At 39.2% G+C, this 72,089-nt stretch overlaps 3 non-coding genes and 1 pseudogene across 3 annotated transcripts; 2 read left to right on the top strand and 2 right to left on the bottom strand.

Moving 5' to 3' along the window:
• The first annotated feature begins 12,037 nt into the window (after nucleotides 1-12,037).
• LOC101598342 lies at nucleotides 12,038-12,580 on the top strand (annotated as a pseudogene).
• Nucleotides 12,581-26,836: 14,256 nt separating this feature from the next.
• On the bottom strand, nucleotides 26,837-26,941 carry LOC123453412. Its single transcript, XR_006632805.1, has one exon. It is a non-coding gene; the product is annotated as a U6 spliceosomal RNA (small nuclear RNA).
• Nucleotides 26,942-43,571: 16,630 nt separating this feature from the next.
• On the top strand, nucleotides 43,572-43,678 carry LOC123453391. Its single transcript, XR_006632784.1, has one exon. It is a non-coding gene; the product is annotated as a U6 spliceosomal RNA (small nuclear RNA).
• A 20,222-nt stretch (nucleotides 43,679-63,900) lies between these two features.
• On the bottom strand, nucleotides 63,901-64,041 carry LOC123453439. The gene has a single exon (XR_006632822.1). It is a non-coding gene; the product is annotated as a small nucleolar RNA SNORA62/SNORA6 family (small nucleolar RNA).
• Nucleotides 64,042-72,089: the final 8,048 nt, after the last annotated feature.

Raw genomic sequence — 72,089 nt, forward strand, 5'->3', positions numbered from 1 at the left:
ACAAGATGAACAAATTCATGATAAAACATAAAGTGGACAGAAATCATGCAGCATGTATTTTCTGTTAATGTAAGAAAGATAATGTGACTTTTGAGGTCTAGGGAAAGTGTGTTAACCTCAGGCTGTCACAAGTGGCTCAGTAACTCTGGGAAAATCAGTTAATCTCTGCAAATTCATGCCTTCCTTTCTACAACAGCAAAGTTGTCTGAGCCAGTCCATTTCTAAAACTCCTTCCAGTTGTAATATTATATGATTTACATCTCTGTCATCCACACAGGGCAAAGAATAGTTGTGATGAATGATCTTTGAGTGATTACAAAACTGTCTTTTTGTTGGCAAAATTAAGGCTTTTAAGTTTCCTTCATGCTTTTTGTCTACCTATTTTAATTTTATTCTATCACTGGCAGCTTCATAAAGTGAACAGAGGGGAGATTGATTCAAGAGAAAGATGAACAGGGTTGAAGAAGATGAATAAGGTTAAGAAGAACAGAAGTGTATAGAAGCTGAGGAAATAGAGTAGGAAGAGTTGAGAAACATTGCCTCAACAAGTATTTCTGCAGCTGTCAGTCAGTTTACACTTGACTATGGATACCTTTCTTCAAACTGTTTCTGTGTTATTCAGCCTTTACATTGTGCCATGCATTCATTCTGAATGCCAATTTTCTGCTTTCAGTTAAGCTAATCCATTTGTACTCGAATTCATTCTTAAATGTTTATAGCACATTCTCAACACCCCCCCTCCAAGAATAATGAGTAAAAGTTCCATAGCTTCTCATTCCTCCTTCAGCCTTCTTGACTAATTCCTTCCCAGATGTCCTGACATTCCCTTTTTAGCTTTGGAAGTGCTGGAGTGTTGGAGAACACCCTTCTCAGCCCTGCGCTGTCTTTTCTGCCTGTATCTGTACCTTGCAGTAGGTGATTCACTCTGTCTCGCTATCTTCCATCCCCAATGCACTGAAGACTCAGTTGTCAGGGTTTCTGTACATAGATTCCAAGGAAATCTGCCAATTAAGTATATTAAAATTTGTAAACAAGCTCTTGCTAAAGGGCACAAGTTTATTCTTGAGCCAAATATGCATGATTGCAGTCAGGGAACATGGATTCAGGCTGCCCTGAACAATGAACATTTATAGCCACATAACAAAAGATGATCATAAATCAAAGCATATTTTAAATGCATTGTTGGGGACATCATGTCGGCAGTTTACAGAAAATTCTGGAAATCCCTATTACAGGTCTCATATGCTATCTCGTGACATTCTTTGCTTTTGAGTTGGTGGCAGTTAGTGTTCTGCTCTTAGCAAATTCCAAAATTTCCACTTAGTACTTGAGATGATGTTAGGCCAGATTCAGATGTGAGGATAAATGATATTAAAGATAGCCCACAATAATTTTGGCTCTGGGTCATTACATTCCCAGGTTCTACAGGGAGTATATCCTAATCAATCAGCCTTGTACTATCTTCAACATGGGTGTGTCTTGTTCTGGAAATGACTTCAGTTTACTGAACTTGACAGAAGGAGAGATTAATAATGACAGAATCAGCAGTCCCTCAAAAAGACTTCAGGAAGTCTCTGTTTAAGTCCTTTGTATATGTGCTATTGTATGACACATGCGGTATAGTATTGTGGTGTATGTGTATGTACATGTGGGACATGCATCTGTGTGTGAAGATGTGTGTGCTCCATGCATAGGAATGTGGAGGTCAGACAAGGAGTTGAATGTCTTCCTCTACCATTCTTTCACCTTTTTTCCCTGAGACAGTCACAGAAACTAAGTTCACTGTATTTTCAGTTAGACTGGCTGCCCAGCAAGACCCCGCAGTCCTTCTGTCTCTGCCTTGCTAAAGGCTGGAGTTACAGGCATATGTAGAAATGTCTGGCTGGGAATGAAACTCAGGGCCTCATGCTTGTATAGAAAATGCTTTGACCTACTGGGCTATCTCCCTAGCCAGATTCTGTGTGTTTTTTATTGGATTGTTCTATGGTTATTGTGTTTTCTGAGTTCTTTGTATGTTTTGGATATTAATCACTTATGCAATGCATGGTTTACAAATATGTTCTTCCATTCTCTGGGATCTTCTTGCTCTGTTTCCATTGTTCTATTATTTTATAGAAACCTCTTAGGCTGAGATGATGACATGTCACCTTTTTCTTTCTTTGCCTATACTTTGGAGATCCAATCCAAAATATAATTCCCAGACCAATGCCAAGGTCTTCTCTGTTTTCTTCTAGCAACTGTAAAATTTCAGGACTTATGTTTATGTCTCTTTGTCTTTATTTGTTCATACGGGGTAAGATATGGGTTCTGGGCTGGAGAGATGGCACAGCAGTTAAGCTGCTTGCTTGCAAAGCCTAATGACTCAGGAATCACCCTCAATACCCATATAAAGCCATATGCACAGAGTGGCACATGCATCTGAAATTCATTTGCAGAGGGTGGAGGTCCTAGCCATCTATTCCCTCTCTTTCTTTCTCTCTCTCTCTCCTTGCAAATAAATAAATAAAAATTAAAAGATATGGGTCCCATTCATTCTTCTGCATGTAAATATCTAGTTTGCCATTACTATTTCTTGAGTACTATCCTTTTCCTGGGGTACATCTTAACAATTCGGTATATGTAGGCACTTGTATGCATAAGTACCTAGTAACACAGGTTGATATTGTCCTGTAGCTCTTTTGTTTACACCAGAAGCTTTGATCAGACTGACCTGGGCTTGAATGGCAATGACATTCATTGACTTGATAAACTTAGGAAAACTTTCTACATTTTCCAATCTGCTATAAAATATACCACAAAGTGTTCAATACTGTGTATACAAATGATACTGTGTATGTTTCATAAAAACAATTTGACAAATATTACCTACTGTAATGTGAGCCTCAATGAGTATCTTTGCTCAATTTTTTCCTCATATATTTCTCTCATGTATAATTTTCTACATTATATTATATACATATAATAGATTTAGTAAAGTTTTATAATTTTGAGACATGTGACACACTGTTCACTGAGAAGTTAATATCACTTTACATCATCATATATATTTCATGAATCATGCTAATATTGGACTCTTTTCCAATGTCTTTAATCTTGATCAACTAGATAGTGGAAAAATTCACATTTTTGAAATGTTTGTATATTTCTTCTTTTGAAAAAAATATTTACTTGAAAGTATAGAGACACAGAGAGAAAAAGAGAGTTAGAATGATTGAGAATGGGTGTTCCAGGGCCTAGTGCCACTGCAAACAAACTGCAGACACATGTGCTGCTTTTCACATATAGCATTATGTAGGTACTGAGAAATTGAACCTATGTCTTTTGGCTTTGAAAACAAACTCCTTTAACCACTGAGCCATCTCTTTTTAAAATAAATGTTTATGGCCTTTTATTTTTCACTTGATAGTGTTTTATCAGAACAATATCTTTTAAAAATATTTCATTTTTATTTATTTATTTATATATTTGACAGAGAAAGGGGGAGAGAATGGGCATGCCAGGGCCTCCAGCCACTGCAAATGAGCTCCAGACACATGTGCCCCTTCTGCATGTGGCTAACGTGGGCCCTGGGGAATTAAACCTGGGTACTTTGGCTTAACCAGTAAGCCATATCTCCAGCCCCAAACAGTATCTTTTTAAATGGACTATTTTTAAAATTTCATGTATTGATGTTATACATTTGCATAGATCATATAATACACACACACATATATAAACTATCTGCATATATATACATATATTTTTTGCCTTTTGGGTTTTTTGAATATGTATTGTTTCTAATCTTTAAATCACTTGAATTATTTTCATTGCCTTTTTAACTGTGGAGCTAACTGTTGTTAGTATTGGATCAGATGTTTTGATAAAGAATTTTTCACCTCTTGGAAGAACTAAACTTTTGGAATTTTAACTTTAGCCTGAAGAAGAGGTTTGGTTTTCCCCTCTTACTACCTGAAGGATTTATAGATAAAAAATAGCTGTTATGTTTCAAATTACAGAAATGAGGCCCTTGTAGCTCTGTTGGGCTCTGAGGTAGGGTACTTGACAGCTGTGGCTGGGGAAGTCTCACAGAGGCTCAAACAACTAGTGTGTTTTCCAGAAATCAAGACATGTCATTTCCTCATTCTAAGCACATATAAAAACATTTATAAGGGCTGGAGAGATGGCTTAGCAGTTAAGTGCCTGCCTATGAAGCCTAAGGACCCAGGTTCAAGGCTCGATTCCCCAGAACCCACGTTAGCTAGATGCACAAGGGGGCACACGCATCTGGAGTTCATTTGCAGTGGCAGGAAGCCCTGGCGCGCCCATTCTCTCTCTCTCCCTCTGCCTCTTTCTCTCTGTGTCTGTTTCTGTCAAATAAATAAAGGAAAAAAGTTAAAAACATTTATAAAATCCTTTATTGTAAGAAAACACAAATTTCTGAATGGTCTTTACTGCCAGGCTGCCTCTAGGTGAAATACTGTCGTTAACCTGTAATGAGATTGTATGTTGAAATGGTGCAGTCAGAGAAAGAGGGCTCTTGAGCCTCAACTACCAATTTCAGTACAAGACTCAAAGTGAAACATGCTGACCATGGTCTGATTCACAGAGAAATGACATCTGTCTTTGTCACAGATGTTACCTAATACCTTCCAAGGACCAGGTGAAGATGATGCCAATTAATGCTATGTTTGGAGCACTGTCATGATAGGTAATTTTTCGAAGCCATTGTCCAAACTGCAGTATTAAACTAGCCTTAACTTTCATGAGTTCATGCTATCAGTTTGCCCATCAAGGTATTTGACAAGATGGTCCTTTAGTTGTTTAAAGCTCCCTTGTTACGCAGTTCCCATTATGGGATTTTAATATTTCTGTTAAAGTATCTCTCTCCCTCTCCCTCTCCCTCTCCCTCTCCCTCTCCCTCTCCCTCTCCCTCTCCCTCTCCCTCTCCCTCTCCCTCTCCCTCTCCCTCTCCCTCTCCCTCTCCCTCTTCCTCTCCCTCTTCCTCTCTCTCTCTCTGGCTTTTCTAGGTATAGGTCCTCACTCTGGTCCAGGATGACCTGGAATTCACTATGTAGTCTCAAGGTGGCCTCATACTTATAGAGATCCTCCTACCTCTGCCTCCCAGATGCTGGGATTAAAGAGGTGTGCTACCACACCCAGCTCTCAAGTGTACCTATTGATGCGGGACTCTGGAGTTCAACTTCACCTACTTACTAAATTTTCCCTTCAAAGAGTAGATATTGCTTTCAGTTGCTATTGAAATTTTAATATTTGCTTCCTGCCACTTGAGATTTTCTCCAACACAGGAATCATTAAACTTTTGTTAAGTTTTAAGTGTTTTAGGTGACCCATAGACAGTCTTGGACTCTGGGATTCAGGGCATACTGCAAACTTGCAAGGCAAGCAAATAAAAGTACACAATCTTTCTCTTGTCAATTGAGATCACAAAAATCCTTGACAATGGTTTTAGTGTACAAGGAAACAAAACCCACTGAAATCATGACTAAGCAAGGCCTGCTAATAAGCAAGAACAACTTGAATGTATTAAAAAGTCATACTTAAAGTAGTTGTAGCTTACACATTATTAAAGCTGAACCATTACCTTTCATTATCTACTCAAAATTTTATTATCTCTTCAATATACTGCATTACGATTGTGGTAAGAGTGAATATTTTATCATTTCATAAATTCTTCTGATTTTATTTGTCAATATTTACTATTTTGAGTTGTAATATTTTTCTTAGTGGAGTGTAATTATCATTCAATAGGGTGTTTTAATTATAATGTGTGCTGCAATGAAAATGTAAGATTTTATTGTGCTTTCTGCTCTACTAAGTTTATTCAACATTTAAATATATGACATTTTTAGATTCCTTGAAAAAAAAACCCTTCATTTACACTTTATCTAATGGATATGATTATGTGGTATCTCACATTTTGGTGTTTATATATAATTTGTCATTGGGAGTTGTTTATATATATTTTTGAAATCTTGTTTTATTATTAACTTTCATAATTATAGACAATAAACCATGATAATTCCCTCCTCCTCTCACTTTCCCCTTCACAACTCCACTCTCCATAATATCCCCTCCCCCTCTCAATCTGTCTCTCTTTTATTTTGATGTGATCATCTTTTCTTCCTATTACAAAAGTCTTGTGTAGATAGTAACAGGCACTGTAACATCATGTATATATACTCCATTTTGTGCCTGGAAGAGTGCTTTGTAAGAAGTCCTATCCTACCTTTGGCTCTTACATTCTTCCTGCCACTTTTGCCACTTGCAATGGACCCTGAGCCTTGGAAGGTATGATAGAAATGTTTGAGTGCTGAGCACTCCTCTGTCACTTCTCAACACTATGTTGCCTTTTGAGTCATACCAGAGGTCACTGTCATATTAAAAAAGAAGCTTCTCTAACCAAAAGTGAGAGTAACATTAATTAACATTAGGAAAAGTTGGGCAGTTTGGTGGATATAATATGTTCATTTGGCCAGATACCAGCAGCCTTAACACCCCTAGGCTCATGACTTCGCTCATCATAGGTTTTCAGTATCAGCCATGTATCCCTTCCTATCGAGCAGGTCTCCAGTCCAATTATGAGAACAATTGGTTTCTCCCCTAACAGACATGCTACTATTGCATCTGGTGGCTCATTTGGCTTTGCTGGCCCAACTTAAGGCTTCCAATGTCTACTGTTGTTTATCTCCACTGATGACATCTCTCATTCTCCCCCACCCCCTCCCGGAGATTCATGGAGCATATTTTTTTCTATCTTTCTGTCAGCTGGTCTACATGGAGGAGGTTTTCAACTCAGTTCCAGCAGGATTTCTCAGTGACCTTGCAGTCCAAGCATGTGGAGTCTTCAGCAACAGGGTCTTTCCTGGTGGGAAACCAAGAGCCTTGGCAATGGCCTGTAATGTTTTGGAGGTGTAAGGGTCTTTCCTGGCCAACAACTCACTTCAAGGTATCCTATTCCTGGCACTGAAAAATTTCTGGATGCTCCATTGTCCAAAAAAAGTACATTTCCATATGACTTATTCATACCCTCTTAGATTTTGATAAACTCCCCGCACCCTTCCTTTACTCAATCTTTGTAAAACTGCCCTTTATACTTCAGTAACGAGGAGTTTATAGACTCATACAGAACAAAAATTCATCTGTCACAATGACCCTATGAGCTAGATTATTGCTTATAGTAAAAAACCAGCCACTTCCTGCCTCTGTGAAGTGGGAACACAGCCACACTCATCCACTTATGTGTTGTCTGTGGTCTCTCTTGCCCTGTCTTAGCTAAGCAGAGTAGTTATGACAGAGGCCCATGGATAACAACATTTTAACTATTTACTAGCTGGACCTGGAGGAAACAGTTTGCTAGTCTGAGTTTGATCCCTTTTCGAGAGGGCAGCTTGTATGATCACCAGTATTTTGATGTCTTGACTTCAGTTTATTTGTAAAACATACTCATGTTTGTTACTCTTTTTTTAAGTGAGAATAACACTCATATGGAATGGAATTTTGTAGCTGTTATGAAAATTAAGCTTTTATTTCATCTGCTTGTCTTTCAGTTTCTCTCTATCATCGTTTTGTGTGTGTAGAGTGTGTGGTCAATGCAAATGTATGTGCTGATGCCATGTTCTTTGCACTTGCCTGTGGCAGGTGGAGAACAGCAGGTAGCCCTCCCAGCCTATCATTCATCTACCCATTTCTTTCCTTGCCACAGTCTCTTACTGATGCCTGACCTGCCTCTGTGTGACCCCAATGATTGTCTGTGCTTCACAGGACTGGAAATACAGACATGCATAACCATGCCCAGATGTTTACATGGGTTTTGGAGATTCTGATTCAGTAATCTCAGGCCCCCTTAAGCCCTCATGCTTGCCCAGGTAGTACTCTTAATTGCTGGACATCTCTCCAGGCCCTTTTTTGTGTCTTTCTAGAAATGGTCTGTCAATTTAATATGACACGATCATAATTCATATTTTTACACAGATTAAGCATTTTGCTCTTCAGTTAACTCTTAAAACAATTATGTATCTTACAGATCCACAGTTATGCATATAGAGCTGCATTTTGTTTTTAAGAAATGACAGACTCTAACTACATCTTTTATTGGAATTTAGTTAAAACCGTATTAGTGAATTGTTATGACCATTTTTTGCATTATAACAGCTTTCAACTGTTTTGGGGGATGCATCTGATGCTGCCAAATTGTTCTGCACAGAATGCTATTATAAATGTATGCCTTCCAATGAGTAACAATGCTTGCAACCACAAAAACATGCCAGTATAATGTTCTCTGTTCTCAACTTTTGAACTCTAACATATATTTTATATATAATATTTCTATGTAATAAATTATACTTTATATATTAATACATATTGCTTATGCATATATTTAGGTATTTTGACACAGTCTCATACTGTAGCTAAGGTTAGTCTCAAACTCATGTAGTCTAGGCTGGCCTCAAACTCATGGCAATCTTCCTGTCTCAGCCTCCATGGAGTACTGGTATTACATGTATGCATTACTACATCAGGCTCTGATATTTTGTTTAATAATAAAAATGTATGTTGCTACAGTTTTAATGTTATCTTAACTTGTTCATGAGGTTTAGCATATTTTATTTTTACTGGTTTACTTTTTTGTTATGCTTGAGATTAAACCCAGAGCCTTGTGTGTGCTAGCTAAGTATTGTGCCACTGAGCTTTGCCCTGAGCCCCTAACATAATTTATTGTATTATGTGCTATATACAGTAACCACCCCCTTTTTTTCAGAGAATCTGTTGCATGACCTTCAGTAGATGCTTGGAACAGTAGATATTCCCAAACCTTATATATGCTATAGTTTTTCTTATCCATTCATACTGATAATCAAGTTTAATTTATAAATGAGTCAAATGAAGATTACTTAATTTTTAAAATATTTATTTTATTTATTTATTTATTGGAGAGAGAGAGAGGGAGAGAGAGAAAATGGGCCCAACAGAGCATCCAAATGCAGGTGCCGCCATGTGCATCTGGCTTATATGAGACTTGGAGAATTGAACCTGGATCCTTAGGCTTCACAGTCATGTGCCTTAACTGCTAAACCATCTCTCCAGCCCAAATGAAGATTATGTAATGTTCAGACTATGGTTGACTGTGGGTAACTGAAACAGTGAAAAGTAAAATTAACTATAAGGAGGGACCCGCATGACTCTTTTTCTGTAAATAGTGGGTTTATGTTGCTTCATTTGCTATCATTAATCTAGTATTCTTCCCGTTATCAGTCCCTGTTCTCTCTCCCCAGCATTAGGAAGAAATATGCACACTCTACTCTTAGAGCTAGGCATTTGCCACTCTATCTCTGTCACTTTAAGGGGACAGCTTCTGAGCTTCAGAACTACGACTGTTATCTATAATTTCCTGCAATAATTTTGTTCCTGCATAAAACATATAACCTTCCTTCTGGGGACATCCAATTTAATATATCCCTATCCACAGTCATTAGGAAGGAGAGGATAGCTTTCAATAAGTGGCAGTAAATTTATGCATATTTTTTATCATGGAATGATTTCTTGAGACAAAAATCTTATGCACATACCTAAATATATAAAACAAATTTGATTTTAAAGTGGATTTTAGAAGAAACCACTTCAGATCTTGTCAAGTTGAATACCATAAACTCCTTATCACCTCTAAAAAGTTCAAACAAATCCTTTTGGGAGGATTAGGGCTTCACTGCCAGCAGCGAGGTGATTCTCACCATGACTAGTCACAGCAAAATCCCTATATTCCAATTTTGAGTTTTTCATTGACAAAAATCATTTATTACAACCTAATTGTCAAGAAAAAATATGCAGCTTTTTAGAACTGAGGTAAAAACTGATTGTTTACTGATTATCAGGTCCGGATGATTAATCTTTTAAAAAAAAAATAGTGTGCGCAGACCTACAAATGCAAAACTGATCACTTATGACAGTATTTCTACATTAGGTCTGACAATTCAATTGTGTAGAAGTACAATTTGCAGTTAATTTCTAATGAAGGGTTTATCATGTATGGGAATGCTTTTCTGGACCTTACAAATAACTTTTCTGGGAATACTTTTGTGGAATGCCTTTTCTCATAAACTCTTGTCCCAACCTTTTAACTGTGTTAATCATATGCTTTGATTCATTGATTTAAACCATCTTGCTTAAACAATGTAATTAGTGTTGCTATGAACAGCCTAAATAATCAATATTTATGAGAAATGTGGGACATGCTGACGTGATCTTAAAGCATGCTCATTGTTTTATCTTCCCAGTGACTGGTTATGCTCCTGATCCAGAACAATTTGTGTAAGAGTAAGATGTGGCAACTAGATCTAGGAACAGTGCTGAATGCAAGGAGCATTGAAAGCAATGAATGATCCACAAAAATGTTGAAAGCAATATGTGGCTTAGATGATGACACCTGTGCATGGTGAATAGTCAATGGTGTGTATGTGTGTTCTGAGTCAACAGAGTTTATCATTTTTTGCCTATAAGCTCCTTCCTTTGAGTGATGCTTAAATAATTTTTTAAATTTTTTTGGTTTATTTTTATTTATTTATTTGAGAGCGACAGACAGAGAAAGAGGCAGACAGAGAGAGAGAATGGGCCTGCCAGGGCTTCCAGCCACTGCAGACAAATTCCAGACGCATGCGCCCCTTTTGTGCATCTGGTGGCGAACGTGGGTCCTGGGGAATTGAGCCTAGAACTGGGGTCCTTAGGCTTCACAGTCAAGCGCTTAGCCACTAAACCATCTCTCCAGCCCTAAATAATTGTTTTAAGACAAAGTCACTTGTTCGTTTTTCATGTAATACTATTTTTTTGATTCAATAAATAGGCAAGAGGAGGACTAGCTCAGGAGAAATGGGCTCAGTCTTGGTTTAAGTGACTGTAAGAGTCGTTTTCTTTATTTCAGCGCACTGCCACAATTGTGGAAACTCTCTGTTTAAAATATAGAGTACTTTGTGTTGAGTATAAAGAAAGAAAGTGGGTCTTTGAGACAAGCTTGTCCTCAGGCTCATAAACTGCCAGGTGAAAATGGCACGTCTTTTCAGAGCATCAATTGTTCTTAAACATAATTTCTTAAAGTTATGAGCTGTGGAGATGGCTCAGTGAATAAAGTGCTTGCTGCACAAATGTGATGACTTGAATTCAGAACCCTAGCACCTACTGTAGTGGCTATCTGTAGTCCCAGAATACTTATGGGAGTTGGAAGGTGGAGACAAGAGAATTGGAAGCTTTCAGTCCAGCTAGTCTGGCAAATGTAGCTATGAAAACAGACCTTGCCCCCAAAAAGGTAGAAGGTAAGGACTGACACCTGAAGCTGTCCCCTGACCTTTACATAGCCCCTATTGCATATGTGCACCCATAATCACAAACACATACACACATATATAATAAAACAAATTAAAAAGTTTATAAACCAGGCATGGTGGTACATGACTTTAATCTCAGCACTCAGGAGACAGATATATGAGGATAGCCCAGAGTTCAAGGCCAGCCTGAGACTACATAGTGAATTCCAGATCAGCCTGAGCTAGAGTAAGACCTTACCTTGGAAAACCAAAATAATAATAATAATAATAATAATAATTAAAAATAATAATTATAAAATTACATACTAGTAAAATGCTTTAAAGTATAGGCTAAAATCATTAAAATAAAACAAAATGGTGCCGGATGTGGTGGCACATGCCTTAAATCCCAGCACTCGGGAGGCAGAAGTAGTAGGATTGCTGTGAGTTCGAGGCCAGCCTGAGACTACAGTGACTTCCAGGTCAGCCTGAGCTAGAGTGAGCCCCTACCTCGAAAGAGCTAAAAAAAAAAAAAATAAAATAAAATAATAATAATAATTGAAAAGGAGAAAATTCACAGCAACTGAAGATTAGCAAGGTTGAAAAAGGACTACCTTTGTTCTTAAAAATCCTCATAAGAGCAGGAAAATTCTAAGCATATTAACAGCAGGCCAACCATAACTAAAGAATATTTAAAATTTAAGTATGGGTGCAGGCGCACCGGGGCCTCTGGCGCCCTTACAGACATGGCAGCTTCCCGGGACGCTTGTTCACGGGGCAGCCTCCCCTCCCCCGGGACCCCGCCACCACCGCAGGGCCTTCCGGGCCAGGCATCCTCCTGCAAGCGGCGCCTGGAGCTCTAGATCATCAAACAGTACGTTGGTGGATGAGCTGGAGTCGTCCTTGGAGGCTTGCTTTGCTTCTCTTGGGAGTCAGGATTATGTGAATGGCACTGATCAGGAAGAAATTCAAACTGGTGTTGATCAGTGTATCCAGAAGTTTCTGGATGTTGCAAGACAGAGTGCTTTTTCCTACAAAAAAGGTTGCAGTTGTCTGTTCAGAGACCAGAGCAGGATATCAAAGAAGATATATCAGAACTAAGGAATGAAATGCAACAGAAAGATGCTCTGGTCCAGAAGCACTTGACAAAACTGAGGCACTGGCAGCAGATGCTGGAGAACATGAACGCACAGCACAAAAAGCGGCCAAAGTCCCTCAAGGCTCCGTGGCCTACCTCGAGCAGGCAGGCATCTGCCAACATCATCCCTGCACCTATGAAGCAGACCTGAGTGTTCTGGCCAGCGCGGATTCCTGTCCAGACAGCTGATCAAGCTTCCTTCCGTATGGCATTTTGGAAGAGCTCTGTTGAAGAATGATAGGCTGGGTGTGGTGGCACACGCCTTTAATCTCAACACCTAGGCGATGGAGGTAGGATTTCTGTGAGTTTGAGGCCTCCCTGAGACTACATAGTGAATTCCAGGTCAGCCTGAGCTAGGGTGAGAACCTACTTCGGAAAAAAAAAAAAAAAGAATAATTTAATGCTAATTTTATGTTCCCACAATTATTGTTATTATTATGTGGGTTTCTTTTTTTTTTTTTTTTTTTTTTTTGAGGTAGGGTCTCACTGTAGTTCAGGCTGACCTGGACCTGTATTTCACTGTGTAGTCTCAGGGTGGCCTCGAGCTCAGTGGCAACCCTCCTATCTCTCTGCTCCTGAGTGCTGGGAGCAACCCACTATTATTTTTGAGTGTTAGCTCTTACTCTCTCCTGAGACAGGTCTCACTGTCCACACCAGGCTGTCCTGGAGTGCAGCCCCCTGCCTTAGGCTCCTCAGTCCTAGCTTCTTGGGTACTTTGAAAGTGCATGTCTTTGATAAGTCAAGTAAGATTTTTTGTTTTTATTAAGTTCAGACTGTCAGGGTAATGGCACAGATTCCCTCTTGCTTCATGGAGTCTTTGTTGGGCTAAATATCTTTCCATAGCTTCATCTCCATTTTTCTGGTTGCTAGTTTGTTAGGACTGAAGAAAAGAAGTAATAATCTGGGAAGCAGGAGATAATTTGATTGTTGGCTTTAATAGCTATTCATCCGTGGTAGTGCAGACAAATGCGTAAATTTTCTTTTTCAAGACTTTGAACTGCCTCAGGAAGAGGAGTCTAGCACAGCATGTTATGCTTCCAGAACAGTACACAGTTTGCACATTTTGTGAGGGAGTTACAAAAGGTTCAACTATGCTGTTAGTGTGCTGAGTATAGGAGGTTTGACGTCGGCTTCTACTTGGGGTGAGTTTGTATTTGCATCATGCTTACTTGGGGATGAATCAGGACCATGCTGCCCTGGTCAGTGTGAGGACAAGGCAGACCTTGTCTCAGTAGTGTCACAGTGGGGACATCGGTGAGCTGTAAGGAGTTAAAAGATGACGTCGATTATCCCTGCTTTGAGGTTGGTGCAGTTTTACCTTCTCAGAGCAGATTACATCCCTTGACCAGAGCAAACACTGCACTGTCCTGAGTAGTGTCTCCCAGTCAATGTGTTGGCCTATGTTGGTCTACAGCCTTCATGTCCCTCATGTTGATAGTCATTAGTGTTCCTTGTCTGGTCTGGATGCCACCTGGTCTGTGAAGCCTCCATCGTCCCCAGGACACAGGATTTTGTGTATATGTCTCTTACCAACCTTTTTAGTTTTTCTTTAAGGGTTATGATTCATACTTGTCTTTATGTCTTTTGCTGCATATGTCCCCAGGAATTAGGCAATATTCCCCTTGAACCGAAGAGATCACATTTATTTTTTATATGGTACTTCTTATCTTTCTTTTATCAAAAATTTTTTTGATTTTTTATTTATTTATTTGAGAGCAACAGACACAGAGAGAAAGACAGATAGAGGGAGAGAGAGAATGGGTGCGCCAGGGCTTCCAGCCTCTGCAAACGAACTCCAAACGCGTGCGCCCCCTTGTGCATCTGGCTAACGTGGGACCTGGGGAACTGAGCCTCGAACTGGGGTCCTAAGCATCACAGGCAAGCGCTTAACCGCTAAGCCATCTCTCCAGCCCACTTTTTATCTTTCTTTGCGGGCTTGGTTGTGTGATACTTGCCACGTGGTCCTATGTGTACTGCCTAAAACCAACACAGTCCCTCTTAGAATGGATAAGGTAAGCAAACCTTTCAGAAGTTGTTCTAGGTAAGACCCACTGTCACACATGTGGTAGAAGGAAGATCAGTTCAAAGTTATCCTGTTCCACAGCAAGTGTGAGATCAGCCCCGGTGACATGAGACATTTATCTTAAAAAATAATAACAAAAAGATTGCTGTTACTCACATAAGGTTTTGACTGGTGGTCTCATACTATTTATGCTAATTAGAAGCACTGAGCCAGGGCATGGTGGTGCACACCTTTAATCCCAGCACTCGGGAGGCAGAGGTAGGAGGATAGCTGTGAGTTCAAGGCCACCCGGGGCTAGAATGAGGCTTTACTTTGGGGAAAAAGAAAAAGCAGCTCTGACTAGCAGCTTTAGATTTCTTGGTAAAAACCTAATGCGACTACCTCTTTTAAAAAATAATTTTTATTGGGACCTTTATGAACATTCTGCAAATTAGCCATATTCCTATCAGGTTATCCTAACTTGTCCCCTCTTCCCACCTCCATCCCAATGAGGGCACTTATCAGTGGGGACATAGGTAATCACTGGCTCATGAATGTACCCGTCTGTTCCTGTCAGGACAGTACCTTACAGTATGCCTTTCCACCTGTGGCTCTTAACCTGCTTTCCACTCCCTTTTCCACAATCTGTTACATTTTCATTAGTCTTTCAGTAATAAAGGTGTTCTTGGTGAAAATACTGGAAACTGTTCTTGGCGCTTAATGAAAATATTTTGAATTAGTCTATATATAAGTTAATTACTTCACTAAATTCAGAGTAATGTCAAATAAACAATTTTTAAATCTTAAAAAAATAATTTAAGTATGGGACCATTGTGGTTGAAACACAGGTGAGAGCAAGCTGTGGATCTTTCCTTTATACAATGGTGGTAAGTTTGGGGGTCCATTACACTGGTAGAGATATTTCCAAATCAAGAATAATTGGAAAGAAAATATACACAAAAGAGAAATAACTTTGCCAAAAGAATATCAAAGTAATTTCAAATAGGGCAATACAGGTATTTTTTAAATCCTTGTGATAAGCTTTAGCATGACCATGACAGATGACTCTTCTGTGACATGAATCACTGTGTGATAGAAATGCCTGCATCTATTTTGTATCTAAGCCAGTCAACTCAAAACAACAACAACAAAAACCTGTTCCCTTACAAGCATCACCTCTTGTAATGTGTTCTCAAAGCATGCTTTCAATACTGACTGAGACACTGAGGCTCACTAGGTTGGGTAAGTGTATGGGTAATAATAGTTTAGCTTATTTTTAAAAATTGGCTGTGTTTGCTATATTTATAATGATGTCTCTGAAGAGAGGTTATTTTGCAAAGTGCTTTGTAGATAAATACAATAGTACAGGCATTTTAGTAAAAAAAAAAAAAACTGTCCAGCTATGTGGACAAATGTGCCACATTTATTCAGGGAAAGGATACATTATGAACTCTTAAGAATTGATCAAGTATGTCCCACCTAAGGCTGCTTCCTCCTTCCATTGTGAGCCAAGTTTAAGAGATATGATGTGACATGGGTAAACATTAAACTTTGTGAAAAATTAGATTCTGAACAATGTGGGCAACTTGAAAATGAAAGAAGTAATATGGGAGTGTTATTCTTTATTCTATAAAAGAAACTTGTCAAAATTTAAGTGTAATTAAAACAAAGCCTAAAGCCCGGCTTATTTATTTTTTCTGAGGTAGGGTCTCACTGTGGCCCAGGCTGACTTGGAATTAAGGGTAGTCACAGGGTGGCCTTGAACTCATGGCAATCCTCCTACATCTGCCTCCCTAATGCTGGGATTAAAGGCATGCGTTACCATGCCAGGCCACCCAGCTTTTTTTTTTCTCAATTTTTATTAGCATTTTCCATGATTATAACAAATATCCCATGGTAATACCCTCCCCCTCCACTTTCCCCTTTGAAATTCCATTCTCCATCATATCCCCTCCCCATCTCAATCAGTATCTCTTATTTTGATGTCATGATCTTTTCCTCCTCATATGATGGTCTTCTGTAGGTAGTGTCAGGCACAGAGAGGTCATGGATATCCAGGCAATTTTGTGTCTGGAGGAGCATGTTGTAAGGAGTCCTACCCTTCCTTTGGCTCTTACATTCTTTCTGCCTCCTCTTCCGCATTAGACACTGAGCCTTGGAAGGTGTAATCGCGATGTTATTCAGAATTCCAGTTACTTCTTTCCAACACTAGGATACCTTCTGAGTCATCCCAAGGTCATTGCCATCTGAAAAGAGAAGATTCTCTCCCCAAAGTGAGAGTAAGGTTAATGTAAGGGTAAAAATATTAAGAGAAGTGCGTACTGAGCAGTTTGATAAGCATAGTATATACATTTTTCCAGATATCAGCAGACATTACAATCCTAGGGATCATGACTAACCCTGATTTAAATTTTCAGTGTCAGGGATGTGTTTCCCTCCATGGAGCGGGCCTCCAGTCCAGTTGGAGGGCAGTTGGTTTCCAACATGACAGACATGCCCTGTTGGCTCATTTGGTCTGGCTGGCCAATTATAAGGCTTGCAGTGTCCACTGTTGAGTATCTTCTATCTCTTTCTCCCATTGAACTACATGTAGGATGGCTTCTTCCAGCTTTCTGTCAGCTGGTCTACATGGAGGAGGTTATCAGCTCAGTTCCAGCAGGATTTCCCAGTGGCCTTGCAGCCCAAGTCTTCAGCAATAGGGTCTTACCATCTATTCCTGGTGGGGAACCAAGGGCCTTGGCAATGGCCTATAATGTTTTGGGGGCATCAGGGACCTCCCTGGCCAACAACTCACTAGAGGTATCCCATCCCTGGCACTGAAAATTTCCTAAGAAAGATCTATGGCTCTGGAGTGTTCCATCGTCTGAAACCAGAGGATTCCATATGATTTATTTGCATCCTCTTAGATTTTGATTAGCCCTCCCTTCACCTTTCCTTTACTCAATCTCTTCCCCTGACCTCACTTTGGGCCTTTTCACCCTGTTAATCTATTCTTCTACTTACATATATACAATACTAACTTATTAAGTACCCTCCTCCCTTCCTTTATCTTCCCTTTACATCTCCTTTTTAACTTACTGGTCTCTGCAGCTGAGTTTTTTCCTTCTCCCACAGAAGCCCAATCATTTGTAGCTAGGATCCACATATGAAAGAGAACATGCAGCACTTGGCTTTCTGGGCCTGGGTTACCTCACTTAGTATAATCCTTTCCAGATCCATCCATTTTCCTGCAAATTTAATAACTTCATTTTTCTTTACTGCTTGGTAGAACTCCATTGTATACATGTGTCACATCTTCAATATCCACTCATCAGTTGAGGGACATCTAGGCTGGTTCTATTTCCCAGCTATTATGAATTGAGTGGCAATAAACATGGTTGAACATGTACTTCTAAGGAAATGGAATGAGTCCTTAGGATATATGCCTAGGAGTGCTATAGCTGGGTCATACGGTAGATCAGTTTTTAGGTTTCTTAGGAACATCCACATTGATTTCCACAATGGCTGGACCAGACTGCATTCCTACCAACAGTGTAGAAGGGTTCCTCTTTTTCCACATCCCCACCAACATTTATGATCATTTGTTTTCATGATGGTAGCCAATCTGACAGGAGTGAGATGGAATCTCAATATAGTTTTAATCTGTGTTTCCCGATGACTAGGAATGTAAAACATTTTTTAGATGCTTATACACATCCATATTTCTTCTTTTGAGTACTCTCTTTAGCTCCATAGCACATTTTTTAATTGGCTTGTTTGATTTCTTATTAACTTTTTGAGTTCTTTATATATCCTATATTTTAATCCTCTATCAGATATATAGCTCGCGAAGATTTTTTCCGATTCTGTAGGTTGCCTCTTTGCTTTATTCACAGTGTCCTTTGCAGTGCAAAATCTTTGTAATTTTATGAGGTCCCATTGATTAATCTGTGGTTTTATTGCCTCAGTAATTGGGGTTGTATTCAGAAAGGCTTTGCCAAGACAAATATCTTGCAAGGTTTCCCCTACTTTTTTCTCTAGCAATTTCAGATTTCAAGGTCTGATGTTAAGGTCTTTAGTCCATTTGGATTTAATTCATGTGCATGGAGAGAGAGAAGAATCTATTTTCATCTTTCTACAGATACATATCCAGTTTTTCCAGCACCATTTGCTGAAGAGACTGTCCTTTCTCCAGTGAGTATTTTTGGCATTTTTATCAAATATCAGGTGGCTATAGCTACCTTGACTTGCATCTGGGTCCTCTATTCTGTTCCATTGATCTACATGTCTGCTTTTCTGCCAGTACCATTCTGTTTTTGTTACTATGGCTCTGTAGTATAGGTTAAAATCAGGCATGGTGATACCTCCCACCTTATTTTGGTTGCTCAGTATTATCTTAGATATTCGAGGTTTTTTGTGATTCCAAAAGAATTTTTGGATTGTTTTTTCTATTTCCGTAAAGAATGCCTGTGGAATTTTGATAGGGATTGCATTAATTGTGAAGATTGCTTTTGGTACGATTGCCATTTTCACAATATAGATTTTTCCAATCCAAGAACAAGGGATTTTTTTTTTTTTTTTTTTTTTTTTTTTTTTTACATTTCCTAGTGTCTTCTGCAATTTCTGACCTGAGTGTTTTATAGTTTTCATTTTAGAGTTCCTTTACTTCCTTGGTTAGGTTTATTCCGAGGTACTTTATTTTCTTTGATGCAATTGTGAATGGGAGTGATTCTCTGATTTCATTCTCTGTGTTTTTCTTTTAACAAATAGGAATGCTACTGATTTCTGTGTATTTATTTTGTATCCTGCTACATGGCTGTAGATGTTTATCAGCTCTAACAGTTTGTTGGTAGAGTCTTTAGGATCCTTTATATATAGAATCATGTCATCTGCAAATAATGATAACTTGATCTCTTCCTTTCCAATTTGTATCCCTTTTATGTGTGTCTCTTGCCTTATTGTTATGGCTAAGACTTCCAGTACTATATTAAATAAAAGTGGTGACAGTGGACATACTTGTCTTGTTCCTGATTTTAGGGGAAAAGCTTCCAGTGTTTTCCCATTTAGTAATATGTTGGCTGTATGCTTGTCATTAATAGCCTTCATTATATTGAGATATGTTCCTTCTATTCCCAGTCTCTGTAGGACTTTTATCATGAAGGGATGTTGGATTTTGTCAAACGATTTCTCTGTGTCTAATGAGATGATCATTTGATTTTGTCCTTCAACCCGTTTATATAATGTATTACATTTATCGATTTGCATATGTGGAACCATCCTGCATCTCTGGGATAAAGCCTACTTGGTCAGGGTGAATGATCTTTCTGATATATTCTTGTATTCAGTTTGCCAATATTTTGTTGAGAATTTTTACATCTATGTTCATGAGGGAGATTAGTCTGTAATTTTCTTTGTTTGTTCTATCTTTGCCTCGTTTTGGTAGCAGGGTGATGCTGGCTTCATAGAAGGAATTTGGTAGGATTTCTTCTTTTTCTATTTTATGGAAAAGCTTAAAAAGCAATGGTGTTAGTTCTTCCCTGAAGATCTGGTAAAATTCAGCAGTGAATCCATATGGGCGTGGGCTTTTTTGAGGTGGGAGAGTTTTGATAACTGCTTAGATATCCATGCTTGTTATAGGTCTATTTAAGTGATTAGTCTCATCTTGATTTATTAGGTATATCATATAAATCAAGGAAACCATCCATTTCTTTCAGATTTTCATACTTTGTGGAGTATATGGTTTTATAGTATGCCCCAATGGATTTTTGAATTTCTCTGGCATCTGTTGTGATGTTACCTTTTTCATTGCTAATTTTATTAATATGTTCCTCTTCTCTCTTTCTTTTGGTCAGATTTGCTAAGGGTTTATCAATCTTGTTTATCCTTTCAAAGGACCAAGTGTTTGTTTCATTGATTCGGTGGATTTTTTGTTTGTTTCTATTTCATTAATTTTTGCCCTATACTTTATTATTTCTTCCCGTCTACTGATTTTTGGTTTGCCTTGTTCTTCTTTTTCCAAGGCTTTAAGGTGAAGCATTAGGTTGTTTACTCAAGACCTTTCTAATTTCTATTTTTTTAAGATTTTTAAAAATATTTTTGTTCATTTTTTTAAAATTTATTTGAGAATGACAGAGACAGAAAGAGGGAGAGAGAGAATGAATGGGTGCGCCAGGGCTTCCAGCCATTGCAAACGAACTCCAGATGCATGTGTCCGTCTGTGCATATGGCTAACGTGGGTCCTGGAGAATCGAGCCTCGCACTGGGGTCCTTAGGCTTCACAGGCAAGCACTTAACTGCTTAGCCATCTCTCCAGCCCTCTAATTTCTTAATATAGGCACTTAAAGCTATGAATTTACCTCTAAGGACTGCATTCATTGTGTTGCAGAGATTTTGGTATGTTGTGTTCTCATCATCATTTGACTTTAAAATTTTTTTTATTTCCCTTGTTTTCTTCATTAACCTATTCATCATTTAGTAGTGTGTTGTTTACTTTCCATGATTTTGTGTATGCTCTATAGCCTTTCTTGCTATTGATTTGTAGTTTGATTCCATTGTGGTCAGATAGAATGCAAGGAATTATTTCAATTTGCCTGTATTTGTTAAGGTTTGCTTTGTGTCCTAGTATATGGTCTATTTTAGAGAATGTTCCATGTGCTGCTGAAAAGAATGTGTATTCTGCAGCATTTGGATGAAATGTCCTGTAGCTATCTATTAGGTCCATTCCCTCTATGACCTCATTTAGTCCAGATGCCTCTCTGTTTATTAATTCCTGGGACGACCTGTCAATTAATGACAGTGGGTGTTGAAATCACCCACTACCACTGTGTTTGGTGTTATGTGTGATCTTAGTTCTAATAGCATTTGTTTGATGAATTTGGGGGCCCCCTTGTTAGGTGAATATATGTTTAGGATTGTAATGTTCTCCTATTGGAGTGTGTCTTTAATCAATATAAAGTGACCTTCCTTATGTTTCTTAACCAATGTTGTACTGGAGTCTACCTTGTCAGATATTAGGATAGTAACTCCTGCTTGTTTTCTATGTCCATTTACTTGAAACACCATTTTCCAACCTTTCTCTCTAAGATAGTGTCCATCCTTTGTAGAAACGTGGGTTTCTTGGAGGCAACAAATTGTAGGATCCTGCTTTTTAACCAAGTCTGTGAACCTGTGCATTTTGGTTGGGGCATTGAGGCCATTGATATTAAGAGATAATACTGAAAGGTGTGTATTCATTTTTGCCATTTTTTTTGTAGTTCTTCCGGTTTTACCTTTGATCTCTTGTGTTAACTAGTATTTGATTATTGTTTGTTTTTTCCCAGTTCCTTATATGTGTGCTTTTGTTTTTCTTCAGCATGGAGGATTCTTTCAAGTATTTTCCCTAGAGCTGGTTTTGTCTTCAAATACTCCTTTTTCTTCCTTTTGTTGTGGAATGTCCCTATTTCTCCATCTATTTGAATGGATAATTTTGCAGGATCAAGTAACCTTGGTTGTTATCTTTCAGGAATTGGAATACATCACTCCATGCTCTTCTGGCTTTTAAAGTTTGTGTTGAGTAATCTGCTGTAATCCTGATAGGCTTGTCTTTGTAGGTAACTTGATTTTTCTTTCTACTGCTTTCAATATTTTTTCTTTTATTTGTATGTTTGGTAGTTTGAATATAATATGGCAAGGAGAAGTTCTTTCCATTTTTTGTCTGGCTGGTGTTCTAAAGGATTCCTGTATCTGTATTGGCACCTCTTTTCCAATTTGGGGGAAGTTTTCTTCTATGATTTTGTTGAAGATGCCTATTATGCCTTTGGAGTGAAATTCTTCTCCTTCTACTATGCCCTGAATTCTTATGTTTGATCTTTTCATAGTGTCCCAAATATCTTGAAATTCCCACTCATACATTTTTCTAAATGTGTCTTTCTCTTTGTTGGCCTATATTAGATCTGCCACCTGATCTTCTAGCTTAGATATTCTGACCTCTCCTTCATCCATTCTACTGGTGAGATTTTCTACAGGGTTTTTCATTTCATTAACTGTGCTTTTCATTGCTAGTAATTCTGACTGTTTTTTCTTTATTATTTCTATTTCCTTACTTATGTCTAGTATTGACCTCTTTATTTCATTAAATTGGTGTCCTGTGTTTTCCTTGATTCCTTTGATTTCTTCTTTCATTCCTTTTATTTCTTCCTTGACTTATTTGAACATATTTATAATCATTCTTTTGAAATCTTTCTCAGCATTTCCTCTAACTTATTCTCACTGAAGGTCATTTCTGATGCATTAATACTTTTTGGTGGATTTATATTGCCTTGATTTTTGGTTTCTTGTGTGTGTGTGTGTGTGTGTGTGTGTGTGTGTGTATACACACACTGGACTATTTAATGATTGGATTTTCTACTTAGCTCGGTATTATTAGATACATCCGACAATCTGATGTGTTGTAACTTCAGGGCAGGAACTTAAGGCTCTCAAGACTCTCAGAGTATTTAAAAAAGTCACCCTATGTGTTGTATTTGCCTGCTATGAGTGTATTCAAGTAGGCTGAGTGGAACAAAATACAGGCAGATTCTAAAATTTAACTAAACAATGTACACTTTCAATGAAAAACAGGTCAGAGTATTTATCCAAGAGTAGGTATTGTGACAACCAGATCCTCTAACTATCCCTTAGGGTGTGTGGTGCCCCACCCAAACTCTTAATCCTGACAACAAGGAGGCTAAGATTTCTGATCTGTTGAGGGTTCCAATTCAGCCTGTGACCAGGTGAGACCCTTCCCTGGTGTAATCCCTGTTACTTCTGCTCCTGTTTGGGTCCTGCTGTTGGTTCAAATAGTCGTGGCCAGGTCCCTGCACTGCTGTTCTCCCTTCATATATTCTGAGTTTGCAGAGAGCTCTGGTTTGAGTGGAAAATTCCCTCACCTGGCTTTTCCTGTGGCTCAAGACAAGCCTGGTGGCTTTCTGGGGAGCTGCCAACCACTGCTGTGGTTGGTGGACCTGCTGGAACTGCTTCTGCTGGCCCTTGCGAGATCTGGATGGTCTGGATCTCTCCTTCTTCTCTGCTGCTGTTTCAATTTCCTATACACCTCACTTTTTAATAAAAGTGTGTATTTTGCTGAAATTTTTTTGGCTTTTTCTCCCTAGGCTTCATTGGCATGATACCTATGCCATCATCTTAATTGGAAGTCTCCCCAGTTTATTTTTTAAGAGTATTTTATTTATTTATTTGAGAGAGAGGGAGAAAAAAAACAGATATATATAGAGAGATAATGGACACACTAGGGTCTCTGGCCTCTGTAAACAAACTCCAGAGGCATGCACCACCATGTGCATCTGGCATACATGAGTACTGGGAAATTGAACTTGGGTCCTTAGGCCTCATAGGCAAGTGATTTAACCATTTAGGCATCTCTGCAGCCCAAGCCCAGCTTCTTAAACTGCAAGTTGTGAACATATATGGGATCAAGTAATTAAACTGAATGCAGGGGTCATGAAAAATTTGGCAGCAGTACACGGATTCTGAACATGCAAACATTAATTCAAAATCAAATATGTGATCTATCCAATGTGCTTGGCATGGCTACCCATGTTGAGCTGCATAGTCTTGCTGCTTCTGAACACACAGTGTAAGCCCTTTTCACTGTGCCCATGGTCATGCTATACATTGCTAATGAAAGTTGTCTGAAACGCAATATCAGATTCAAGGCTATTGTATGCTATGAATCACAGTGTTTTATACATGCAAAGTTTTCTGCTGTTCTGAAACATTGTGGCTTAATTATGAAAAGCAAATCTTTTATTTATTTACGGAGAGAGCAAATGAGTACATGGGCATGTCTGTGCCTCCTGCCACTGTAATTGAACTCCAGATATATGCAATATTTTGTGGATATTGCTTTATGTGAGTACCGAGAAATAGATCACAGGCTTTGAAAGTAAGCACCTTTAACCATGGATCTATAGCTCCATCTCAGCAAACACTTTCAATATCTTCCTACCATCATTCCACAGCATGCATCACATTTGTATATCTCTGGATTGTATTGTCTTAGAGTGTTTCATTTTAAAAATTGCTATTTAAATTTCTAACTTGAGTTGCACAAAAACTATTAAACAAAATTTTGCTTTGAATTATATAGAATAATTAAATTTAAACCACCCTAAGCATACAACTGCTACTTTGTACTAGGTATTTATGCAAAGTGGCATTCTCAGCATTGGTGATCATAAAATCAAAATATTGATCAGCTTTGAAAAATGTTGAAGATATTTAAATCCCGCAAATGTTCAGCCAACAACTCATTCTTAATACAAAAACAAGTAACTATATGCATCTCATTAGTATGTAAATTTGCTTTTTCTTTAATAAAGGTTAAAAATAGACAGATACTAAGTAATTATTTTATTTTATTTTATTTTGGCTTTTTGAGGTAGGGTGTCACTCTGGCTCAGGCTGACCTGGAATTTACTATGTAGTCTCAGGGTGGCCTCAAACTCACAGCCATCCTCCTACCTCTGCCTCCCGAGTGCTGGGATTAAAGGCGTAAATAATTATTTAAAAATAACGTGTGGTTAACTAGCTGTAAATATTTGAACTGTGTATCTATTTTATGTACCTATATGTCAGGGATGGAAATTACACAAAAAATTTTCTAGTGAAAAGGGGTAGCAAGTATAAAGATTTAAGAAACATGGTCTAAAGTTTTGATGGAAAAAATATAAGTGAGCTTATCATTAATTTAATGTTACCAAAAATACTCAAACAATAATTGCTAAGAAAGGTTTTCTTCTACAAGAACAAAAGAGATTTGGGAGTTTGGTGCACTCAGTTAATTATAAGAACTATGAATTATTTGAGATCCTAGAGTTTCTGGGGGAAATAATGGAATTGATGAATGCAAAGTTAGATGCCTGGCACAAAGCATTCAAGAGAGATAGGTTGTTCATCTTGTGCATGCCGAAAAACAAAACACTTGTGAAATAAGGAACACAAGTATTCATCTTCAGTAAGCCATTAAAACATGAGAAGTACCTTCTTCTGAAGTCAAAGAACATCCAGTGGATCCAGAGGCCTGGCTCACTGGTAGATGAGAAGGTCAAGGTTTCCAGAGGCCTGGCTCACTGGTAGATGAAAAGGTCAAGGTTTCCAGGATGAAGCTAAACACAGTATGTTGCAGAGCCAGTGGCATGCTGGAATTAGCTCTTCCCAGCTACAGGAATCAGTTGTACAGTTTTGAGAACCGTTTGCAAGCTGGTTGTCATCACATTCACAGACTTAAGTGGGTCATGGTTGGGAGTATTTACACCATGGAAATTGGCACTAAGGTCTTTTTTATTAATTATTTATTTATTTATTTGCAGAGAGAGAGAGTATGGGTGCACCAGGGCGTCCAGCTGCTGCAACAAACTGTAGATGCATGTGCTACTTTGTGTATCTGGCTTTTTATGTGGGTGCTGGGGAATTGAACCTAGATTGTTAGGTAAAGCAAACTCCTTAACTGTTGAGCCAATCTCTCCATCCCAGTTTTCTCTTCTTCTTTTCTTTTCAAACAACTGGTGGTTAAATTTTTATTAATTTCTTACTGCCTACTTTCTTGTGTCAAATTCTAGTCTTATCTCTTTTTTTACTATCTTGATTTAGCAGGGAGGAAGGAAACTACATTTGTATTTTGATATTTATAAATGAAAGTTTATTATACAGTGATATACAATGTTAAAAAGTAAATTAGATTATAAGTATGATATTTATTGCCTCTTTCAATGATTTTGCACAATTTTACTTAATTTAAATTTGTGTGTATATATGTGAGGTACATGCATGTGCCATAGTGCCTATGTGGAGGACAGAGCACAACATTATGTTGTTAGTCTTCTTCCACCTTGAGGCAGATATGATGCCACTTGTTGTTTTACTCTGGGAAGGCAAGATTAGATGGCCCATGAGAGTTGGGATTCTCCTACCCCTCCTCCTTTTGCTGTGTTGGGATTACAGATGATTGCACCACTTCTGCACCTAGCTTTTCCTGAGTGCTGCAGATCTGAACTCCAGTCAACAGGCTTTTGGATCAGGCACTTTAACTACTAAACTATCTTCCCAGCCTCATTAGCCCAATTAAAAAAACTGATACATATAACTTCGTATACTGATATGAGAATTAATTTGCCTAATAGTTATATAAAATGTTGAGGATTTTTAATTTAAAAATCCATGAACTGATAAATGTGAAAACATTTTATAACTTCTATAATAACTTTTTCAGCTTGTATGAAGGATTTCAAAAATATTTTTGAATCATGAGAGGCCTGATGATAGTTTTGCTTTTAAAATGTTTTCTCTTTGAACAATTTTTTTCAATTAACTTAAACTAATTTTTCCATCCATACATTCATCTTCCATTTTCAACACATTCATTTCTTTTTTTGTGGAAGGAATGGGTTTATTTAAAACATGGAATGCTTCATGAATTTGTGTGTCATCCTTGCACAGAGACCATGTTAATCTTTTCTATATCATTCCAATTTTAGTATAAGTGTTGCTGAAGCAAGCATCATCCATTTCTTAAGTTTAGTTAAACTTTTCCTGTACAAGGTATCATTTGGTTTTTTGAATATACATTGATAAACAAATTATGACCTTTTAAATTTAGTCCTGAGTTGCATGTATGTTTAGTGTGGCTCTACCTCTATATTTGCAAATAAATAAAATGTTAAACAAGAAAACAACACCCAGTAATACTTACATATCTAGTACAATCTTAGAAAGACCCTTGTATACTAATTTTAGTGCATGTAATAAATGTTAGAGAGATATTGACAATAAAATGTAAATAAATAATTAACTGTGAAGAATAGATCTAAATTGAACAAAGATGCCTCCTAAGATTAGAATTTGTAAGAATCTAACATGAAAAGCAAATCTTGTTTGCATGCATAACCCCCTGCTTCAAATAGCATGTGGTAGTTTCTATGACAAGATCAAAATTAGGCTTCACTGCATTAAGCTCATGGTAGTTTTTGCCTCCTGGAGGCTCTAGTAAGAGGTCTATTCTCTTGCCTTTTCTAATGATTCATGGCTTCTTCCACCATGGTTAAATTTAGTTTCCCAGTATCCAAAATCCATTAGATTTGTTCCATCAGCCAGGTGAGTCATCATGTATCCAAGAGCTTCACTCCTTATGATGTTTGAGTCTATACCAGCTCATCATACATGTGTAAATTGTATGTAATAGTCTGGGGCTGGAGGGATGGCTTAGCAGTTGAGGTGTTTGCCTGCAAGGACAAAGAACCCAAGTTCAATTCCTCAGAACCCACATTAGCCAGATGTACAAGGGGGGCACATGCCTGGAGTTCATTTGCAGTGGCTGTAGGCCCTTATGTGCTCATTCTATCTCTCTCACTCTCCCTCTTTCTCTGTCAAATAAATAAATAAAAATAAGTTATTTAAAATTGTAATACTCTGAGCTTCTTGTGGGAAGAAGGTGAGATTTTTGCTTCTGCTCTCTCACTAGGGGGGCTTATTCCTCAATGGTTCTTCATTCTTATCCAGAACCTCTTACTTCTATCAGTTTTCATAAAGGGGTATTAAAATAGTATTGCAATATCCTCAAAAGCCTTTTCTCCTTTCTGGTTAGAATGGGGAAGAAGATCATGGACTTCTTTCTGTCTTGAAGTCATCTATCCTTTTTTCCTCTCTCCATATATACACACATCATTTTTTTTTTTTAACTTAGGAAGACCTTGTTCTGTTCCAAGCACTGTTTTTAGTTCTGAATATTCACTGATAAACAGATAACCCGTTTTTAAATTTTCTTCTGGCTTGCATTGGGATTTCATAGCATTAGGGAGAAATCAACAATGAGATATAATTGGCTATGATAGTATTGTTCATGGTGAACCTTGCAGAGAAAGTGAGAGTGTACAATCAGAGTTTTGCAGAAGACAACAGAACCAACAAGACACATAAATATGTGAACAATCATATGTATACTATATATGCTAATTATGGGCATTGGTTCATCCAATTGTTAGTGGGAGTTGATAGGGTAAGCCTCAGATAATGTTCAAAGGTCTGAGCTAGGATCCTCAAAGACAGAAGACAATTGATATTCTGATTCCAATAGAGAAGTCAAATTTTTTTCATTCTCTGTCTTCTTTTTTTTGTTCAGTCCCTCAATGGATTGTATGGTAGTCACTCATATTGATGAGGGCAATCTATTTTTCTTTTTTTGTGCATGCTTATGTGGAGTTGAATTGCAGGTAGAGTACATTGCATATGAAGGGTTTAGGTAGGAATGCAATGGTTGTTATTAGTGAAGAGATGACCAGTGTGGCTGAAAACTCTGAAAAGTTCAGGGAGATGGACCATAAACATCATAACAAGAACTTTCTAAATAAGGAGTGGCTTTTATCAAGATAGTGTTGGTCCCTGGAAGATATTTAAATAGGGGCTGACAGGACTTTATTTAAATTTTTGAAAAGATATCTTTGTTGGTGTTACACAGAACAGGTTGTGGGCATGTGTGCATATGAGTCTGTGAGTGAAGGATGTGAGAGTACTCATGAATGGAAGCTGGAAAGTCAGGCTGCCATTGTAAGAATCCTATGGAGGGAAGAACATGCCTTGAATCACAGAGGTATTAATGCTGAGGGAAGAATTAGAAATGGTTTACTTTTTAGAGCTAAAAATTCAAGAACAGCTTTGGTGTATGTGTTGTGTATGCATGTGCATGTGAGAGGCAGAGTCGGGAGAGAGAGAGAAACTACAAAGGAAAGGCAGAATGAGACTGAAATCCTAGGTGTGGCATAATGAATTGGATGGATACATGCATTGAATTTAAAAGATTATGATATGATATCTGTGCATGTCTGTGAGTATATGTGTCATATGCAGATGTACCAGATGTACACATCAATGATTTTCTTCTGAATATTTGAATATTTGAAAACTACATAAAGTATTTAGAAGAAAATATCAAGCCAGCAGTTGCATATCTGAATTGGGAGCTCAGTAATCAGGTCAAGCCAGAGATGTATATTTATGAATACTTGGTATATAGAAGATATGCAAAGCCAAGTAACTGGGAAGAATCAATTCTGGAGAAGATATAGACATACTCTGATGGTCTCACCATTTTTTTTTTAAACCAAAATGGGCAAACATGGAGAAATAATCTAGTATCCTGGGACATTGCTTTGCCTGGTCAGGAAATACATCCATTCCTTCACAATGCTCTTGAGCAACCTGTTAGAATCTGGAGCCCCACTTGTGCTGAGCTACAAGTGCACCCCACTTCCAACAATATAATAGGTTTCTTTGCCCCCTGAGCAACCATTATTTGTACTCAATTTCTATTCATATATGTTTTTAGATATATCCACATGCAGAATAGTAGGAGACCATCCAGCTTGGACTGGTCTGAAGTGCTTGAGCAATAAGGTAAATTGTGTGTCCTCTAAAGAATCTTTTAAGGAGAATCTCCCTTTTACCATCTTATACCTATGCATAACTGGTCACACACAGGACAAAAATCAGATGAATCATGGGAATGGATATGGAGAGTAGAGAAAAGATTATAGAATTCAAGTATGTCAATCAAAATAACCACCCAGACTACACCACTGGGCAACTAACCCCTCCTTCTTGTGGACTTTTTATAAAGGAGCCTGTAGACAATAGCCAGGGCCTTTGAATACGCTTCCACTCAGGAAGCCCATTGCTTCTCCTGGAACTGGAAATATTGCCTAACTTTCAATAAGATTTATTGCTGTTTTACTATTTGTGTTTATTCTTTCAAATTCTCTGAAAAAAGTACAAACAATCTGAAAGCACCCAAACAGAGACCACCAGTAACATAATCAGGATTTGGCTTGGGGTTTAAGTGAAAGAGTGAAGGCCCTATGGTGGTGCAAAGGAATTCCTTAAACTATACTATCTATAGCACTTTAGAAAAGCCTCAATGGCAACATTTCATCTTGTTTATAATTATACATTTTCTCTGTATCTATCAAGATATGGATACATGGATAGCTTGTGTTTTAAGCCAATACTTTTCCAGTTTTCAAAGTCATGGTATATGGGAGTGTTTAGGACCTACTGCCCCTTACCTTCTCAACTATTACTCTCCACAGGATGACAATTTAATACAAATATTTCTGGGGAAAAAATATATTTTAGTAATTTTGTTGCTGGTAACATGTATGAAGTATTTCTTAACTTTAACAACATTTTGTAGAAAGTTCTTAAAATATTTTAAAACAATTGAATGTCTTGGTTCAAGTTCGTTAATTTGAAAGTTAATATCCCCTGGGAAACAATTAATTCACTTTACATAAAGTTCTAATAATTTAGCATCAAGAAGAATAAATACATTTTAAAATTGTGAGTTGATTGACTGCCAGTCATCTGTAAGCACATGTTGCAGTCAGGTTTGCATTGCTGGTAGAAATCACCCAACCAAGAGCAGCTTCTGGGAAAAAGAGGTTTATTTTGGCTTATAGGCTCAAGGGGAAGCTCCGTGATGTCAGGCAAAAATGATGGCATGTACAGAGGGGGAACATCACCCCCTGGCCAACATAATGTGGACCATAGCAACAGGAGAGTGTGCCAACCACGGGCATGGGGAAGCTGGCTATAACACCCATAAGCCTGCCCTCAACAATACACTCCCTCCAGGAGGCGTTAATTCCCAAATATCCATCAGCTGGGAACCTAGCATTCAAAACACCTTAGTTTATGGGGGACACCTGAATCAAACCACCACATTCCGCCCCGGCCCCCATAAACTGATATCCGTACATGATGTAAAACACAATGTGTTCAGTCTAACTTTAAAAGTCCCCATAGTTGTTGCCAATTCCAGTGATGTTCATACATCCCCATAGTTCAAAATCTTTTTACTGAGCCATAATACCAAAAAATAACCTCAAAAAACCCATAATGGCACAGAATAAATGTTCACACTGCAAAAAATGGCATTAGGCATAGCAAAGAAACATTCAACCAATACAAGATTTAAAACAACCAGAGCAAACATCAAACTGTAACTTCAAGTCCAACAACTCTAGCCATTGACAAATCTCCAAGTGTGATAATTCTAACCAGCAACAAGTTTCTGGCATTCCTATTCTGCCCTTCCAGCTAGGCTACTCACAGTCCTGAAAAAACTTCATCCAGCAATCCTTGGCAGCCATCTTGTGGTGCCAGCATCTCTACTGGGACTCTACCGCAAGCCAGGGTTCGTCCTCATGGCCCCATGGGGACTCCATGCAGATATCCAGCAAACCTGCTTCACACTGCCCATGGCCATTTCCAAAACACAAGACCATGTTGCAAACTTATGACCCTCTTTCCAGCATTTCTTATACTCCATGATACCAGGCAGGTGCCAATTTGTTAATCCAGGGGGGAATAAAGCAGACTTTGAAGAACAGGACACTCCTTGAGCACTCAGGCCCCTTCAAAAGAGTTGACATTCTTCCTGCTGCCCCAGCACAGGTCAGTTAGCCCAGTCTCCAAGGTTGTAATTTCTCAGTTGCAGCTGAGCGGGCAAAAATTCACCCAAAGATTTTTCTTTCTGTGCCATATTCCTCTACTCACACCAGTTCATTTCTATGCAAAGCAACCCTGCACAGCTTCTCAGTACATGGGCATAAGAGCAAGCTTCTCACATAAACTGCTAACCCAGTCCAGGCAAAGCTCTTTCTCACCCTCATAAACCAAACCTCACAGTCCATAGTTCTTACTGCATTCGGATCTTGTAGCTCAGACCCTAGCAGTCCATCAAACTGTACTGACAGCACTGCAAGGCATCTCTTAGGCCAAAGTTTCAAATCATCCCACATTCCTCTTGAAAATCAGCTCTAAAAGGCCAAAGCTACACAGTCAGGTGTCTAGCAGCAATCCCACTCCTTGGTACCACTTTACTGTTGCAGTCTGGTTTGCATTGCTGGTAGAACTCACCCAACCAAGAGTGGCTTCTGGGAAAAAGAGATTTATTTTGGCTTACAGGCTCAAGGGGAAGCTCCATGATGGCAGGGGAAAGTGATGGCATGAGCAGAGGGGGAACATCACCCTCTGGCTGACATAATGTGGACCATAGCAACAGAAGAGTGTGCCAAACACTGACATGGGGAAACTTGCTATAACACCCATAAACCTGCCCTCAACAATACACTCCCTCCAGGGGGCATTAATTCCCAAATATCCATCAGCTGGGAACCTAGCATTCAGAAGACCTAAGTTTATGGGGGACACCTGAATCAAACCACCACAGCACATATGACAGGATTCAGGGATGTGCATGGGGTTTCCTGTGTTGAACTATAAAATGACAATGTTCTTTTCTGCAATTGTAGGATTCATGAAAAGCTCATTTGTATTATTCACTTTGGGGACAAGTATTATTTGTAATGAAAATTCTTTTTCTTTTTCTTTATTTTTTTGAGAGATGTTTAAAATTTGTTGTTTTTACATTCTAAGCATAAAGGTATTTATTTGCTATTCTATTTGGATTATCACATTTTTGAAGAGTTCTTTGAGAGTTTTGTAGAGCTGTCTGGCTGGAGAAGGTATCACTGAGTGGATCCTAGGGTCCAGCCCTAAGGTGTGAGGGTGGATTTGGAATTCCAGGCTAAAGAGATGCAAAGTGCTGGAGCATTGCCTGGAGTTCCTGAAGTCTGTTTGCTTTGTTTTTAGTGGTGGCTTTCTCTATCTCTGATTTGTGAAAGGAGTTCAATGTTTTCTGCCATTATGGAACATCCCCTGGACCTGTAAGCTTCAAATAAATTTCCTTCCTCCCATAACTGTGCCTGGTTTGGAGGTACAACCCAGCAATGTGAAGCTGACTACTACAGAACTGGTACCAGAGTGTGGGAAGTGCTGAGATATCTTACCATGTGGATTTTGGTCTTTTGGAACTTGTCTGCTGGAGGAATAAGAAACTTGGTGCTTACTACTAACAATGCCTTTTGGAGCAATAAGCCAAGTATTATGGACTATTCTTTAAAAAATGATTAATTATTTATTTTAGAGACAAAGAAAGGTAGAGAGCGAGAGAGAGAGAAATTGAGACGGAGAGGGAGAGAGAGAGAATGGGTACAACAGGGACCCCAGCTACTGCAAAAAACTCCAGATGCATGATGCATGCACTACCTTGTGCAGCTGGCTTACATTGGTCCTGGGGAATTGAACCCAGATCCTTTGGCTTTGCAGGCAAGTGCTTTAAACACTAAGCCATCTGTCTAACCCTATTATGGACTATTCTAATGAAAGTTTGAAAATGCTAAGTACAGAAAGAGTTGTATTTGGAGGTTTAGCTTATGAACTTTCTATGGGGAAGGAAAATTTACAGAAGACTTTGTTGGAACAGGGATATTGCCATAAGGGCTGCTGTATTCTCTACCTAAGGCCCAAGAGTTTGATCAAGGTTAAATTTGTAATGGACTGATGTGCTTGGCTTAATATATGGGGCTGAGAAATTTAAGATTTAAAATTGGAAAAACTTAAGCAAGTTTAAAATTAGTGGCACAGAGACTGGGTGCTGAAGCTGCGATTGTCAAATATATTAGCATTTGGAAAGAGGATGGCCCAAATGCTTTACATTAAAACAATGGACAGAAAGCCTGAGGCAATCCCATCCTGTAAAAACTGAATGGTTGAAATGCAAACTCTTCTGAGAGCAGATCTGAAAAGAAGAAACATATTCTTTAAGGTCATGATTTATTTCATCCTTGAAGTAAGAATATGGCTCTCATATGCTGTTGGTACAGAACATTGGGTGACCTGGAAAGAATCTGGAAGAGAGCCAATCCACAGACAATAAGCCCTTCTTGTGCCAGAAGATGCTACATGAGTGACTGGGGGAAAATGACCAACATTTATCTAAGCAACTCGTGGTCTAAGCTACTCAGCAGCAAACAACCTGATGTGATGCTCACACAAGTGCAATAGTGGCACGCAGCCATAGTGGGTAACTAATTGCTCTTGATTTGGCTAACTGATCTGCTCATTGGAATGGAACCCATAGCTGGTTCTGGAAAAAAAGTCATAAACATATCCAAAAAATGAGCCCACTCTCCATTATCAAGCTCCTACCTATTGTGGGCTGCAAGAGGACCTACACCTATTAAATTTATCTGGTGCTGACTTCACTCTCCATTGGAGAATTTGCTTCTCTTTTTCAAATGGACGCAGATCCTGAGGAGAGAATTAACCTATGACACTTCACCAGGGCCCCAATTGAAAGCAAGAGTAATTGGGGAATTCAGCAAGAGTGCTGCTTTCTTGGTGAACCTGGTACCAGTACAAGGTGAAGGAGATAAAGACAGAGAACACTCAACTCCTACCAAACCAGATATCCAGAAACACAGAGGCTACCAAGACCTCATCACTGAAATAGACTTAAAATGAACCCATCATGGCTCAGGGAAATTCATGGAAAGATTGTTAAAGCCACATGTTGGGACATTATGCACAGAGACATTACCTCTTACTGATAACTGATGGTTAACCCCATAATACATGACACACATTCACCAATGAGGAGAGTCCCTGTGGAGGGGAGAAGACAGGGAGGAGGTTAACAATGGTATGAACATGGCTGTTTGCACATTGCATACATAAGTAATAAAAAAAAAAAGTAAAAAAAAAAAAAAAGAATCTGCTATGTCCTGCACTTCTGGTACTGGTTTCAGAAGAATGAAAACTGTGGAGTGCTCGGGACTTGTACAAGGTCACAGGAGCCACTGCTGAGATATGGCATGAGGCAGGGCATGATGACCCTGATAGGCTGGAAAAGGTATTGGAAGATGGACTGTGGTTTGCAGTGGACACCCAAAGATATTTTGGATATACCAGGACTGTGCAAGGACTACCATGAATCATGCCATTGGCCTGGACTGGAAGTTTTACCTGGCACTTCAGCCTGGCTGGAGAGGCAGAAATTCCAGAGACTGTTAGACATAATATCAGACTTGAACTGCAAAAGTTTGATGTTTGCTTGGGGGTTATTGTGGTGGTTTGATTCATGTGTCCCCCATAAACTTAGGTGTTCTGAATGCTAGGTTCCCAGCTGATAGATATTTGGGAATTAATGCCTCATGGAGGGAGTGTGTTATTGAGGGTGGGCTTATGGGTGTTATAGCCAGTTTCTCCATGCCAGTGTTTGGCACACTCTCCTGTTGCTATAAGCCACCTTATTTTGGCCAGTGGGTGTTGTCCACCCTCTGCTTATGCCATCTTTTCCCCCTGCCATAGTGGAGCTTCCCCTCGAGCCTGTAAAGCAAAAGATATCTCTTTTTCTCAGAAGCTGCTCTTGGTTGGCTGACTTCTACCAGCATTGTGAACCAGACTATAACAGTAAAGTAGTACCAGGAGTGTAATTGCTGCTAGACACCTGACTGTGTAGCTTTGGCCTTTTGGAGCTGATTTTCAAGAGGAATGTGGATTTGAAACCTTGGCCTAAGAGATGCCTTGCAGTGCTGTCAGTACAGTTTGATGGACTATTCTGGTCTAAGCTGCAAGACCTGAATGCAGTAAGAACGATGGACTGTGAGGTTTGGTTTATGAGCGTGAGAAAGAAGAACTTTGCTTACACTGGGCCAGCAATTTGTGTGAGAAGCTTGCATTTATGTCCATGTCCTGAGAAGTTGTACAGGATTGCTTTGCATAGAAATGAACTGGTGTGAGCAGAGGGATATGGCACAGAAAGAAAAATCTTTGGGTGATCTGCCTGTTTAGCTACAATTGAGAGATTACAATCTTTAAGATTGGGCCATCTGACCTGCACTGGGGCAACAAAGGAATGTAGACTCTTTTTAATGGGCCTGAATGCTCAAGGTGTCCTGTTCTTCAAAGTCTGCTTTATTCCCCCCTGGATTAACAAATTGGCACCCTACCTGGTATTGTGGAATATAAGAAATGTAGGAAAGAGAGGGTCATTGAGTTTGCAACACAGTCTTGTGTTTTGGAAATGACCATGGGCAGTGTGAAGCAGTTTTGCTGGATGCCTGCATGGAGACCTCATGGGGCCATGAGGATGGACAGGGAATTGTAGTGGAGACACAGAGGATCTGCCAGGACCACGAGATGGCTCCTAAGGAAAGCTGCTGGCCCCAGTGAAGTTTTCAAGGACTGTGAGCAGCCTAGCTGTAGGGGTGGAATTAGAATGCCAGAGACTTGTTGTTTGGGTTTAAGGATGTAAAATAGTGACATAGTTCTCACGCAGTAGAAGAGCATCATTAGTATTGGAAAAGCTGAGCTGCACAAATCATAATGTACACAAAGTCAGATGGGGGCTTCCCATTTCTACCCATGGTTGAATATTTCATTAAGTTTGGCTTCAAACCATCTTTGAGTCTTCCTGAAAGTGAGGCTGTTTTGTACAGATGCTGCATATAGAGGTGGAAATCAAGAGAACAAGACAGAGGGGGAAAGAAGAGAGAGACAAATTCAGGAAGAGAGGGAGGAGAGAGAGTACATGAATATATATGAAAAATATTCCAGAATAAGTAGCATTTAAGGGTACAGTAAAAGTTTCCACAGGGGGCTGGAGAGATGGCTTAGCGGTTAAGCGCTTGCCTGTGAAGCCTAAGGATCCCGGTTCGAGGCTAGGTTCCCCAGGTCCCACGTTAGCCAAATGCACAAGGGGGCGCACGCGTCTGGAGTTCGTTTGCAGAGTCTGGAAGCCCTGGCGCGCCCATTCTCTCTCTCTCCCTCTATCTGTCTTTCTCTCTGTCTCTGTCGCTCTCAAACAAATAAATAAAAAATTAAAAAAAAAAAAGTTTCCACAGGGAGTGAGAGGGCATATTCACTGATAGTGCTTATGTAGACCTCTTTGTAGACATTTTATCTATTTCTGAAATTGTGTGAACACTGCTTGGCAGAATTAATGGTAGTGAGCCATCTGGCTTCTGGGGATGAAGAGAACATGACTTAGTACATTTTGTTTGGAGTGATCAGATAAGGCAGAGCACTGTGTGGGCAATGCAGTTTGTCTAGGGGAGTTGAGACATGTCAGAGGGCAACAGATGTGTGGGATACAGTTATAGAAAGGTGAGTCAATAGGCTTCTATGACAAGGTTTTTCTTTTGTCAATTCCAATTACCAGTGGGACTTTGATGTTTTATATAACTTTTCCTTTTGGTGGAGCAGAGGGTTTACCGTTGTGTAAGTTTATGGAGGACTTGGCAAGTAGTAACTTTGGAGCTCTATCTAAATCTTTATTCAGCAGAAAGAGATCTAGAACTGAGTCTACTCTTTGTATTGAAAAGGCCAAGCTAAATTCCTCTGCATAAGAAAGTGCTAAATTATTTTTTCTCCTATAGGGCAGTTGGCAGAAACTGGAATGGAGTCCAGTGGAGCCAAAGAGGTAGTTCTATGACTAAACAGTGTGGAAGAGTGATCTGAGGCTGCAATAACAGGGACATTCAACTATGGACATTTGATAGGAAAGAGAATGGACATGATCAGAACATGTGACTCTGTAAGAGGAATGTTATTTATCTTTTGAGGCCTGAAACTCTGGGAATATCCCCGTCTTCCTAAAATTGAATAAAGACTATCAATCACAGCACTGTACTCTTTGTGAGACATGCCATCTCTCACATTCTTTCTGCCCCTGTGTCTACTATGTTCCCTGAGCCTTGGAGTGGGGGAGTGGAGGGTGTTATAAACCTTCTTAATGTTGAGGTCATAGTAGCCTCTATATTTCTACCACTTCCTCTGTAATGCTTCCTGTGCCCTGGTGGACGTGATAGAATGGCTCTTCTCATGCAAGGCAGTCAGCTTTCTTTTCTAATAATGCTGCTAGGTCTCAGTATTTGCCACCATCTGTAAAAAGCAGATTCTCTAACTAACAGAAGCATGGATCAGAGGCAATGAAAGGACATTTAGAATGTAAGAGCCACAAGATGGGAAAGTGTCCCGTGAGGCATTGTCCCTTCCTCAGAGACTTCTTGGCACATCCACAGTCCCACAGTAGTTACTTATAACCTTTCTGAGGAGGCTCTTGAGTGGAATTGGAGTGGGGGAGAGGGGACAGAAGGGTACAATTTGATGGGAATAAGGCCAAATTGTAATATGTTCATATATTAACATTCTTAATAAAAATAAATATACAAGAAAATGAAAACAATCTCCTACTTCTTTTGTGCTTTGTGAAAAAGATAGCCCTCAAAGAAAACCTTGGTTTATTAGAGTCCCTTCTTTTGGCTCCATAAGACTCACATGAATTCTTCCTTACTTGTTTTTATAAAATTTGAAGCCCTCTTCCTTTACTTGGAGATAATTTTCACTAATGAGAGTAATCCCTACAGAAACAGCTAGAAAACATTTATATCCTTGTCATGTATATTTCTGTCTGTCATATGTTTGGGGCAGCGACTTCAGTTGAAGACCCCTTTGTTTCTTCTTGCATCACTATGAAGGACACAGTGGTGAGTCCAACCCCCTCTGGGCCTAAGCTCATTTTAAGGGTCATACAGATTTAATGCTCTTCTTAGTGACTTCTTGCCCACTTTCTGATATAAGCTTCTTTAAGTCTAGGGGTTTGAACATTTGGTGATCTCTGTTGACAGAATAATAGTTTATAGAAATTTCCCCTCTGTGAGAAGTGAAAAGAAAATCTGTTTGGTCTTTTTTAGGTTTTTTTTTTTTAATTTATACAAGTATCTACTTTTTTTTAAATTTTTTATTTAATTATTTGAGAGCGACAGACACAGAGAGAAAGACAGATGAGGAAGAGAGAGAGAATGGGCGCGCCAGGGCTTCCAGACTCTGCAAACGAACTCCAGACGCGTGCGCCCCCTTGTGCATCTGGCTAACGTGGGACCTGGGGAACCGAGCCTCGAACCGGGGTCCTTAGGCTTCACAGGCAAGCGCTTAACCGCTAGGCCATCTCTCCAGCCCTACAAGTATCTACTTTGAGGTCAAATAAATTGAGAATTTGTACCCATCGGGAAGAGAACAGTTTTCTTTCTTCATGAGTTTTGTTTTCTGATTATGCTTAACCCAGGGCTACTATTTTACAAATTGAAGCTGTAAAACCATTTTGGATTGTGTGTGTATATTTTTGGCTGAGATTTTGTGACTTATGAGGCTTTATGCCTGTGCCTATACTAATTTACAATGTTTTCTGAGTAGTATTACCAAATTGGATTATAAAATTTCTTAGAGTTGTATTATTCATTTATTTTAAACAGAGTCTCATGTAACTCAGGCTGCCTGTTTATGTAGCCAACCCTGACCTAGTACATCTACTCCTCTGGTGTTTATGTGCTGAGTGCTGGGATTACAGACAGGCCCCACACACCTCTGTTCATGCTATGCTAGGGAGAGAACCCAGGGCTTCATGCCTACAAAGCAAGCATTCTGCAAACTGAGCCACATCCCTAGCTCCAGAGATTTATTCTGATTGATTTACAGCACTTACATAAATTCTGAAATTCCCCCAAGTTAGCAAAAGTAAGCCAAATTTTCTCAGTGTGAAAAAGGCATTTTTAGCATTTTTTTATTAATAGCATTTTCAAATAAAATTTGTTTTTTATTTCCTCCCTTCTTCTCCCTTTCCTTCTTCTACCACTTCCTTCCCCATATATATTCTTCCTTCTCTTTACATGCCATAACTATCCAAAATAAGTTATTTTAAACACTTGAAATGATTGTTTTCATTTATTTTTTTCACACTATTTTTGCATGCCACAGGAATTGTCAATTGTGTCATTCTTTTAATGAATTCTAGTCAGATTTTCTTGTTTTGGAAATTCAGTGACATATTAGCCACAATCATTGAAGACTTTCTTTAACTACAGAAAGCTTTTGCTTACTCTTCCCAAAGCAGTTGTTATCATCTATAAGAATGTATACAATTTTCAATGAAGAGGGCTGTTTTATAAGAATGTGAACCTGTTGGCATACGCTTCTGATAGATGACATTGCTTAAATAGCTATGAGACCACGAAAGTGGGCTAAGTCAGTACGTGGATTCCGTTTGAGATCCAGCAGATTTCTGAGTCAGGTAACCCAAGATTAGTAGAATGAAAATTAGCCATAGGACCAAGTGAACTGCTGAAGGATTGGTGGTGTTTGGAATATCATTGATATTCTAAAAATATTTTCTTGAAATAACTCTCTTTTCTTCAAGTCACCTACATTCAAAATTACTTTATAGACTGCTTTGTAAAATAAAATGAAATACACATAAGATATATATTTTTCTATTTGCCTGATAAATATTCCTGACAGGGTAGCAATTATTTACACAGGATCGATAAGGACCTGTTCTCCTTGTATAACATATTTAAATCATTGATTATGCAACTTGAGCCTCAGCTAAAATGTCATATTTGATAATAATGCTCACTAAAGGGAATATAAACATTTTTGTATTGTTGTTTCAAGGCATTGCAGCCCAAATGGGCCTTGAATTCAGATCTACCTGCCTCAGCCTCCTCCCAAATTCTGGGATTACAGGCCTGCACATCACACTTAGTCCATGACTAGACACTTTTAATGAACCCAGCCAGTTCTACGGAACAAATTGCCTTCTTGTTAAAACTAATGTGGTACCAAGTCGTAAGCCAGGAAGGAAGTCCTACTCTTTGGTTGGCTCAGTGAGAGTCAAGGGATAAATTCAGCAAGCTAAAAGGCAGATTTTGTCTCAATAGAGCTGATATGAAGCCTGAGTTTCTTGTGTTTCTCCCAGATAATGCCCATGCTGCTGTCCACCACGCACACTATGAGGAGCAAAGCTCAGCAGGATGTGGAAGAAGGCTTTGAGCTAATCTTTTCTTGAGCTCAAGGCTGACCCCTGCTGACCCTGAATTACATGATCTGTACTCTGATGCCAGTTTGTGTTTGGACACTGCATTTTCAGAGGTGGTTGGATCTATAGTGTATAGGCTGCTCTCACAACAGTGTTGCGAAGAATAGCTGACTTGCAGCTTTAGTCCCAGGAGTTAAAATTAATACCCACAACCAAAGGTGGTGACTTTTTTCAAGGTTATCTCATAATAGGTGGAATCAGTCAATAAAAGAGTGGAGATTTCCAAGTAATCAGCTTCATACACTAAATCACACAACTTTGTCTCATAAGCCATGAGAAATTTGAAATGTAGTAGTTTTGGAGCCACAGTTTTTATAGAGTTCTCCAAAGCAAGGTAGTTAAACCCTGCAATTTTTAATGAAGAAAAACATTTATTTTAGCTTTCCTATTGTCTTAAAAACAGGTATGAGGAATTGGTCTTCATAGTATGATACCAAGAAGAGTATTAATATTTAAACAATTCTCTGCACATGTAAAATTATATTGTCTCCAAAAATACGGTGTCAATTTGGCTTGCTATATATGTGTGGCTATCTAAATGCAGATTTTTTTTTTTTTTCAGTTACACCTTGACTCACTCAATTATGCAGCCAGGGAGCAGATACTATACTTTTCTCCAGGATAACTTCCCATTAGAGACCATGAGATTGAATTTACAGTACAGGTTAAGCCTTTCTAGCACAGATTATACTTTTGAATTTACAGCATACTGTTTCACAGGAGATGACTGAATTGCAGATGCCTTGTAATGCAGCTGTTCTCTCTGGTGTCCTGCTGTTTGTGGACCTGGGAAATTCACACCAACCTATACATTGTATTAACCTTAATGCAAAGCAATTCCTGGTGTCTAGATTCTGGGGAGTTCATTCTATGCATATATCCAGTGAAGAGAAATGAAAGTTTGGGCCAAATAAATCCTCCATCCTAATTTTGAATTCATTGCCCCGGTAAATTCCCCCTTAAACCAGCTACCTTCAGATATAGTAGGAATGATGACTGCTACTTTTTATGCTTTTTACTAAGAGGGATTTGAAATACCATGTGCTTCAAGGAGAAATAGGCCAGACATGCCTAAATAATTTTAGTAGCCCAGTGGGATGAAAAACCCCACTTAATTATACCTTGAAAGGCAACATTATTACGTTTCATATGTAGAAAAGTATGTGTGTGTGTGTGCGCACGCGCGCGCAAGAGAGAGAGAGAGAGAGAGAGAGAGAGAGAGAGAGAGAGGGAGGGAGGGAGAGAGAGAGCGCTCACACAAGCATGTATGCATAGATAGACGCATAGATAAGCTGAAGCAAACTGTTTGGGGAATAATAGGAGATAATTTTTAAAAACTTAACTCATCCTCAAGAGATAGGATCACAAACAATTAGGATTTTATGTATAAATTACTTTTACAGATTGAAAAAAGATCCTTTGTTTGATTTAAACAAAATTCTTTGTTTAGCATCATGTATATAGAATTCAAAGAATGCAAATTTAGCTGTTTTGTCCCCAGTGTAGGGGTCACATTATACAGACTCAGCAATTGTATAGTACTATTATTCTAAGCAAATTTGATAGTTCATCTGTACTGCAAATTAAACACAAATAAAAGCAGATACAAAAAGGATTACTTACAGGGTATTTCGCTTGCTTGTGATAATTTAGCAAAGTCACAGAGATAGATAATTACAAAACAAATAAATGATTATGGCACTTTAAGCTCTCATTTCCACATTTCTTCACCCCTTATTTTTTAACAGCTTTCTTCCAGCTTATGATGTGTGTATGCGCACATGTGTGTGTGTGTGTGATGTTGCCTGTTTGTATGAGTATGGAAATCCATGTGTTTAGACAACTTATTTTCCACTACATAATATTTCATCTGACCCCTGGGATTTTGATATGAAACACTTTCATTGCCATTCAGTTAAAAATCATAATTTGATTTAGAATGAGGTTTCATTATTTTCTAGTAGACAGATTATAGCTATTAGAATATTTGATTAGAATATGTGGAATGCATATTTGTTGCATTTTGATGTTTAAAATTTTGTCTGTGGGGCTGGAGATATGGCTTAGTGGTTAAGGCACTTGCCTGTGAAGCCTAAGGACTCATGTTCAACTCTCCAGGTCCCATATAAGCCAAACACAGTGACACAAGTGTGCAAGATCACATAGGTGCACAAGGGGTGCACGTCTGGAGTTTGATTGCAGCGGCTGGATGCCATAAGTTGCCAATTCTCTCTTTCTCTTGCATACAGTAAAAGGCCAGTCTGTTGTGCTTGCCTCAAAAAAAGGGGTGGGGTTGTCTGTGAGCCCACTACTTTTTTCCTGGGAATGTTTTAAAACCCCATTATAATTAAGGATTTAGTGCTTGCTTTGGCAGCACATATACTAAAATTGGATCAATACAGAGATGATTATCATGGCCCCTGCATAAGGATTACATGAAAATTCATGAAGTGTTCCATATTTTTAAAAGAAAAAAAAGAGAGAATTTATTACTTAACATGGTATTTACAGTATCTTTGTGTGTAAGGAAGGGGAAGAGATTATTCTACTTATTCTTCTGAGTTTTTACCTGGGATTAAGGCAGGAGAGTAGAGCACAGAGTGAGGTCTGGGAGAACCTTGCCCAAAGGCTGAGATTTTAACATATGAAAGAAGAAGGCTGTGACTTCTGTTCCATTATAATGCTTAAACATATTCCCCTGAGTAGTGATTTAAGATGCTAAGGAGACATGAGCTGCATAAAATTGTTTATGGAACCACATGCAAATAGATCTTATTTGAGAAAATTCATTCTAGGCAAATGACCCTAAAAGCATGTGTCATGTGACATAAAAGCCTTTTTTCCTTCTTTGTACAGCATTGCTACTTGAGCTGCTAAGCTTCTCTTTACTACAGTGCACATACTCCCCTGGATTTAATCTCTATATAATAAACTTCTGCTATCTACATGTCTCTGACTATTCCATGACTCAAGACACAAGAACCTGAAACCCCTTCAAGGCTGCCCACTGAACTTCATTATCCACCAATATCAGGACTTTCTATAGCAAAAGACAGAACAACAGAGACAAGTAAATCTATTAACATGTGTGCCTCATGTATTTCTATCTTATATGGCCTATTCAGCTAACTGTAGAATAAAAATGAGAAGCCTGTAATAAATTCCAGGCATGGGGTGTGTGGTGGTTTGAATAGATGACCCCCAATATATTCAGTTTTTTATTGTTTTTAGTTTCATCTGCAGCCACCTGGCTGGAGGCAGTGTCACTGGGTGGATCTTAAGGTGTGGTGGTGGGTTTCAGATTTCAATCTAAAGATATGTAAAGTGTGCCTAGCTGGAGTTCCCGAAGTATGCTGTGGCTTTTGACTTTTAGGCTTGAACTTCTCTCTCTCTTCTTGGACCTGTAAAAGCAGGCCAGCTCCTTTTGCCATTATGGAACTTCTCCTGGATCTGTAGGCTTCAATAAATATCCCTTCCTCCATAACTGTACCTGGTTGGGAAGTTCATCTCAGTGAACCTGAAGCTGTCTGCTACAGGGTGATGACCAAAATTAAACAAAATAAAACAAACAAACAAAAACACTAAGTAAAGGAGATTGTTGGAGTGTATCGCTTACTTTTTCATTGCTTAAACTAAACACCAGAACCAAAATGGGTTATTGAAAGAAAAGGTTTACATAAGACTGGCAGTTTCCAGGGGAATTTTCATCATGGTGGAGAAAGCATGGCAGAGCAGGTTGCTGGGGCATTACTTCTCCATATATCAGCAGCAGGACAGGAGCAACATACACTAGCTCTGAACATGTCTCTGAACCCACAGAGCTGGATTAATTGACCCAAAGGTCTGTCCCTAACAACATATCTACAGCAAGGTTCTACCTCCCATGGGCTCTCTCAGCTGGAGACTTATGTAAGAGGCTTAATCAAAAACATTTGAGGCTATGAAGACATTTTTTATTCAAACCACCACACAGAGTAAATAAGCTTTGTTATTTAGATTTAGTCAGTTTGGGTCTTCTCCACTAATGAGAGTCTGTAGTGATTTAGACACCTTCTCTCTCCGCAATGGAAAGGGAGATATTCTTGCAAATTAAGATTTTCCTTATAAATGTAAATTTCCTCTGCATAAAGCTAACTTCTACTCCTTCCCAGCTACTTTGGTGTCTGCTTTTTCTCAAAATAATTGGCTCAAAATAATTTGTATGCCAAACAGTCACATTTTAGTTTTGCACAAATGTCAGTCTACTTGGTCTTAACCAATTTAATGACTTTGCACCCTTCTATAGATAGAGGACACTCACCTTTTTCCTTTTTAAGGGATAGCCTGGTCTATCTAATTCTATTATTTTGTGCTTCTCTGATTCCATTTTTCTTTTTCTTTTTCTTTTCTTTTTTTGTGAGGCAAGGTCTTGCATTTCCCAGGCTGGCTTCAAACACACTCTATAGCTGAGGAAGACCTTGAATTTCTGATACTATTACCTCCATCTATTAAATTCTGGGATTACAAGTATACTCTACCACATTTAGTTATTAATGTGGTGCTTGGATCAAATCCAATTTGTGCATGCTAGGCAAGAGCCCTGCTAACTCAGTTACATTCTAATATTACCAGTTTTGTGGGCTGGCAGGCTTCAAAAAACCAGTGTCTCTGTCATCTTGTGACTCACAAAGAATTAACAAGAGCACACTTGGCAGAAGGGCAAGGTAAAGATTTATTTTAGGAAAGAAAGTAAAGTATAAAGCTCCCAAGTTGGCAGGGGTCCTATGTGGGTCATCCACATGGTGACTTGGGTCAGGTTTTCTTTTATCCTTGGGGATGCAAGTTAGGCATGAAATTGTGATGAGTTTTACTGCTAGTTATAAATCTATAAGGAGAATCTTGATTGGTTGGTGACTCAAGGAGAAAAGTGCAGACTCACAATGAGTCTGCAAGTGGGACAGAAAGGCTATAAAAATTCCTAGAAAAAAGAAGAACCAGGAAGCAAAATGGATGGATTCCCTGATTGCCATCTTGATAATTCAGGTTTAGTTTTTGGCTGGAGTTGCCTTCTGGTCTTGCCAGGGCAGAGTGACATCTACATTCTTTAGAACTTGTGTTCCTAAGTACAAAATAAGGCTACATTTCTTCTAATTTCTATCACTATGATCCCTAATTTTTATATTTAAGATTTTTTTTTTTTTTTTTTTTTTTTTTTACCTTTGGTTTGCCTGTGTCACTTTCTCTTGATGTAACCTTGGATTCCTAGAAAAATAGATCAGCTTTCTTTTTTTCCATGTATGCATGTGTGTGTGGGGGGGGGGGTATGGGTGTGGGTGTGTGTATGTGTGGGTGTGTGTGCCCGTGCACATGGGGGGGGCAGACATCAATGTCACATGACTTCCTCAATGGCTTTCCTTTGTTTTGGAGACAAGGTCTCTCACTGAATCTGGAACTCACTTAGCTAGACTAGTTAGCCCTGAGCAAACACAAAAGCACCCTGACACTAAGATTACAGACATGTGATACCATGCCTGGCATTTTACATGGATGCTGGGGATCTAAACTCAAGTTGTAATACTTGAGTGGCCTGTAATTTTTTTGACTGAGCCATCTCCTCAGTGCCAACAGATCATATTTATAAACATCTGTATGAGAAGGGGCTGAAACTACTCCATGAAATAGTGAACCTCCTCCTAAGTGAGAACAATTACCTCATGGCTAGAATAAAGGGTGTCCCTGCCCTGTCCTTCTGTTGCAGTCAGGTTCACATTGCTGGCAGAAATAACCCAACCAAGAGCAGCCGGTGGGGGAAAAAAGTTTATTTTGGCTTGCAGACTCCAGGCAAAGCTCCCTAATGGCAGGGGAAAATGATGGCACAAGCAGAGGGTAGACAACAGAAACAGGAGAATATGCCAAAAACTGACAAGGGAATATTGGCTATAACACCCATAAGCCTGCCCTCAACAATACACTGCCCCCAAGAGATGTCAATTCCCAAATCTCCATCAGCTGGGAACCTAGCATTCAGAACACCTTAGTTTATGGGGCACCTGAATCAAACCACCATTCTGCCCCTGGCCCTCATGAACTGATAAGCACCCATGATATAAACTACAATACTTTCAATCTATCTTTAAAAGTCCCCATAGCTTTTATCAATCCTAATGATGTTCAAACATCTCCATAATCTAAGGTCTTTTAGTTGAGCCATAATACTAAAAATCCCCCCAAAACCCATAATGGCACAGAGCAAACACTCACACTGCAAAAGATGGCATTGGGAATAGCAAATAAATATTCAACCAATACAAGATTTAAACAAGGCAAAAATCAAACTCTGTAGCTTCAAGTCTAAGAACTCCAGTCAGTAACAAGTCTCCAAGTTCAATAATTCTAACCAGCAACAAGTCTCTGGAGTTCCAATTCTGCCCCTCCATCAAGGCTACTCACAGTCCTGGAAAACTTCATCTGGTTCCAGCAGTTTTCATGAGCAACCATGAGGTGGTCTCGGCTTCTCCACTGTGATTCCACTGCAACACCTGAACCATCCTCATGGCTCCATGAGGTATCCATGCATGCATTCACCAAACCTGCTTCATACTGCCCATGGTCATTTCCAAAACACAAGACCATGTTGCAAATTTAGTGACCCTCTCTTCCCTGCATTTTGTATACTCCATAAAACCAGGTAGGGTGCCAAGTTGTTAATCCAAGAGGGAATAATGCAGACTTTGAAGAAGAGGACACTCTTTCAGCATTCAGGCCCCTTCAAAAGAGTACATTCTTGTTGTATCCCAGTCCAGGCAAAGCTCTGTCTCATCCTCATATGTCAGGTTCACATTGATGGCAAAATCACCCAACCAAAAGTAGCTTGTAAGAAAAACAAAGGTTTATTTTGGCCTACAGACTCTAGGGAAAGCTCTATGATGGCAGGGGAAAATGATGGCATGAGTAGAGGGTGGACATCATCTCTTATAGGTGGACAACAGGAACGTTTGCCAAACATTGGCAAAGGGAAAATGGCTGTAATACCCATAATCCTGTCCCCAGCAATACACTGCCCCCAGGGCATGTAAATTCCCAAATCTTCCTTCATTAGCTGGGAACCTAGCATTCAGACCACCTAAGTTTATGGGGAACACCTGAATCAAGCCACCACATCCCCATGCCCCCTTGGTAAGAGTAATCATCTAGAGCTGGGAGAAAGCACTGAACTGTGCCTCAAATGAGGATGACAGCTCCCATGGAGCTTCACAGAACAAGTTCTTATTACCATGATCCTATCCTAAAGTGTGACATTCTAAAGTGTGATGTTTGTGCCACTCCCTTTGGCTATCAGACTATCACTTTTGTTTTCTCTTGTAAAATTAATGCATTTAATAAACTTACAGGAAGTCATAAATGGAGCCCACTGCCAAAGAAAACATCAAAGGAAGGACCTAGTGACCAAGAACTCTATCAAGCCCAGAATTTGTGGGCTTTCCATCAAATTCAGTTCTGTTCTCTCTCTCTCTCTCTTTGTATTCAGTGAATACAGTCAAGCTGGTACCATTGTTAGCCTCCCCCCTGCCTTTCCCCCTCCACAGCGACCATCATTGTTGGGGTATATGGGTCGTGCATTGTGGGGTTAGCCTTTAGTTTTAGGTGAAGAAATGTCTCTGCATGTCATGATCCAACTTGTGGCTCTGACATTCTTTCTGCTCCCTCTTTGGCAAATTTCCCTGAGCCATGTTGGATTCATATTAGGTCTGCTTCCATTCTGAGGTCTTGGGTACCTCTGTGTCTCTAGATATATGGTTTGGCAGGGCTTGATTGTTCCCTGTGTCTATCTTCTTCACTGTTGTGCTGGTTCCCAGTTCACCAAGCAAAAAAGCATTCTTGCATGTTTCCACAATTATTCTTAGTTTCAGCTGGGGCCCTTTTGGGTTATGATGGGGTGGTTCTCTCTTTAGGATCTGCATCTATCTGAAAAAGGGAATCTGGTTCTCCAACACAGAGTAAAGTTAGCACCAAGTTAATGTGGTAACCATTGTTTTTAGATAGAGTTTAATAGCAGGAGGGCTCATTTTGGGATATGGTTCTGACTTGTTTCCCAGTTCCAGCTATGGGTTCTGTTCCACTGAGCAGATCAGTTAGCCAAATTGAGAGCAGTGGGTTTCCCACCATGGCTATATGCCACTATTGCACTTGTATGAGCATCATGTCAGGTTGTTCGCTGTTAAGTAGTTTAGACCATGTGTTGCTTAGACAGATATTGGTGATTATCCCCCAGTTGCTCATGTAGTACCTTCTGGCACTAGACGCACTAACTATTTGGGACTGAGCCTCTTCCAGCTTCTAGCCATGTAGCTTCATGATACAACAGTGCATGGTGTCTTAATAAGTAGGGTGTTACCACTAATCTATGGTGGGTCATCAAGCACTGTGCCATAAATCTGTCTTCTTTTGGAAGACCTTGTATGTCTCTGTGATCAAAAGCTCACTGTGGATGATTGGGTAGGAGGAAATGTCTCTGCATATCATGACCCAATGTATGGCTCTGACATTCTTTCTGCCCCCTCTTCCGCAAATTTCCCTAAGCCATGTTGGGTTCATATTAGGTCTGCTTCCATGTTGAGGTCTTGGGTGCCTCTGTGTCTCTGGATATCTGGTTTGGTAGGACTTGATGCTAGTACTGGGAGTTTTTTACAGGTCAGTGCCCAAGATGAGAAGAAAGAAAAGGAAGATATAAAAGATTATATATATAAAAAAAAGAGATAGAGAGATGAGACAGAAGAGGGAGAGAAGCAGAAACAGGAAAAGATAATAGTTTTCATAATACCTTCTCCAGGGTCTTGTGAATTCAGTATTCCAACTAAGTGCCTAATTGAGGTTGAATAACTTGGTCTGTCTTTTAGGATATAGAGTTTTATGGTACCATTGCCTTTTGGGTCCAGTTTTGTGTTTCCACCTCCTCCCTTACCCTTCCCTCCCTCCTCACCCTCCCTATTGTTCAGTCCTCAAGATGCTTGCTAGGCATGTTGGCAACTTAGGTAGATTCAGGTTAGGAGCTGTAGATGAGCGAGACTATGTGGCAATTATCTTTGATTGGGTGAGTTCAGTGAGAATGATCTATTCCAGGTATGACCATTTTTCTTCTAATTTCATTGTGTCATTTTTCTTTACTGCTGTGTAGAATTCCATCTTGTAGATGTACCACATCTTAGTTATCCATTTGTCTAATGATGGACATCTGTGTGGGTTCCAGCTCTTGGCTATTATGAATTGAGCAGCTATAAACATGGTTGAGAACATCTCTCTGCGATGAGGCATGGAGCTTTTAGGATACATGCCCAGTAAGGAATAACTGGGTCTGTTGGTAACTCGATAGTCAGTTTTTTTTAGGAGTCTCCATATTGCTTTCCAAAGTGGTTGTACCATCTTACATTCCCACCAGCAGTGGATGAGGGTCCTAATTTCTCCACATCCTCACCAGAATTTGTATTTGATGTTTGCTATCTTTACTAGGGTAAGGTGGAATCTCATAGTAGTTTTAATTTGCATTTCCCTGATGATTAGGGATGATGATTTCTTTAGCTGTGTGTTTGCCATTTGCATTTCTTCCTTTGTGAACTGCCTGTCCATTTCCTTGTCCCATTTTCTGAGTGGGTTATTAGACTTTTTGTTTTTTATGCTTTTGAGTTCTTTATAAAATCTAGAAATTAGGCCTCTGTCAGTTGGGTATTCAGCAAATATTTTCTCCCATTCTGTGGGAAATCTATTGGCTCTGCTTATTGTATGTTTGTCTGTGAAGAAATTTTTCAGCTTCATAAGATCCCATTGGTTGAGTGATTGTTTAAGATTCTGTGCTACTGGAGTTTGGATAAGGAAGTCTTTTCCCATTTCTAAATCAGGGAATGCTCATCCTAACTTTTCTTCCAGCAGTATCTGAATTTCTAGTGTTATATTGAAGTCTTTCTTTGATCCATTTGGACTTGATTGTTGTGCATGGTGAGATGTGTGGGTCAAGTTTCAATTTCTTGCATATGGTTATCCAGTTTGTCTAGCACCATTTGTTGAAGATGCTGTCTTTTTTTCCAGCCTATGTTGTTGGGGCATTTCTCAAATATCAAGTAGCTGTAGTTGCTTGACCCAAAGTCCAGGTCCTCAATTCTATTCCATTGGTCTCCTGTTTTTATGCCAGTACCATGCTGTTTTTATTACTATGGCTTTGTAATATAGCTTTTGATCAGGTATGGTGATGCCTGCAGAGGTAATTCTTTTGCTGAGGATATGCTTAGATATCAGAGGCTTTCTGCCTTTCCATATGAGCTTTAAGATCATTTTTCCTGTCTCTGTGAAGAACAATGTTGGGATTTTAATTGGAATTTCAGTATATCTGTATAATGCTTTTGGTAGTATTGCCAGCTTTACAATGTTAATTCTGCTTATCCAGGAGCATGGGAGGTCTTTTCATTTTCTCAAGTCCTCCTCAATTTCTTTTTTGAGTATTTTTATGTTTTCATTATATAGATCTTTTACTTCCTTAGTTAACGTTATTCCAAGGTAGTTTGTTGTTGTTGTTGTTGCTAATGAAAATGGGATCATGTCCCTTATTTCTTTCTCGGTATCTTTGGCATTTGCACATAAGAAAGGCTACTGAATTTTGTGCATTGATTTTATATCCTGCTACTTTGCTGTAGGAGTTAATCACCTTCAAGAGTTTTGTGATGGAGTCTTTCTCATGTCTCTTACAATTAGAATCATGTCATCAGCAAATAAAGCTAACTTAACTTCTTCCTTTCCAGATTGTATCCTTTTCATTTCTTTCTCTTGTCTTATTGCTTAAGCTAGCACTTCCAGGACTATATTGAAGAGCAGAGGTGAGAGTGGACACCCCTGTCTTGTTCCTGATCTCAATGGGAATTCCTCCAGTCTCCATTAAGTATTATTATAGCCTTTATTGTGCTAAAATATAAACCAAGCAGGCAGATTCTCTCCAATGTTTTGCTCATGAAGTGATGTTATATTTTGTCGAAGGCCTTTTCTACATCTATCAAAATCATCATGTGGTTTTTGTGTTTAGCCTTGTTTATGTGGTGTATTACATTTACAGATTTCCTTATGTTGAACCACCCTGTATTCCTGGGATAAACCCACTAGATTAACAAGGATAATGGATTTGATGTGTTGTTGAATTCAGTTTGTGAGGATTTTGTTCAGGATCTTTGTGCCTAAGTTCATCAGGGAAATAGGCCTGTAGTTTTCTTTTCTTGTGGCATCTCTGCCTGGATTTGGTATTAGGGTGATACTTCCTTAATAGAAGGATTTGGGGGGCTTTCCCTGATCTCCAGTTGTGTGGTGCAGTTTGAGAAAGATTGGTTTGAGTTCTCCCATGAATGATTGATAGAATTCAGCTGAGAAGCCATCTGGTCCTGGACTCTTCTTTGTGGAAAGACTTTTTATTACCTTTTCAATTTCTATGGGTGTGATAGGTTACTTTAGGAGATTAATCTGTGCTGAGTTTAGCTTTGGTAGATGGTATATGTCTAGTAATTTGTCCATTTCCTCCATATTTTCCAATTTTCTAAAGTAGAGGTGTTTGAAGACCTGATGATTCTCCAAATTTCACTTATATCTGTTGTAATCTCTCCTTTTTCCTTTATAATTTTGTTAATTTGAGGCAGCTCTTTTTTTTTTTACTTTATCAAATTGGCCAGGGGTTTGTCAATCTTATTTTTTCAAAGAACAAACTCTTTGTTTCATCAATTTTCTTAATTGTTTCCTTGCTTTCCAATTCATTAATTTTTGCTCTGATAATTCTTTCTTTCCATCTGGAGCTTTTTGGGCTGGGTTCTTCTTGCTTTTCTAGTGCCTTTAGGTGGATGGTTAGGTTATTGATTAGGGATCTCTCTGTCTTTGTTATGAAGGCATTTAGTGCTATGAATTTTCCCCTGAGGACCACCTTCATTGTATCCCATAAGTTTTGGTACAATGTGCTCTCATTTTCATTTGTTTCTAGAAATTTTTCAATTTCATTTTTTATTTCATCCACTATCCATTTATTGTCTAATAGTGTGCTGTTCAGTTTCCAGGAGCTGATGGGATTTTTGGTGGGTGTTTTATTGTTAATTTCCAGCAATACAGCATTGTGATCTGATACCTTGCATGGCATTATGTCAGTCTTCCTAAATATATGGAGGCAAGCTCTGTGACCCAGTATATTACTTATGTTACAGAAAGTTTTATGTTCATATGTTTGTAAAGCTGAGTTTTGTGATGGAAGGTTTTTCTTTTACCATCTAATATGAGGGACACTTTTGTTGGGTAAAATAGTGTGGGTTGGAAGACATAGGTTCTAAGAGTTTGAAGTGTTCCATTCCAGACCTTCTGGCTTTCAGGGTTTCCATTGAGAAGTGTGAAGTGATTCTGATGGGGTTAACTTTAAATGTGATGCATTGGTTTTCCCTAACTGCTTTAAGAACTTTCTCTTTGATGTCAATGTTTAGGTTTTTAATGACAATATTTCTTGTTTCTCCTTTGGTCCAATCTGTTTGCAGTTCTGTTAGATCCTTGTATCTTGATGGGACTTTCTTTTGAGACAGTGGGAAAGTTTTCTTCAATTATTTTGTTGAGTAAGTTCTCCATGTCTTTGGTCTGAATTTCTTACCCTTCTTTTATTCCCATGATCCAAATGTTAAGACATATAAGGTTATTCCACATTTCCCTCATGTTCTGTTCACAGAAATTTTTGAAGTTATTCAAACTTTTGTACTTTTGATCTGTTTCTTCTGTTTTTTCTTCCAGGTCTGAGTTTCTATCTTCCACATGGCTAACTCTATTCTTGAGAGCCTCTAAGAAGTTTTGGGCTTGATAAATTAGGTTTCCATTTTTTAGTACTTTTCTGTGTATGGTTTCTATCCCTCTGTCAAGTTCCCTTTTCACATCATTTTCTGATTTTCTTTTAAAATTTTTTTGTTTATTCATTTATTTATACGAGAGAGACAGAGAGTGAAAGAGGCAGATAGAGAGAGAATGGGCAAGCCAGGGTCTCCAGCCACTGCAAATGAACTCCAGACGTGTGTGCCAGCTTGTGCATCTGGCTAAAGTGGGTACTGGGGAATTGAGCCTCGGGGGTCCTTAGGCTTCACAGGCAAGTAATTAACCACTAAGCCATCTCTTCAGACCCTCCTTTTATTTCCTTATGTGTCCATTCAGCATTGCCAGCTGGTTTTTCAGGTCTTTTTTTTTTTTTTTTCCTTTATATCCTTTAACTGTGTTTGGACCCCTTCTATTTTCTTATCTATTAGGTCTAGTCTAGTGATGGCAGTGTCTACATGATTATCAGTACTTTGTTGCTTTTCTGCAAGTTCTACCAACAGCTTGGTCAGGGTTTCATTGCTAATAACTTCATTTTGGGGTTCTGCTCCTATCGTCTCTTCTATGTTTTGATTAGAGACATCCATTGTAGGATTGGGAGATGTATTGGATTTACTTGCATTTGATTTTTTTAATGTTATTCCTTTTGCATTGTGGTCTGTCCATAAAGTGTGGAGTAGGGAGAATGGGACTGTGATTGCCATGGTAGGGGTGGTGGTGCAGCTTAGCTTGGTGGAGACCGGAGTGGGAGTGAGGGTGGTGCAGACCTGAAGTCTTGCAGGGACAGGTCTTGTGGGGTTGGGGCAGAGCAGAGCGGGTCAATAGTCTTGTGGGGGCAGGGCCAGGTGGAGCAGAGCAGGTCTGGAGTCATGAGGGGCAGGCGTGGAGTAGAGCAGAGTGGGTGAGAAGTCTTGTGGGGGCTACGTGGGGTGTGTCAAAGTCGAGGGGGGCGGGGCATAGTGGAGTGGTTCCAAAGTCATGGCAGGCAGGGGCAGGGTGGAGAGGGATCCAAGTAGTGGGGGTGAGGGGCGTCTGAAGACACACTAGTGTGTCGGGGCGGCGAGGGGGGGGGTCTGTAAACACACCGAGGGGCAGTGTGGATCTTGGCAATCACCTGTGCCTAGCCACACAGGTGGAACTTCTGGCCTGGGTCTCCTTTCCTGCAGATACTTGCGAGTAGCCTTAGGCTGGGACTCTGGCTGGGCTGGCCACTCAGGGGCTTGGGGGACTGGTGGGTTACCTGAGAGTGTGGGAATCAGCCGCTTCCCTTTTTTGCCCCTCTGCACCCTCCCACTGATGATCTGTTAGAGATTGTTCTCATCTAAAAGTCCCAGTGACCCCTTAACTCTTTGCCTCTCCTTCCCAGGAGTTGTGGCATAGTTAGCCAAATGCCATCTTGACTGGAAGTCTCTTTTCTCTTTTAAAAGTATTAAATCTTTAGGATTCTGCTTTCCCTGACCTAGACTTGACTAACAATCTGTAACATGTAATAGAGTCAGCCCATGACCTAGGTCCCCTTCTTTTCAGGAAATGACCAGTTTCTCTTCCTCACAGTTCAATTTACTGATGCATCAGACTTTAGCTGAAGACTTTCTATCAACAGTATAAGGTAACATAACCACAGGTACTTGTGGGAAGGTTATTAGATGACCCTCAATTTTGTCAATGTAATTAATATAATTTTTCTTCAATCTCCAGTCCATAATTAAAAAATATTTAATTTCTATTTATTTATGAGTGAGAGAGAGAGAGAGAGAGAGAGAAAGAGAAAGAAAGAGAGAATATGGGCATTCCAGGGCCTCCAGCCACTGCAGATGAACTCCAGAAATAGGTGCCATTTGTTCATCTGGCTTACATGGCTCCTGGGGACTCAAGCCTGGGTCCTTTGGCTTTTCAGGCAAATGCCTTAACTGCTAAGTCATCTCTCTAGCCCCTAATTTTTTTTTGAAATACAGGGAAACTGAGACCTTCAGTTTATGGATCTCAATCCCTAGTGACATCCTGAGATAATGGTCAATTAGATAGTGATCCACCAGGACTACATCGTCTGCCATCTACTCAAACTCCATTTAACAAAACAATAATAGTAGTAGCTTTCCATCCAGGCCTATAACTTCCTTCAACAATGGGCTTTTGTCCAGATTTATAGTAAAATATGAATTTCCTCTTGTGGAAGAGGCTTCCAATATCATCAGGAAGGGGTTGTTGATAACTCCATCGAGTCCTGCCACTATTGTGTCAGTGGGTACATGTTGCCTGGCAGTTTGGTAGTATAGAATATAAGGTCTACAGTTGAGGAAGACTATTATGGTTTGACTACTGTGATTTAAATGCAAAATATTTCCCATAGTGTCATGTGTTTGCATACTTGGTCCCTACCTGATGACATTGTTTGGGAAATCTGTTGAACTTTTAGGAGGTGGAACCTTATTTCAGAAAGTGATTCACTAGGCCTTTGGATCTGATATCCTATTCCTACTTCCTATTCATCCTCTGCTTCCTGACTCTTGTGAGATATGATGAGCTAGTTTCTTACTCCTGCATCATGCTTTACTTGCCAGGTTCTACCCTTTAAAACTATAAAGTGAATGAAACTCTTTCCTTCCTTAAATTGCTTCCTGTCAGGTATTTGGTCCCCATAATCTGGAAGTAACTAACACAATGACAGTTCTCCCCCAGGCATTTCAAAGGGTCTTGAAAGAATGAGCACATAGTTCTGCTTCATACTTGATGTTTATGTCACTGTTGAAGATGTATATCATTTCTAAAAGGGATTCACTGGTGCTCATAATTTTCCAATGCTCTCTATAGCTAATGGACTTCCTTAGTTATTTTTGATGAAGCATAGAAAATAGAAATTGACAATTGCAGTTACTTTCTCATTGCTGGACAAACATCTTACCAGAAGCTGTTTGTGGGAGAGAGTTTATTTGAGATTTACACAACCCAGGAAAACACTATCTGTGGTGGAAGAAGCTGGGTCACTCTCAGGTTCGTAGCAGAGAGATACCACTAGCAGTTGTACCACATACAGTTCCGAACACAACTTAGGATTAGACTACAATATTTGCTCCCAGTGACACCTTCTCCAGCAGGATGCTAGAGATATAAGTATAAAGCTTAACCTTAATAAAAAAAAAATGCTTGAAGTTATGGGGGATACACATTTGCATTCAAACCACCACATTCCACCCCTGGCCTCTATAGAGTTATGACCATCTCACAATTCAGTTGCATTCAGAACAACTTTAAAAATCCTTATGATCTTTACCAATCTTCATATTGTTAAAAATTCCAAAATCTCATCTGAAATTCAAGATTATTTTATAACTGTGAGCCCTATGAGATCAAAACATAAGCTATATACTTCCAACTCAGAATGGCACAAAGTAATTATTTCAACTGTAAAAAGACATAAGAAGCAGAGACTAGACTAGACCAATGAAAATAATAAAAGCAGGTAAACATCAAACATCTGTTGTCCCAATTCTACAATCCATAAGCAGTGATAAAACTCTTTGGCTGGGCTTCTCAAAGTAGCTTTCCATGGCAGCCATTCCAGTCCTGGTATATATAAAACACCTTTGGGTCTACACTATAAACCATGGTTCATCTTCACAGCTCAATACAATGGCCTTACTATGTCTCCACATAGGGATTTCAATGCCATATTTCAGTAGCTGCTCACATTCACCTTCATACAATAGCCTTACTTGGTCTCCACATAGAAATATCAACCCTTCTTCACTTTGCCCAAGTGCCATTTCCAAAACTCAAAACCATTTTGTCCTTCATGACCTAATTCCTTGCTTTTTTTATGTTTCTAAAACCAACAACAAGGGTGAGACAGAGCCAAATGTGTAAATCCAGGGGGAAATAAACCTTGACCTTGAAGAGCAGTATACATCTCCACCAGTCTTTCTTAAAGCTACCTCCTTTCACTGGTTCACTTTCAAGGTACCATTTTCATTGTTTCAATGCAAAGTAATTGGTCCACCCTTGATGGTATAAATTTGCTTACCAATTACAGCTTCAGTAACCTATAACCAGTCTCTATGCCTGCAACATTAAGCTTGCTTGAATTTTTCCTGTGATAAGCCATATATATCTTTCTGTTCTATACCTTCTGCCAAGCAAATTAATCTATAATTTTTTAATTAAACCTTGATCAAAATCTCTGGGCATGGGTGGAATAATGCAGCCAGCTTTTCTTCCAGTAGCCCAGTTCCAACAAATTTCTCTTTTTTCCTTTAAAAGTTCAGTAAACCAAGCCTTCACATCCACAGTTTTCTGCATTTAGAATTTTCAAACTCTCACCAGAATAGTCCACCTAGCTCTACTCACAGCATTGCAAGACTTCCCTAGTCCAAAGTACCAAATCCTTCATCAAATAAATTCCAAAAGACCAAAATTGCAATAGTCAGTTTTATTGCAGCAATGACCCAATTTCCATGGCACCAGTTTTAGTGCTGCAGTTACATTCTCATTGGTGGGACAGTCACCCAACTAGAAGCAGCTTATGGGAGGTGTTGTAGTCAGTTCCTTATTGCTGGAATGAATCCAACCAGACACAGTTCATGGGATGAAGGGAATATATTTGAGGTGTATAGAGTGCAAGGTCACAGAATCAATGATGGAAGAAACTGACTCCTTTCATAGATCCAAGCAGAGACAAACAACTGCAACAATCAAACAACAGCAAGCACTGAACTCAAACTCAAACTTCTCTGACACATCTACTGAGGCTGGTCTCAGATCTGCCCAGTGACACACCCCAGAAATCTGCCTGCTAGTGGCTTGGGTAGGAAGTTTAGCAAAAAAAAAAAAAAAAAAAAGACTGAGTCTATGGGGGTCAAACATTTAACCTATCATATTCAAACTACCATGGGAGGAAAGGTTTTTGGTAAGGCTTACAGAATCTGGGGGAAATGCTATCAATGGTAGAAGAAGCTGGCTCACTTCCATATATTCACAGCTGAGAGACATCAGCAAATTGACAGCATGCATGAACAGCCAGGGCTCCAACTGACTCTGAATACATTCTAGGGCTGGAATACAAGATCCATCCCCAGTGATACTTCCTCCAGAGGATCCTGGAGACTTAACTAGCAATCTGCTGGAGGAGAAAGCACCTTTAACTTCTCAGCCATCTCACCAAACCCATAAGATCTTTCAAAGCCTAGTTCTCTATGGTCTCTAGATTTCATCCTTTGAATTTACAAAACAAGAACCTGAAGTTCAACAACTCAGTTTTTGAGTGCCTAATATCATAACTCCTGAATTAAAAATCCAACAAAGAGCCTAGAAAGGCTCCAGTCACTCTCAAAGCCCAAATTCCCATATATTTTTCTCCCATTTTTTTTCCCCAGGATCTCACTCTGCTCTTGCTGGCTCCTCAGTTTTCTTTTAAAAATATTTTATTTAGTTAGTTATTTGTTATAGATAGAGAGAGAAAGAGGGGGAGAGAGAGAGAGAGAGAAAGAGACAGAGAGAGAAATAGGCAGCTAGAGAGAAAGAGAATGGGTATACCAGGCCCTTTAGCAACTGCAAATGAACTACAAATATGTGTGCCACTTTGTGCATCTGGTTTTACATGGGTACTAGGTAATTGAACCTGGGAGATTAGGCTTTGCAGGCAAATGTCTTAACTACTGAACAATCCTTTAAGCCCCAGTTCTTGTGATTTCAATTGAATTGACTTAGATGAGCACACAGAGTATAGTATAGCAGGTAGGCAGAGATTATTACTATAACATGAGGCACTCTCATGAGTGAGACTGTGCTATGGCCAGAAAGATTATTGTGGAGGCAGACATTGTTCTAGGGTCTGAATAGATAATGGCCCAAAGCACCATTGTTCTAACCTACATGTTTAGGTAGATTTTATACAAATTCTTAAAGTTTCTGAAACGGACAGTTTAGCCAAGTTTTTTTTTTTTTTTCCCATGTCCAGATGATTGACAGAACTAATTGGGTTAATTGTTAAGGATAGGGATGATATATCTATTCTTCCCAGAACGCTTCTAGCTAGATAATGATCTTGTGATCTTTTGAGTAGCTTAGAATGTTACATCTCCACTCAGTGTCAGAGATACAACTAAGATCCTATCATGTAATGGAGCAGACTAAAAAGAATTAAAAAGGAAAACACAAAAAAATAAAAACAGGGGCTGGAGAGATGGCTGAGAGGTTAAGTGCTTGCCTGTGAAGCCTAAGGACCTCGGTTCGAGGCTCGATTCCCCAGGACCCACGTTAGCCAGATGCACAAGGGGGCGCACGCGTCTGGAGTTTGTTTGCAGTGGCTGGAGGCCCTGGCGTGCCCATTCTCTCTCTCTCTTTGTCTCTTTCTCTCTCTGTCTGTCGCTGTCAAATAAATAAACAACAAAAAAAATTTTTTTAAAAATAAAAAATAAGGGCTGGAGAGATGGCTTAGCGGTTAAGCGCTTGCCTGTGAAGCGTAAGGACCCCGGTTCAAGGCTCGGTTCCCCAGGTCCCACGTTAGCCAGATGCACAAGGGGGTGCATGCATCTGGAGTTCGTTTGCAGTGGCTGGAAGCCCTGGCGCGCCCATTCTCTCTCTGTCCCTCTGTCTTTCTCTCTGTGTCTGTCACTCTCAAATAAATAAATAAATAAAAATTTAAAAAAAAATAAAAAATAAAAACAAATCTATAAGAATGACCATTCCTGACCAAAAGGAAATAGCCTTACATAGTGACCCCCACAATGTTCTACAACCTTGAACTTCCTTCTTTAGTTTAATCTACTAATTCTTTTATTAAAAAAATATTTTATTTATTTATTTGAGAGAGAGAAAGAGGCAGAAATAGAAAGAGATAATGGGGGTGCTGGGGCCTCCAGTCACTGCAAACAAACTCCGAATGCATAGATACCCTTGTGCATCTGGCTTACGTGGGTCCCAGTGAATCAAACTAGGATCCTTTGGCTTTGCAGTCAAACGCCTTAACAACTAAGCATCCTCTTCAGCCCAATATGTAACTTCTTTTCAGATGACCTTTTAAAGCTTAAGGGAAGACAATAAGATCTTTTCTCCTTTCTTTTACATGATGTTTAAAATTCTAAATTCTGAGGGAAAATTGTGATACTTTTCCATTCCTTTAAACTGGTGTGTCAGCAGGGACCCAGGAGCTGGGCCCTAATGCTAATTATGAGGGAGATATCAATATTCAGTGACCTTCAAACTTGTTAATTTATTGCTAACTTCCTAGCACTATTTGGACTTAAGTTGCACTCAGATTTTGAGAATGAATCTTTATAGTTGACTATATTTTCTAAGAATATATATCCTCTTTTTACAAACTCACTTTGCAGAAAGATTGTTTAACTTTTACAAGGTCTAAAAAATGCTAACATGAAAGGACCAGGAGAAAAAATGGTTAATATATTTTAGTTGGTACAATACAGACTACAATGTTAAGACTGACCTGCAGCTCAAGATTTAACTTAATGTACTGTAAAACCTTTGCTGCATGGCATCGGGTCATGATAAATGAAGTGGCATTTTGCTTTCTCTACTACCACAGACTTACTCTTGTATTTCTTCAGATCCCACTGGAAGCATGGGGCAGAGACAAGGTTAGGCCTCTGAGTGATCCTGACAGACAGTTTGCAATATCTTCCTTACCAAAGAAGCTTTCTTGGCTAGAAGTAGTTTCCTCAGCCTTTATCTTGACTTAATTTGCACTGTGTCTGAAATTTTAGTGCTGGAAGCCACATCTTATGGTTGTTCTATTGAAGTAAATTTTCTTGAGTCCAAAAGTGAGGTTGGAGAATAGGTAGAGAGAATATACAAGACATGGCAGCGTCCAGCTTACAGTTTCATTTTGTGCCTGGGGATTAACAGAAGAGGAGCACCAGTTCCCAGACAGAAGCTCAGAAATCTGTTGATTGCATCATCCAGCCAATACAATATGAGAAAACAGGCAGGATAGGACACAGTAATGAAGCCATTCTCAGCAAATTTCTGCTCTAGTGAGGAGTATTTAATGTGCTTCCATTTAGGTAATGCTACGTAGCTAGTCAGATAGTAGCAGGCTGGAAGGTCACTGAGGATGGACCCTTCCCTCATAATAAGCTTCAGGCCTCTTTTCCTATCTTCTTGCTAGCACACCAGTTTTAAGGAAGGAGACTAAGTCCCAATGGCCCCTCCTGAGAATCTGAAATATAATGTGAAATGAGGGAGAAAGTATTTCAATTACTTTTCCCTAAGATTTTACAACACAGGTCTGGGGAATGGTTCAAGAGGTAAAAGTGCTTGCTCTGCAAGCATTATAAACCTGAGATCAAATTCCTAGAACCCATGTAAATTTGGTCATATCTGTAATCCCAGCATATCTGTGATGAGATAGGAAGAGGAGACAGGAAGATCTCCAGAAGGTCATAGGCCAGCTGGCTTGGTATACACAGCAGCTAACAAGAGATAATGCCTACAATAAGGTGGCTGGTGAGGACCAATACAGAAGGCTGTTTTCTGACTTCCACATTAACACTGTGGCATGTGTACACTTGTATTTACACACACAACCCTACATATACATACATATCACACATGGACATATACACATACAAAAAGATTTAAAATAACATGTGGATGAATGCTACAGATTAGATGAAAGTGAAGGTGGTAGAAGCAGCAGCACTGTGCTGACAGAAGGTCATTTCCTTTTGTTTCTTTGATGATTTTTTAATCTCTTCAGCATCTACTACCATCTCTATAGTTGTCTGTCTATCAGTGGGAGAAGCACTCATAATTTTTTTTTTTTTTGGTTTTTCAAGGTAGGGTCTCACTCTAGCCCAGGCTGACCTGGAATTCACTATGGAGTCTCAGGATAGCCTCAAACTCACAGCAATCCTCCTACCTCTGCCTCCCAAGTGCTGAGATTAAAGGCATGTGCCACCACGCCTGGGTACTCATAATTATTTTTTAAAAAATATTTTATCTATTTATTTAAAGAGAAAGAGAGAGAGAAAGAAAGAGAATTGGTGTGCCAGGGCCTCCAGATCCTGCAAATGAACTCGAGACATGCACCATTTTGTGATTCTGACTTTATGTGGATAGTGGGGAAACAAACCCAGGTCACTAGGCTTTGCATGCAAGTGCCTTAATTGCTGAGCCATCTATCCAGCCTGCAGCACTCATATTCTTACTGCAACTATCTGTGTAATGTTCCCTGAACCCTGTCTGTGTGATAGAGGCCAGTGCTAAGCCCTAGGCTTTCTCTTTTTGGCATTTGATGATGAGTCTTGGGTCTCCCTAATATTCACTGCCATGTGCAAAAACAAAACAAAACAAAAGGCTTTTATTGTAGTTAAGTTCTCATTGTTGAGATACAACACCTAACTAAAAGCAAATCATTGGAGGAATGGATTTATTTTATTTTGGGTTATAGTCTCAAGGGGAAGGTTCATGGTGGCAGGGCAATAGCATGGCATGAGTAGAGGCTGGACATACCTCTGTCATGACAGGTGATAACAGGAGCAGGAAAGTGATCCAACTAACACTGACAAGCTGGGGTAATAAACATCAAAGCCCAACCCCAGAAATATGCCTCCTATAGCAAGGATCTAGCTCCAAACTTGCCATCAGCTGGAGACCATGCATTCAGAATATGTAAGTTTATTGGTAATACCTTATTCAAACTACTTTAGTTCTCTACCAAAAATGCAAACAGCATTAATCAAAAAGGGCTTAAGCAGACATACTGCGAAGACTTATTGATGGTTATAATGTCTCTGTTTAGCCAAAGGACTGGGAAAACTTCCCTCTAGAGTCTTTGACCTTCCAAGCCATTATCTTTTATTCTGTGTGTGTGTGTGTGTGTGTGTGTGTGTGTGTGTGTGGCAGTGACTACTATCAAACTCCAGTCAAATAGGCAAGCTCTACTGGTGTGAACGAAATCCCTGCCTTTGATGTAGCACACTTCTGACACTCAGAAGCTCACTGGCCTCCATCCTGAGCTTTAACAGTGTACATTTATCTTTTATTCTTTATATGCTACTCTGTTATATCATTTTTTTGTTTGTTTTTTCGAGGTAGGGTCCCACTCTGGTCCAGGCTGACCTGGAATTAACTATGTAGTCTCAGGGTGGCCTTGAACTCATGGCAATCCTTGTACCTCTGCCTCCCGAATGCTGGGATTAAAGGCATGTGCCATCACGCCCGGCTATTATATCATTTTTTGATCAAAAGAATGAATCTGAGTTCTGTCTTTGACTCTGGGTAAAGACATGGCTTTCTGAACTGGCAGGAAGATGATAGGATTGTTATCTTGCAAGCGGATTTCAGGAAAGAACAAGGCTTTGCTTTTACTCCCTCCCTTTGGAGTTCATTCAAATCACCCAGAGAGGGAAAATAAAACCCACATAAGCCAAATGCTCAAGGTGTCACATGCTTCTGGAATTTGTTTGTAGTGGCTAGAGGCCCTAGCAACTACTTCTCTGTATCAAATAAATGAATAAATAAATAAATTAATTAAAATATACATGGAACAGCATCATAAAGGTAATAAGTAATAATACATTACCTATTTCAAAATCAAGGATAAATTCAAATGTTTTATCATTTAAAAAATGAAAAATCCTCAAGAAAGCTCGCTGTTCCAGAAACTTTAGAAAATAGTATACGACCAGCCTGTACATGTAGGTCAGCGCAATTTACAGTTTGGCCATTGTCTCCTGTCACCGTGACACAGTGTTTTTCTCCACAATGATACTTTTGACCATTGTTGACTCCACCTTTGAGAGTGCCACTGGTTATCCTGTATAAAACTTGGCCTATCTTCTACATGGTGCTCTGGATCTCATCTGAATTCATTTGATGAACAGTCAGATCCCAGTTACAGTAGAAAGAAGCCAAGCAGAAAATGTGCCGAATATGGAAGAGAGGGGAGACAGTGTGAGCAACCAAGATTCAGTTGGAATGTCAGTGGTTTTTGAGTTTGCTACCTTTCTGGCAGAGGTCACTTTTGTGTAAATTTCTCTCTCCTTGAATACAGAAGTGTTTCTGTATCTTTTGATGATGTTAATTTTTAGTGTTTCACATCCCTAAAATAGCATAAACAACACATGAATTGGATTACCATATGGAAAATGACAATTTTCTCTCCTTCCTACATTGAAGTAAACAGGATGCAGGAAGTTTGTTATTGCTTTTTACTGCTGTTGTGTGCCTTAAAAATAATAGAGATAAATGAAGTTGGGGTCAAGATAGGCTTCTATCCTTCAATCCTTTCATTTTTCAAGGTTGCTGTGCTTTTCTTTCAATGTAGACTTGAAAGGTATCTGTGACATTTGGGGGAAAAAATAACATTCTTTGTAATAATCATATAAACATGGTACTTTTTCTTTTCTCCCTGAAAGTGACAAAACAGAAATGTTTCAGGTTAGAATGAGACTTTACAGATTCTTATAATTAACAGCTCAGTGTTTAGAAAATAATTTCTCACTTCTCTTCTTTCTGACAACATATGTATCAACCTTGAAGCTGGGACATAGCTGAAAGAGTAAGAATGGATTACTGGACCTGGAGCTGAAGGTCACAAAAAGATGGTGCTGAAATATATGCATGGGCACATGTGTTTGTTCTTAAAACATTTGTGAGATGTACTAGTGAGTTCTTCCCTTTTCCTCATTTTCTTACCTCAGCTGTTCTCACCTCAAGATGTTCTCAAGTAGCCATTATCCTTGTGCTCAGAGAAATTACAATAGGGAACTATGGCAGCTGGGATACAAGTAGCTCTGTAAAAAGATCACTGTTCTTGGTATTATAACATGTTGTATTACAAGTTTACAACAAGACTGAGGTGAATTTTTTTTTGTTTTCAGTATTTTTTTCCTCTATATTACAAAAATATAATACATAATCATCATTCAGAAAAAAACAATTTGTTGCCCATTGTGTGTGTGGCATGTATATGAAAGTTATTATTAAAGAGAGGAAGGGCTGGAGAGATTGCTTAGTGGTTAAGGCACTTACCTACAAAGCCTAAGGAGCCAGGTTCAATTCCTCAGCACCCACATAAGCTACATGCACAAGCTGGAGCATGTATCTGGAGTTTGTTTGCAGTGGCTAGGGGCCCTGGCATGCCTATTCTCTCTCTGTTGCCCCCCCTCCTCTCCCTTTATCTCTCTATATGTGTGTATATATCTATATCTATATCTATATCTATATCTATATCTATATCTATATCTATATCTATATCTATATCTATATCATCTATATCTATATCTATATCTATATCTATATCTATATCTATATCTATATCTATATCTATATCTATATCTATATCATCTATATCTATATCTATCTCTATCTCTATCTCTATCTCTATCTCTATCTCTATCTCTATCTCTATCTCTATCTCTATCTCTATCTCTATCTATATCATCTATATAACAAATGAAAGAGAGGTGGTTACTGTCTCTTTTGGTTGACAGTTCTGCAGATCTGGGTATTGAGTTAAGGCCTTGAACATGCTTAGGTTCTCTTCCACTGAGTAGCACACCCAGCTCCATGGTCTTGTCTCATCAGAACTTCATTGATTTCTTGTCACAGAGCCATCTGGGATTGCCATACCAAAAATAGTACTGATTGACTACTCATAATTAAAACACCACCGCCAACAACACAGATACTTGAAATGGGACTAATTACAAGAAAGTGGTAAAGTTAAGTACATATTACATACTGGATTTTAAAATGAAAAAATATAACCCACCTATTAGTAATTTATATATTATCTGAAGAAATGCTATTTGAATATGTTTTGTTAAATACAATAGTATATTAGTCAAGTAGATTTCACCTGCTATCTTTTATAATAAGGCTGCTAGAAAATTTAGGATATCACATGCTTGCATTTGTGGCTTATTATATTTTCTTTTTTCTATTCTCTTTTATTTATTTACTTACTTGAGAGAGGGTGGGGGGAGGGAGAGAGAATGGGCACGTCAGGCCCTCCAGCCACTGCAAATGAACTCCAGATACATGCACCCTCTTGTGTATCTGGGTTACATGGGTGCTGGGGAATTGAATTGTGGTCCTTTAGCTTTGCAGTAAAGCATCTTAACTGCTAAGCCATCTCTTTAGCCCTATATATATATTTTTAAATTAAAAAAGAAACAAACCTTCCATCTCCTCCTCAATGTGCCCTGAGCCATGGTGGGTTGTGAGAGAGCTATCTTATCCAGTTTGACAAGTTAGCTGTCTCTTTTTCTCAATAGCTTGATGAGTCTTGGGTCTCATTACATTCTGCATAAAGAAGTTTCTCAAGCAAAACTGGAGACAACCCCTATCTATGAGTATGAACTTAAGTATGGGATAGCAATTTGACGGGTGTTGCATATCTTTTTAGCCACAGAACAATGACAGTTTCCTCCCTAGGGCCTATGATCTTCCAAGCCATAGGCCTCAAATGCAATTAACAAGTAGATGATTACCCCCTAAAATGGACATACCACTGTTGTTCCAGTGGTCACATCTTGCCTGGCTGGCCAGTTGTATAGCTTACAGGATTCATTGCTGGTTAAGACTGTTGATGGATTCTCTCCCTCAGCAGCCTGCTTTCTAGCACTGACCAATACCCAGCAGGGGGAGGCGGTCAGCTCAGTGCCCACTGGATTTCTGTGTCCTGTAACTGGAGAGTGTGGCATCTTCAGCAATAGCACCTAATCTACTTCTGGTGGGCAACCAAGAACATTGGTAATAAGTTATTTTGTGTGTGCGGGAGGGGCTTGGGAGCCTTGCTGAACAACTCCTCACTGGGGAGTGTCCCACCATTTATAATGGGATTTTCCTAAAACAACAACAATGCTTATAGTCAAACCATTCTCTATCCCAGCAGGTAACTTCTGCCCAAACCCTCTCTTTGTTTTTAAATGACATATTTTAATTAGCTAAAAATAGGTTTTTATAAACCTGTTTCCCATTGTCTTTGTAGTTACATGTGGAAATTGTTTCACATATATAGTAAAAGGATATGACATTAATGTGATAATTTCAATTTATTTTATTTTTTTAAAGTTTATTTTATTAATTAGTTTTGTATTCAGCAAATACAGTCAGTTTGGTAAAACTATTAGGCTCATCCATGACATACCCCCTCCCATTGGTCCCTCCTTGTTGAGTTATATGGGTCATGCATTGTGGAGTTAGCCCACAGTTATTGGTATGATAAATATCTCTGCATATCATGACCCAACATATGGCTCTTACATTCTTTCTGCCCCCTCTTCGGAAAAATTTCCTTGAGCCATGTTGGGTTCATTTTTGGTCTACTTCTGTGATGAGGTGTTGGAAACCTCTGAGGCTGGCTGTTTGATTTGGTAGGAGTTGATTTTTCTCTGTGTTGGTCTCCTTCCCTATTGTGCTGGTATCCAGTTCATCAGGAAAACAGCACCCTTGCTTGTTTCACTAATTTTTCTTAGTTTCAGCCAGGGCCCTTCTGGGATATGATGGGGTGGCTCTCTCCTGAGGATCTACATCTATCTGAAAAAGAGAAGCAGATCCTCAAACAGAGAGCAAGTTAACACCAGGACAAATGAGATAACCCTTACTTTTTCTTTTATAGAGCATTTAATAGTTGTAGGCCCTCTTGTAGCCCATGATTGATGGTAGCTGGATATTGGAGAGTGGGCTAATGTTTAGATATGGTTCTGACTTGTTTCCCAGCTCCAGCTATGGGCCCCATACCAGTGAGGGGATCAGTTAGCCAAATCAAGAGCAGTTGGTTCCCCACCATGGCTGTGTGCCACTATTGCACTTATGTGGACATCACAACAGGTTATTTGCTGTTAAATAGGTTAGACCATGAGTTGCTTAGACAGATATTGGTCATTTTCCCCCAGTCTCCCATGTAGCAACTTCTGGCAGTAGATGTGCTGACTGGGGACTGACTCTCTTCTAACTTCCAGCCATACCATTCTATTTTGCGTGTCAAATGCATATGGTGTCTTCAGCAGTAGGGTCTTGCCACTAACCTTTGGTTTGTCATCAAGTACTCTTGTAGAAATCTGTCTGTCTTTTAGGAAACCTTGTAGGTCTCTCTGATCAAAAGCTCATTGTGGATGATAGACCCATGCTGGTACTGGGAGTTACAGGTCAGTGCCCTCTAAGAAAATGAGAAAAAAGATAACTAATATACAAGAGTTAGAGAGAAGAGAGGGGGGAGAGAGGGAGGGAGGGAAGACGTAGAAGATTAAGGTTAGGCTTGATCCTACCCTCTCCAGTGTCTTGTGGTTCAGGTGTTTCCTGTAAGGGCCTGGTGAAGGTTCAGCCATTTGGCTTGCCTTTTAGGAAGTAGAATTTTATGGTACCATTGCCGTTTGAGTCTAGATTTGTGTTTCCCACTCCTTCAATACCCTCCCTTCCCTCCCCATCCATCCTAGTGTCTAGTCCCCGAGATGCTTGCTGAACATGTAAGGTATCTTGGGTAGATTCAGGTTAGGTGCTGCAGATGAGTGAGACTATGTGGCGATTTTGTTTCTGTGATTGGGTAAGTTCGCTGATAATGATCTGTTCTAGGTTAAACCATTTCCCTTCAAGTTTCATTGTGTCATTTTTTTCTTGTATAGTATTCCATTCTGTAGATATACCACATCTTAGTTATCCATTCTTCTAAGGATGGACATCTGGGTTGATTCCAACTCTTAGCTATTAGGAATTGAGCCACTACAAACATGGTTGAGCAAATCTCTCTGGCCTGTGGTTTGAAGGTTTTAGGGTAGATGCCCAAGAAGGGAATAACTGGGTCTGTTGGTATCTCTATAGTCAGTTTTTTCAGGACTCTCCATATTGCTTTCCACAGAGGTTGTACCATCCTACATTCCCACCAACAGTGGATGAGTGTTCCTACTTCTCCACATCCTCGCCACTATTTATTTTCATTTGATTTTTTGATGTTTGCTATCCTTATTGGGGTAAGGTGGAATCTCATAGTTGTTTTAATTTGCATTTCTCTGATGATTAGGGTTGATGAACATTTTCTTAAGTGTGTGTTTGCCATGTGTATTGCTTCCTCTGTGAACTGCCTGGTCAGCTCTTTGCCCCATTTTGTGAGTGGGTGTTTGACTTCTTACTGTTTAGATTTATGAGTTCTTTGTAGATTCTAGAGATTAGGCCTCTATCAGTTGGATGACCTGCAAATATGTTCTCCCATTCTGTGGGTAATCTATTGGCTTTGTTTATTGTACACTTGTCTGTAAAGAAACTCTTCAGCTTCATGTGATCCCATTGGTTGAGTGACTGTTTAAGATCGTGAGCTACTGGGGTTTTGTTCAGGAAGTCTTTTTCCATTCCTATATCATAGAAAGTACTTCCTAAATTTTTTTCCAATAGTATTCGAGTTTCTGGTCTTTTGTTGAGGTCTTTGATCCATTTGGATTTGAGTGTAGTGCATGGTAAATGTGTGGATCAAGTTTCAGTTTCCTGCATATGGTTATCCAGTTTTTCCAGCACCATTTGCTGAAGATGCTGTCTTTTCCAACCTATATTGTTTGGTCCTTTGTTGAATATCAAGTAGGTTTAGTTGCTTGGCCCAAAGTCCAGGTCCTCAAGTCTGTTCCATTGGTCTATACTCCTGTTTTTATGCCAGTACCATGCTGTTTTTATTACTATGGCTTTGTAAAATAGCTTTAGATCAGGTATGGTGATGCCTCCAGTGGTATTTCTTTTGCTGAGGATACATTTGGATATTCAAGGCATTCTGCCTTTCCATATGGAATTTGAGATCATTTTTTCTATCTCTGTGAAGAACACTGTAGGGATTTTTATTGGAATTGCATTAAATTTGTATATTGCCTTTGGTAGGATTGCCATCTTCACAATGTTAATTCTGCCTATCCAGGAGCATGGGAGGTCTTTCCATTTTCTCAAGTCCTCTTCAATTTCTTTTTTGAGTGTTTTTATGTTTTTTTTTTTTTTTTTGCTATAGCAGTTAATCACCTTCGGGAGTTATGGGATGGTGTCTTTCAGGTCTAATAAATACACAATCATGTCATCAGCAAATAGAGATAACTTAACTTCTTCTTTCCCAAATTGTTTCCCTTTTATTTCCTTCTCCTGTCTGCTTGCTTGAACTAGGACTGCCAGTACTAATTGAAAAGCAGAAGTGAGAGTGGACAACCCTTTCTTGTTCCTGATCTTAATGGGAATTATTCCAGTCTCTCTCCATTAAGAATTATTTGGGCCTTCAGAGCTTTGTATATTGCCTTTATTATGTTAAGATATGAACCAACTATGCCAATTCTCTCCAATGTTTTGATCATGAAGTGATGTTGTATCTTGTCAAAGGCCTTCTCTGCATCTATCAAAATGATCATGTGGTTTTTATGTTTAACCTTGTTTATGTGGTGTATTACATTGACAGATTTCCATAGGTTGAACCACCCCTGTGTTTCTGGGAGGAATCCCACTTGGTCAAGGTGGATAATGCTTTTGATGTGTTGTTGGATTCGGTTTGCAATTATTTTGTTCACGATCTTTGCATCTAAGTTTATCAGGGAAATAGGCCTGTAGTTTTCTTTTCTTGTGGCATCTCTGCCTGGTTTTGGGATTAGGGTGATACTAGCTTTATAAAAGGACTTGGGTAACTTTCCTTGTTCTCAATTGTGTGGCCCAGTTTGAGGAAGATTGGTTTGAGTTCTTCCATGAAGGTTTGATAGAATTCAGCTGAGAAGCCACCTGGTCCTGGACTCTTCTTTTTGGGGAGGTTACTTATTACTTTTTCAATATCAATGAGTGTGATGGGTTGATTGAGGTGATTAATCTGCTCTGAGTTTAGCTTTCATAGTTGTATTGTGTCCATGAATTTATCCATCTCCTACATATTATCCAGTTTTGTGGAGTAGAGGTTTTTGAAATAAGTCTTGATGATTCTCCTGATTTCACTTATGTCTGTTGTGATCTCCCCTTTTTCATTTTGAATTCTGTTAATTTGAAGCTTTTCCTTTTTTTCCTTGATCAAATTGGCCATGGGTTTGTCAATCTTGTTTATTTTTTCAAAGAACCAGCTCTTTGTTTTGTCAA

This window comes from Jaculus jaculus, chromosome 11, assembly GCF_020740685.1.
Source record: "Jaculus jaculus isolate mJacJac1 chromosome 11, mJacJac1.mat.Y.cur, whole genome shotgun sequence".
Classification (NCBI taxonomy): domain Eukaryota; kingdom Metazoa; phylum Chordata; class Mammalia; order Rodentia; family Dipodidae; genus Jaculus; species Jaculus jaculus.